General features: G+C 31.6%; 3 protein-coding genes across 6 annotated transcripts in view; 2 read left to right on the forward strand and 1 right to left on the reverse strand.

Annotated features, from left to right (window-relative positions):
* Positions 1–210: 210 nt before the first annotated feature.
* LOC139495612 (methylcrotonoyl-CoA carboxylase beta chain, mitochondrial-like) lies at positions 211–19,278 on the reverse strand. 4 transcript variants are annotated; one of them, XM_071283900.1, is made up of 17 exons: positions 19,088–19,277; positions 18,362–18,428; positions 17,635–17,719; positions 16,934–17,035; positions 14,996–15,123; positions 13,439–13,555; positions 12,890–12,999; positions 12,208–12,272; positions 11,511–11,610; positions 10,187–10,282; positions 9,338–9,410; positions 8,753–8,829; positions 8,100–8,166; positions 4,909–5,065; positions 2,474–2,588; positions 1,753–1,838; positions 211–825 (listed from the first exon to the last, which is right to left on the reverse strand). In XM_071283900.1, the coding sequence occupies exons 1-17, from the start codon at positions 19,220–19,222 to the stop codon at positions 708–710; spliced, it is 1,698 nt and encodes a 565-aa protein (XP_071140001.1). In that variant the 5' UTR covers positions 19,223–19,277; the 3' UTR covers positions 211–707. The 4 variants fall into 4 exon arrangements, with proteins under 4 accessions (XP_071140001.1, XP_071140000.1, XP_071139999.1 ...); XM_071283899.1 differs by having other exon boundaries at positions 12,890–13,003; positions 13,443–13,555; positions 19,088–19,276; XM_071283898.1 differs by lacking the exon at positions 211–825 and adding an exon at positions 865–1,069 and having other exon boundaries at positions 19,088–19,278.
* A 153-nt stretch (positions 19,279–19,431) lies between these two features.
* LOC139495614 (fumarylacetoacetase-like) lies at positions 19,432–34,915 on the forward strand. The gene is made up of 12 exons (XM_071283903.1): positions 19,432–19,593; positions 21,428–21,538; positions 23,687–23,808; positions 25,076–25,125; positions 26,449–26,539; positions 27,498–27,595; positions 27,923–28,075; positions 28,862–29,068; positions 29,610–29,656; positions 30,013–30,114; positions 31,506–31,623; positions 33,410–34,915. Exons 1-12 carry the CDS (start codon positions 19,513–19,515, stop codon positions 33,487–33,489), a joined length of 1,260 nt encoding a protein of 419 aa, XP_071140004.1. The 5' UTR covers positions 19,432–19,512; the 3' UTR covers positions 33,490–34,915.
* Positions 34,916–61,293: 26,378 nt separating this feature from the next.
* LOC139495608 (fibropellin-1-like) overlaps positions 61,294–72,089 on the forward strand; it is a 12,580-nt gene continuing 1,784 nt past the window's right edge. The window contains exons 1-7 of the mRNA XM_071283893.1: positions 61,294–61,355; positions 62,105–62,389; positions 63,338–63,598; positions 64,802–65,155; positions 65,798–66,559; positions 68,252–68,419; positions 68,863–69,172. Coding sequence (XP_071139994.1) covers positions 61,298–61,355; positions 62,105–62,389; positions 63,338–63,598; positions 64,802–65,155; positions 65,798–66,559; positions 68,252–68,419; positions 68,863–69,172 — 2,198 coding nt within the window. The 5' untranslated portion in view covers positions 61,294–61,297. The remainder of the gene's footprint in view (positions 61,356–62,104; positions 62,390–63,337; positions 63,599–64,801; positions 65,156–65,797; positions 66,560–68,251; positions 68,420–68,862; positions 69,173–72,089) is intronic.

Here is a 72,089-nt window from a genome sequence, read left to right on the forward strand (position 1 = left end):
ATCCTAGTACATTAAGATTGGAGTAGAATACATCTGTTGCCCGTAAGGTTCAGACTAACAACATAAGGGTTGACATGATATAGTGGTACTATAGACAAACAACAGAGGCCTAGAATATCAAAGAAACAACCACCAAAGACTTTTGTAATCAAATAGTAAAATTTCAATGTTATTTTTAATCACAGTATATATTTCAACAGCAGTATCATATTGATTTCTTTTAATGAGTATTAATGAATCAACTGCAAATCTGGCATCTACTTCCTTTAAAGAATTGGATTTCAAAGATTAATTGATGCTTATTCTATTCTATAATCCAAATCTTATAAGTAATTCTAAATTTATTATCATGATTGCATCACATTGCAAATGAGAATAAGTTTAACAACACCATAACATAATGCTATCACAAATAAATTTGAAGTCATATAACATGTATAAAAACATATTCATCATACATGGTTTATCATCTGAAAATGCTGAAACTAAGCTTGATTGAAGTTTGTCCAAATTTGTAATCCAAATCTCAAATTTATTATCTTGATTCTAACGCATTGAAAATAAATTTATTTTTCGCAACACATGTGTTTCTATCCTCCAAACATGTAGAAACTTTTTAGACATCTTCACAATGCAGCTGCCAAGATTCAATACAATTTCACAAGTACTCAAAACATTGTATATAAAATCCTAAATAGTTTCTTTGATCACATTCTGAATACACCAAATCTAGTCTTTTCTTGTGGAGCATTTAATGAGGCAGATATACTAAGTCCTAATACTGTTCTGGTATCGGCTGGGTCAATAACTCCATCATCCCATAACCTGTTAACAAATAAAAATACAATCTTTTACTGGATCGAATATTCACTGAATATACAATATAATTGCATTGTTGGAAAATATAAAAGTTATTGGTACGAGCTTTAGAAACTGGATGAAAAGTGAGGCTCGCACACAGGGGCTGCTCTGGCTCCCAAAAAGTTTGAGCCAGAAAAATCGCCAGCTTCTATATTTTGTTGCCAGTTTTGAAAACTTGGAGCAAGATTTAGAACCATCATCCCATAACCTATTAACGAGTAAAAATACAATTTTGTACTATAGTGAATATGTATTGAATAAATATTCCATATATATAAATAAGAAAATATGGTATGAGTGCAAAAGAGACAGCTCTCTATTCAAGTCACAATGTGAAAAAAGCAATTATAGGTCAAAGTACAGCCTTCAAAACAGACCCTTGGCTCACACCAGATAGTAAGCTAAACAGGGCCCTAAAATGACTAGTGTTAAACAACAAGAAAATCAACAGCCTAATCTATAAGAAAAACAAAAAATAAGAAAGAAATGTTCAATCTCGGGAATATATAAAATTTATTTGTACAGGCTTTAGAAACAGAAACAGGATGATAAAAGAAGATTGCCAAGCTTTTCTCTGCTTGTTATTGATTATATGACGTCTTACAGATTATATTAGGGTTTAATAAAACATTTGCAACCTTGATTGATATTGATATCATCACAGATGGCTGATACAGCAAGATTGTCATTGATTGTAATACAGGATTCACTTATATTAACTACATAGTATATAATAAATAATAAACACTGAACTCAAAATAATGATTGGTGTACCCAAATGAAAATTAAATATTTCCGTAAACATTTTTTTTTCAGTATTTAGCTAGATGGAAATCTACAATTAAATTAAGGTAGCTAAACTAGAACTTTAAAGTAAAATGGATGACCTACCTAGCACTAGAAAAATATGGATGACCTTCCAATTCATATTTCTTTATCACAGGAGCTTTTAATGCCTCTTCTTCTTCAGCTGTCCACTGCAATTGTAATTGAACTAATACTGTAAATTCAGATATTATCACATGGTTTTTATTAATGTAAAAAATGCCACTACTCGAGTATTGCAATTTAGATAAGAACTCACATTAATATGATATCAAATACATAAATCTGTATGTAGCTTTTCATCATTTCGAAATAATTTTAACCATATTTTTATTAATTCTTCAAAAATTATAAAAATAAATGCACCTAATAATTTCTGAATTTACAGTTAGAGTGCTACTAAGGAAAACATATGTGAATTATCCCCTGGTAAAAGGCAGCAAGAACTGTATAAGGGTCAGCTCTTAAACATGTTAAACCCTAAACTGTTTAGAATCAAATTTTTAATTTTGTGAGTTTGTCTTTCTATAAAATTTGAGATACTCTGAATTCCTCTTGATTTGTTTGATACCAACTTTTATGGATATCCTGGGTCAAGGTTAACCCCAAATTTTAATATTCAACAAAGCTCAAATGTTCTAATGACTTATTATGCAATTTGAAGCAAAAACGCAAAGTCAAATACATGACATATACATTAAAGTACATTTTTCCCTAAAACAATGAAATTTTGTATCCACGAAAATAAAGTAGTCCATGTATAAAAGTTGTATGAGGTAAACCATACCTCTTTTCCTTCTCTAAGTCTTTGTTCTCTGGTTATCTGTGCTAAAACATTGGCAGCTTGTTCTCCTCCCATTACAGATATTCTGGAGTTTGGCCACATATAAAGGAAACGTGGACTGAAATTTAAAGAACAGAAATAACTAATCAACAAACAGAATATTTGAATCTCATGTTTCTTGCTATATAATTATACAATTGGTAGATCTTAATTATCATGACTGATGAGGCTACAGTAGAATACAAAATGAATTTTAGAAGTTGTTGTGTGCATTTATTATTGCGATTTTTTTCATTTGAGACTAAAATGTGATTTTAATTTTTGCAATAGTGATGAAAATCCTGTATAATTCATTAAAAATTTGTAAGGGTTCCGCGGAACCCAGTGTCTCGCCTACTTTTGCTGTTAATCGCAGACTCAACAAAATGAGGAAAAACATCAATAAAAATTTCCCTCTCGATACTGTCTTTTGATTGAAAGAAGCTTCCAAGTTTGGTAAAATATCCAGGATAGTTTATGAATCTAATAAATGTTGTATAAACTTTGACTGCAGACTGTATGTAATGTTAACTGGAAGAAAAACTAAGTCCATTGATAAGTAAAATACGGAAAAAGTGAATTTTTTTTTTACAAAATTTACTTCTGAATAATATTTTATGATCAAAAACAAACTTCTGTCTAAATTTGGTAGAAATCCAGGATAGTTTAAGAACATTATAAAAATTTTAAAAACTTAAACCACAGAGTGAATGTTTTGTTTCTGGCAAAAAAACTAAGTCCATTTATAAGTAAAATACGGAAAAGTGGAAATTTATTTTTACAAAATTTTCTTCTTGATACTATCTTATGATTATAAACAAGCTTCTGTCCAAGTTTGGTACAAATCAAGGATAGTTTATGAAAGTTATTAAAATTTTAAAAACTTTAACCACAGAGTGAATGTAATTTTTCCTCACAGAAAAACTAAGTCCATTTATAAGTAAAATACGGAAAAGTGGAAATTTATTTTTACAAAATATTCTTCTTGATACTATCTTATGATCATAAACAAGCTTCTGTCCAAGTTTGGTACAAATCAAGGATAGTTTATGAAAGTTATTAAAATTTTTAAAACTTTAACCACAGAGTGAATGTAATGTTTCCTCGCATTTATAAGTAAAATACGGAAAAAATGGAATTTTATTTTTACAAAATTTACTTCTGGACACTTTCTTATGATCATAAACAAGCTTCTGTCCAAGTTTGGTAGAAATTCAGTATAGTTTAAGAAAGTTATTAAAATTTCAAAAACTTTAACCACAGAGTGAATATTTGTGGACGCCACCGACGACGCTGACGACGACGGAATGTAGGATCGCTTAGTCTCGCTTTTTCGACTAAAGTCGAAGGCTCGACAAAAACCCCATTAAAATGCTCACTGCCGCCAGTGGATAACTTTAAAAGTGTAAAAATATGCAAGTGTTCAGAAAACAGGAAGTTGTTGAGGGATGAATCTGAAAACACATCACGAGGTAAAGCTGAAACCAAATTTCAGAAATCCTTGAATTGCAGTTCCTGAGAAAAATGTGACAAAAAATTTCAACTTGGCTATCTTGTGTAAAATGATACAAGTGTTCCATAAATAGGAAGTTGTCGAGTGATGAATCTGAAAACGCATCACAGAGTATAGCTGACTTATATATATAAATTTTGAAACCAAATTTCAGAAATCCTTGTATTGTAGTTCCTCAGAAAATGTGACGAAAATTTTCAACTTGGTTATCATGTGTAAAATGATACAAGTATTCTGTTAACAGAAAGTTATTGAGTGATTAATCTGAAAACACACAACACAGTATGGCTGACTTATATAAACCCTGAAACCAAATTTCAGAAATCCTTGTATTGTAGTTCCTGAGAAAAATGCGACGAAAGTATTCATGGGACGGACAGACTAACGGATGGATGGATGGACAGACAGAGGTTAAACAGTATACTACCCCCCTTTTTTAAAGCGGGGGTATATTTAAAGCAGGGTATAATTATTGTGATTATAAACCTGCTTCATTTTTCGCAACAATAAAAAACATTGCAATATATTCTGAATTTAGTTCAATTTACAGTATTTGAATTTCAGATTTCTTGCTATATATAATCATACAATTGTTAGGTTGGAATATTATCTTCACATTAAGCACTAAAATCTAAGATGATAATAAAAAAAAATTTGACCAAAAGTCCAGGGAATATTATTAAAATTAAATTTTGTAACTAAACATTTCAGTAAACTGTGGATTAAGTATTATTCTTGAGACTATTTTTGTGGATTTTGTGGAACGAGATGAACCTATATTTAAATTGTTCAACGAATTACAAATTTCTTATAGGCGTGTGTGTAAAACCTTAGTTAGTGCTAATATAAACACAATCTGCGTTTAATCCATGAAAAATAAATATACCTATATGATCTGCCACACATTCCGTAATTACCAGCACCATAGGACCCGCCTATGATGACTGTAAATTTAGGAACTTTGGCACATGCAACAGCAGTCACCATCTTAGCCCCATGTTTTGCTATACCTCCAGCTTCTGCCTCTCTCCCTACCATAAAACCTACAAAAATAATACAATAAACCAGGTGCTCTGCAGGGCGCAGCTTTATACAACCGCAGAGGTCGAACCCTGAACAGTTGGGGCAAGTGTGGACAAAACATTCAATGCGTGATACAGCTCTGAATTTGGATTGTGATAAAATTTTTGACATTACATGGTTTTTTTTACACAAAACAAATGTCAAGATTTTACAAATCAATTAAAGATTTCTTCTTCAAACTTTTTAAATCTAAAATTAAATAGTTGACACAGCATAGGTTTCTGACACAGAATGAATGTGGTCTAATGAACTTAAAAGTTTTTTTTTTGCCTTTGAGCAATTCACTATGCTGTTGAATATTAATCCTCTCAAAAAAATGTTTGAAGAAATTTTCTTTTTATTTATGAAATCTGAAATGAGAAAAATTTAAACCCCCCCCCCCTTTTTTTCACATCCCCGCTTCCCTTTTTCCAAAACTGATATTAATTCAAATTTCTAATGGAGTTTGCAACAATAACTACTCTTTTAAATACATCATAAAATATTAAAATGTAAAATAAAGTGTTTGTTATCACTGAATGGTAAAGATTGGTTGGTAGTAAAAGTGAATATACATTGTTTATTGTATAAAACAATAAAAAAAACTTCATCAGCAACATTTTATATTGGCAAATTTCCAATGAAGTTATTTACATAAAGTTATTGGCAAATAAAAATAGAAAATGACATCATAGTCATGTCTGGCAAATGTCCAACATACATTATCTAAAAACATTTTAGATAAGATAAGGAAAAAAAGCTTCATCAGCAACATTTTATATTGGCAAATTTCCAATGAAGTTATTTACATAAAGTTATTGGCAATTAAAATAGAAAATGATATCATAGTCATGTCTGGCAAATTTCCAACATATATTATCAACTACTATTCTATACAAAGAAAGATAACTCCAATTGAAAATTAATTGCTATTGCACAATATTGTGCAATTAGATATTTCTTGCTATTGTGCAATACTGTGCAATTGAAAATTTCTTGCTATTGCACAATACTTGATATGGAATCCTGATTTGGACCAACTTGAAAACTGGGCCCATAATCAAAAATCAAAGTACATATTTAGATAAAGCATATCAAATAAGCCCAAGAATTTAATTTTTGTTAAAATCAAACTTAGTTTAATTTTGGACCCTTTGGACCTTAATGTAGACCAATTTGAAAACTGGACCAAAAATTAAGAATCTACATACACAGTTAGATTTGGCATATCAAAGAACCCCAATTATTCAATTTTTGATGAAAACAAACAAAGTTTAATTTTGGACCCCAATTTGGACTAACTTGAAAACTAGGCCAATAATTAAAAATCTAAGTACATTTTTAGATTCAACATATCAAAGAACCCCAAGGATTTAATTTTTGTTAAAATCAAACTAAGTTTAATTTTGGACCCTTTGGACCTTAATGTAGACCAGTTTGAAAACGGGACCAAAAATTAAGAATCTACATACATAGTTAGATTCAGCATATCAAAGAACCCCAATTATTCAATTTTTGATGAAATCACACAAAGTTCAATTTTGGACCCTTTGGGCCCCTTATTCCTAAACTGTTAGGACCAAAACTCCCAAAATCAAACCTAACCTTCCTTTTATGGTCATAAACCTTGTGTTTAAATTTCATAGATTTCTATTTACTTATACTAAAGTTATGGTGCAAAAACCAAGAATAATGCTTATTTGGGCCCTTTTTTGGCCCTTAATTCCTAAACTGTTGGAACCAAAACTCCCAAAATCAATCCCAACCTTCCTTTTGTGGTCATAAACCTTGTGTCAAAATTTCATAGATTTCTATTCACTTTTACTAAAGTTATAGTGCGAAAACCAAGAAAATGCTTATTTGGGCCCTTTTTGGCCCCTAATTCCTAAAATGATGGGACCAAAACTCCCAAAATCAATCCCAACCTTCCTTTTGTGGTCATAAACCTTGTGTTAAAATTTCATTGATTTCTATTCACTTTTACTAAAGTTAGAGTGCGAAAACTAAAAGTATTAGGACGACGACGACGACGCAGACGACGACGCCAACGTGATAGCAATATACGACCAAAAAATTAAAATTTTTGCGGTCGTATAAAAATTAGGGAAAGCTGTGGTATAATTGGCAGTGAAACAACTTTCCATCAGAGACACAAATAAAGAAAGTTAGCAACGTCATGAATTATCTTTATTCTATGCTTTCAATATCTTGATTGAATGAATGGTATCAGTTTAATTAGATAAAAGTTCCTTTAAAAAATTTTGTATTTGGGGTTTAAGCCTTTGTTGGCAAATGTTCTATGCATTTGGCTTCTTACACTTTTAGTCACAAGTCATTTCTGACAAGTTTTGTTCGAAAAGCAAATGTCTTGTGCAATGAAAAATCCTTATCAGACTGCTTCAAATTACTATTCAAATTTTCATTTTAGATTTTTGTCCAAAGAGATTGTAATGATAAAATACATTTTCTTTGATTCTTTATTATCAGGCTGCTTGAATTTCCTGTAAATATACCATTTTTCAGCATATGTAAGACCAAATGCAAAGATTTTATGTTTATGTCATTTCATACCTATACCCTAAAATTGTATTCGCTTACATCTAAGTCATTTGGTTCTTGTGAATAGTTGTCCCATTGGCAATCATACCACATCATCTTATTTGTATCTATGCACCTGTCCATAGTCAATACCTCGTCAGGGTATATCTGTTGTTATATCTTAATGTTTTGGGTTTTGTGGGGTAATTTAGGGAATTTGGTTTAGTCATGTTATATAGTGGCCCTTTTTGTTTAATTAATTCACAGTTGTTCTAGACTCTAGAAATTACTTTATAATATATTGTTTATGTACAAGCCTGTATTGGAGTTGTTGTTGGTGCCGGTCTGTCATGTTTTGTTTTTTTCTTGCATGAATCATGCTACTGGCTTTCATTTTTGATTGTTTCATTTTTTTTTTATATCAGCGCCTTTTAAAGTCTACCACAGGCTTAACGATTTAGCTAATTGTTGACTCACCCGTAATGTTTTGTAAAAATATTAATGGTATATTTCTTTGACAACATAATTCTATAAAATGTGTTCCCTAAAAATAGAAAACAAGACACTAAATATCTATGACATATTTATCAAACAATACTATAACAACACTAGAAAATACAGCATGATTGTGTGAAAAAATATGTGTACTGAAGTATAACAAGTTAACAAGGTAAAAATTTAATAAATATCCAAATTGACTTTCAAGATTATATTTGCATTGATTCTAAGAAAGATGCTTTGCATCAATCTGATGAATTAAACTCTTTTCGACTTATTTTTAGTCTATTCTCATGTTGTGCTGTGACACCACTGTCCAAGGTTAGGGAGGGAAAGCAGGCCTGTAAACTTGTTTAACCCTACATCATATCCAGCTTGTGTCTTTCAAAGTAAGGAGCCTGTATTTCAGTGGTTGGTGTTCGTTACTGTTTATCACATCTCTTTTTTGCAATCCATGTTAAAATAAATCAGGCAGTTAGTTTTTGTGTTTTAATTGTTTTACATTTGTTATTTTGGGACCTCTTATAACTTGGTATGAAGTGTGAGTTTTGCCCATTGATGTGGATTTCTAGCTATTTTAAACATTAAATTAATACATGTCAAAACTTTTGCGTTCACAGTATCTATGTTACCTTTAATGCTGATTCAGAAAATAGAACACCATTATTTCCTAAAATGCCCACTGGATATCCCCATAATCTAGCAAATCCTGAAAAGGAAAATGGCAGAATTAATTACTGACAAGTGTAAAACACAATTCTTCTTTCTGTGAGTTAGCACAGTTGTGGGCTATAGTGCAAATCCTGAGTCTTATATAAAGAAATAATGAAGAAAATTTTTTTTTAACTAAAAACAAATTAAAACCTTTTAACAAAAATTTTAACAAATCATTTGATGTGAAAAAGATCTGATCACTCTTATCCTTATTTTTTGTTGAAGATTTTTTATATTATGTTGTTTGTCTTTTCTTTTTTTTCTTAAGATGGTATTGCCAGTTTGTCATTGAACTGTGAGTTGGATTACTTTTTTTTTTTTTATTTTGTCTTTTTACTACTGGTATAAAATACAATAAAGATTTAAGAGAAATCAACCCTTCACAAAATGTGACAACTCGTCTAGTTTTTTATGAACAATTTACAAATTTACAAATTTTGGCATAAACAATAACTGCTGTTATACATCCACAAATGTTATACATATAGATATATTTGACAAACCTGTGACTAGAGTTTCTCCATACATTGTTTTAAATTCGTCAAATCTACTACCATCAACTATTCTGACAATTACCTACAATTACAATATACATGGTGATGAACAAACATTTAAGTCATATGAAACGAGTGACCAGTGAAATATAATGTTATTCCAATTCTTGAACCAATGCATACAAACATCATAAACTTAGTCTTTACAAATTTTTTTGCATAAATTTCGTATAATCTTCATTTTTTTTTCAATCGGTCAGTGTTGTGGTGAAAATATGGCAGGTAAATTAAAGTTCGTGTTTTAAGATCCGAAATTTAACACTTGTCACCTGTTTGTCAACAATCAACAAAAAAGCATGGATATTGAGCAAGTGTTTAACATGTACAATCAGATAATAGTTTCTTTTAAGGACATCCATGCATATTTCGATCACCAGATTTTTACAAGATGGCAGGTGAATTCTGCTCCAATCATAATTGAACAGGCATGCCAGTTTACAAGCTGTAGGTCTATCTGTGTACTCCAGCATCCCCCAGGAATACTGAACACCATGACATAGCAAAGGAAGCTGACAGTTGTATTAATCACAATCAAATTACTAATCATAATTTTTAAGGCATCTGATATTCTATTTCAAGAACATTTCATTAAAATCCAGTTTTCTAGTATTCACAATTTCAATGCAAGTTATTATAAAAAAAAAATTAGGATAGCAGCTTTTTTTTTACATGTTTTTGAAATTCTTCTAAAGTTTATAAAACACTGGCACATAAATGTTTAATAAACTGTCTTGACAAGGAACAAGATTCAATCCTGTTGAAATAAATTTTAAGCTAATCTTAACTCATTACACATACCTCCCGAACATCAAATGTCTTTTTTAAATTAGCTCCCACAATTCCATATAAATCATCTGCAGGGTAAATAGGTTCATCTGGTGTTTCTATGGTAACCTGAAATAATAGCATTGACTAAAGCATAAATGTCTACATGACACAATGGTCAAAATTACTAAAAAACACCAAGAAAGCTAGGTTGTCTAAAATCTAAGTTGGACAGACAGATCCACAGACTGGACAACATAATATCACTTTATTATCTTAGGCGAGACATGAACAATAAATAATGATCAAATACAGTTCTTGGTCCTATCAGCATTTTTGTTATTTTGCTTTTAACCATGTTTATGTTTTCAAAGTGTCAACATTGCCAATTCCCAAAGTACAATCAAATATAAATATGGCTTCTTACACAGTAACACACATTCTTTTGCATTTAGATTTCTTTTTGTTTTCAATAATGCAATAGATTATTTAAGGAATGACTGTAATATTTTTTCTGTCTATGAAGAAATAACATAAAAAAATTGGTGCACACTGAATAACGCGCGTAGCCTATAAATCTATTTCGAATAGACAGAAAAAATATTACAGTCATTTCTTATGATTTAATTCTAAATTACCGTAGAAAACCATGAAAAAATGCTGATGATGTCACGGTCACATGACAAAATTATGTATATGGGCTGATAACAAAATAACGTCAGCCAATCAGAAGAAGCGTTACATCCAAAATTAAATTATTAGGTATTAGTTAAGATAAAACTCTTCATTTGGATATTTCTACCATATAAATGAACAAAAGACCAACATCTATTAATATAAAAAAATAATTTTTCAAGCAAAAACAAATCAACTAAGTATACCAAGAAAAAGCCACCAATTAATACAACAACATTAATGTGTCCAAAGTACTGTAAATTCAGAAATAATGCAAATTTTGTGATTTTAGAGTTAAATGCGATTTAAATGTTTGCGATATTGAGAAATATCCTGTTTAGTTCATATAAAAAAGTTAAATTATTGCGATTATTACCCTGTCACATTTTTGCAATAATAAAATCATTGCAATAATTTCTGAATTTACAGTATATGGATGCCCCACTCACACTATCATTTTCTATCTTCAGTAGATTAAAAATTAGAGTCAAAACTATAATTTTGTTTAAAATTAGAAATATCATAACATAGGGAACATCTGTACTAAGTTTCAAGTTGATTGTACTTCAGCTTTAACAGAAACTAGCTTTACCAAAAACTTTAGCCTGAAGCGGAACAGACGGACAGACAAACAAACATAATGCCCCTAGATGGGGTATAAAAAAACAAAATGTTATCTTACCTTAGGATCTTTACGGTAGTTTATATTTTTTATTATTCTTCTTGCTATATGTAATGCATGTTCATCATCTTGTGCATAATAATCTGTTACTCCAGACTTACTGAAATATATCACATTGGAAATAATAAAAGCTTTATAATCATAATTTTTTATTTTTCTAATATTTTTTATTGACCTCAATCTGATTGAAAACTGACCCTATGTCAATGTTTAGCATACTAAGAAATGAAGGCCCTCCATTCTACTTTCTGTTTTAAAGACCTTTTGGAATCCTCTAATTTTGTTGTAAAGATACATACTTTCAAAAATTTGGAGGCAGACATTTCATTGGCTGATGTAATAATCACAAGAACAGTCAGTAGAACAGAGTGTAATGAGATCCTTGTAAGACAAGCAGTGGCACATGATCTGTATTTCAATCAGATTTCAATTGAATTAGTCTACCTTAATTTCAAATAAATCTTTCTTTTCAGTGACTATCTAGATAGATATAAATCTATGTGTGTATCATTCATAGAGTTAAATTATTATTAAGCCTTTAGGCCTATAAATCTAACTTTTTAATTCAAGGACTTCTTCTTGAGGAATCTAGATTTTATCCAATTTAATTTATAGAATTTCTGTAAATTTTATTTCTAGAAGAAAAATAAAATAATGAAATGCTTTATTTAAATGTTAAATCTTCATAACTCCATACCTACAATGGAGGTCAGCCCCTCCTAATTCTTCAGCTGGTACATCTTCACCTGTGGCAGCTTTTACCTATGTTAATATATAATGTAGAGGCAATTTCAATGGTTAATATATAACTATAAAAATGACTATATGCACTGTAACAAACAATATAAAGAAGATGTAGTATAATTGCCAATGAGACAACTCTCCACAAGAGACCAAATGCCATAGAAATTAACAACTATAGTCTGGTCAATTTAGACCTTCACATTCTTTAAATTGGAATTTAATGTGAGTTTTAATATTGTGAAAACTGAATAAATCTGATTCCCCCAGAATATGTCACATTTTAAATTTTGATAGCATTGTGTTTGCAGCATGTCCTGAAACCCTTATACATAATCTTGACTTAGCATTTATTTTAGGGGAATTGCTTTGTATCATGTAAAGTTTATTGGATTGTTTTATTTATTGTAATAAACAATAGAGAAATTTTTGTTTATCACATAGACTTAAATGGTGATGGCCCATGTGCAAACATGCAGGATGAGAAATTAACAAATAATAATCTCATAGACCTAATAATATTCTCATCAGCCATTGCAGACCCTAGCCCTCTCTCATCTAAGTTTCAAACAACTGCATAACTAAATAATAAGTTCTACCAACCAAGCTGGTGCTATTAAATTTACTGTATTACTAACCAATGGAGGACCAGCCAAAAATATAGTTCCTTTCTTCCGGACAATCACACTTTCGTCAGCCATTGCTGGAACATATGCTCCACCTGCAGTGCAACTTCCTAAAACAACTGCTACCTGAAATTGGAAAAAAAAGAGAATGTGTCCTTAGTACTTAGATGGATGCCCCACTCCCACTATCATTTTCTATGTTCAGTGGACCGTGAAATTGGGGTCAAAACTCTAATTTGGCATTAAAATTAGAAAGATCATATGATATAGCAAACATATGTACTAAGTTTCAAGTTGATTTAACTTTAACTTTATCAAAAAAACTACCTTGACCAAAAACTTTAACCTGAAGCGTGACAGACGAACAGATGAATAGACGGACACACAGGCTTATTTTTCAAGGTTTTATCTTGTTTTTCAAGATAATTTTGTTTCAACCTAATTACATTCATTTCATATTTAACAGATGATGCTTATTTTGTTACTCTAAAATTCTATAACAATTTCAAATTTAAAGAATTTGACAATTTTAATCATCACATAACTATAATATAATTTTACCAACCTGAGGTATACCTTTGGCTGACATATTAGCTTGGTTAAAAAATATTCGACCAAAATGGTCTCTGTTTGGGAAAACATCTGCCTGTCGTGGTAAGTTAGCACCTCCAGAATCAACTGAAATGTAGCATTAAATTAAATGACAACTAATGACTAGGTCTTTTCATTTCAATTATAAAAGGTGCCTGCTCTTTGCTGTCAGATTTATATACTGATATATCCTCATATGCCATTTTAATCACAATTGAAACCAAATTATATTGGTTTAGATCAAAAGATTTTTTACAAGCTTTAAAATTTACAATATAGAGATTGTTACTGTCAAATATCAAAATGTAAATATTCAATTAAAAGACTTGAAAAATATATTGAAGTTAAAATCCAGTTGTCTCCCTCTTCTACTTGCAGAAAATGCATGCTTTGGATGATATAACCTCAAAATGTTCTATTCAATACATCTTTTAGTATGCCCTTTTCACATATCCATCAACATGAAAAATAGTATGTACATTGTTAATCTATCTTAATGAGTAATAAATATATAAAACACATACAACTGACTAATGCAGATTGTGCTATTGTGTTCTACATTAAGGTGGTACCCAACACTTTCATTAAAATTAATTTGGTTCTTTTAATTTTCATAAAATTTTGTCAAAGTAATTACTTTGACCCTTTAACAAAAATATATAAAAATTCAAAAATTTTGAACTAACCGTTTTGTCAGATAAATTACACTGGTTATATAGCAGTTTGACAAATACCAATTTTTATCATTGAGAAGCTTAATATTCCCTATACAACACAACGTAATTAAAATGTTAAGCTGACTTTACAGAGTTATCTACCTGTAGTGTTAGGTACCACCTTAAGGATATATAACAAAAAAAGAAAAATGAAGTATCACTGGTTAAAACATTCAAAACGTGTGTCTAGACCATTTGATTGTTATTGTTTGCAGTTTATATTTTTTTGTACATCTATATTTTAAAAGAATTTGGTGGTTAGAATTGTCTGTTGCACTGTTGGATATATGTTTTGTAAATATATTTTTTCTTGTCTAGCGATTAATGAAATTGAAAACAAAAGCTATGGTGTATCAATCATGAGGGAGCATTTCACCACATACTCAACAAATGTCAATGCATTTGGAACACATTTTTATTACTGTTCTACATCTCAAAGTCACACTGATTTAGATGAACAGTATGCAATATGAAGTTGATACTGTGACTATTGTGTATTGTAAATGCAGAATATAATTCACACTATAACAAAATTACTTATTGCCATACATGCAAACTTCCACCACTATAAGTTCTACTGTCTTTGGTTAAATTCCTTATCTGTCCTTTTTGGTTTATAGTTCTTTTTTTTATTTTCATATATTTTGGCCTCAAGCATCACTAAATAAATATTGATTGTCAAAATGTGCACCTGCTGCCAAAAATTGGTTCCATTCATGTTATTGCAAACACTTTTTATTGACATGATGTATGACGTAATCTTATTAAAACTCTAAAAGTTTGCATAAGCTTCCTTTTATTTTATACAAACCTAAATAAATACAAGGGAGATGATTCTGCATTGCTATTTCTTGTGCCCTTAAATGTTTTGTTACTGTTATTGGATAATATGATCCTCCTTTTACTGTTGGGTCGTTGGCAACAATCATACATTCTACACTGTAAATATACATGATATATATCGATCAAAATTTGTTACACTGTAAATATATATTGATCAAAATTTGTTACACTGTAAAAATATATCGATCAAAATTTGTTACACTGTAAATATATATCGACAAAAATTTGTTACACTGTAAATATATGTAGGACTCAAATCTATGGCGGGTTCCAAATCTATGGTAGATTCCTAATCTATGGTAAATGTGACGTTACAAACGCCAAACAAATCAAATCTATGGCAGATTTTTGTTTTCTCCAAATCTATGGCAGATCTGGGGGAGAGAGATAACGTCACAATTGAATAACGCCATATTACATCTTCGTCACCGCTAACGATGGCGGAACCCATAGATTTAAACACGATTCAAGATAAAGTTATTTTCCTGACAAAAATTTGCTGGTGGTTTAAAGGAAGATGTGACCTAGCTACTATTTCGAAGAGGGACAAGATGTGCTGTACCGGTCAATGCCCGCATTGAATAAGGGCACCACAATTTTCAGTATCGCATATTTTTTAAAAGGAGTTTTGGTAGTAGTCTACGATTGGCAAAGTTTATAAAGTGAAAGATCAAATTACCGGATACAAATTTTATTTAAATCCACATCAAATAAAAAAGATGAATAAACGATATCGCTGAAATAAATATTATTTGAAAATTCAAACTGTTTATTTGTATTTGTTACTTTTCTATTTATTTTTTTATAAAAAGCGGTCTTCTTGTTTGTTAAAAGACTTATTAGTTGGTTTAATAACTGGGTTAAACAGATACAATGCACAGATTAATTTATTTTTTATTTTTTACAGAGCACATCATTTCATCTTGAAGTCTGTATTAAGGTTTATGAATTTATAATTTATGACTTTTTTTAGTTGACCATCATGGAATGTTTATTTCACAAATGTTTATAGACATGTTCCCGTTGTCGTATATTTCCTCTTTCTTAAGACAAGTCATTGGTTGAAAATGTACTGCATTGTTTTCCATTTGCAAAAAAAATGCCATAGATTTGGAAACAATAAAAATCCGCAATAGATTAGGAAACTACAAAACTTACCATAGATTAGGATTGTAAAAAATCTGCCATAGATTTGGGATGGCATGACATTTACCATAGATTAGGAATCTGCCATAGATTTGGAACCCACCATAGATTTGAGTCCTACATATATATCGACCAAAATTTGTTACTGTAAATATATATCGACCAAAATTTGTTACACTGTAAATATATATCGATCAAAATTTGTTACACTGTAAATATATATCGATCAAAATTTGTTACACTGTAAATATATATCGATCAAAATTTGTTACACTGAAAATATATATCGATCAAAATTTGTTACACTGTAAATATATATCGATCAAAATTTTTTTAACAGTACATGTATAATATTAAGCAAGCAAACACATTTGACATGTCATTTCTTTTATAAGTACTATAAACAATGATAAAAGAAAAACACTATACATTTAAACAAGATAGAACCAAAATTTATCATACAAAGGTAATTAGTATTACCCTGAAAACATTTTGTTCTGCCATTTATTTCTTTTAATCTTTTTTTTACTATCAATTGTTTCCTAAATGCAATTCCCCTACAATCTGAACTTCTATCTTGAGTTTATTACTTATTCCACATTGAAATATTTTCATTCATATGAAATACTTTTACTCATTTTAACTCATCAAGAGCTCTGGCACTACATTATTAGTTATATGAAGATGTGAAATGTGGTATAAGCATGATTATTGTCTTAATGGAAGATTCAATTTAATATTTGATCTGTGACATATTTACCCTGATACCCTTCCTATGCCTGTTATGATTCCTCCTGCTGGCACCTCTTCCTTTCCATACAACTGGTATCCTGCTAACTGACTTAATTCTAAAAATGGTGATCTGAAATGAAAACAGCTTCCCATTTACCAGTGTTTATTTTTTTTTCATTTTAACTTTGCAATGATGCTGAGTTTGTTAACCTTTACAATTTGTGTTTCTTTGTAAAATATGTGTTTGTTGTTGTTCTGATTGAGATTGCGACACAGTGATTACTGCTCTACCCCTATTTTGACAATTTTACCTATAATTTCGTTTTTGGTTATGCATCGATGTAAATACAATGGAATTTGATGCGACTGTCATACAAGTGAGAGGTTTAGTGCTGTAAAACCACGTTCAACCCACCATTTTTCTTCTATTGAAAATGCCTGTACAAAGTCAGAAATATGACAGTTGTTGTCCATTTGTTTGATGTGATTTATCATTTGATTTTGCCATTTGATTAGGGATTTCCTGTTTTGAATTTTCCTCAGAGTTCAGTATTTTTGTGATTTTACTTATTGTTAACATCTTAACTTCTGACTATTGGAATTACTGTATGAATAAACATAATAAATGCAGCAAATTATTATTTGATGACTGAAAAATGACACAGACCAATTCCAAACAAAAATAGGAAAACACAATTTGAAAAAAAGGTAAAATGGTAAGATACTAACTCTGGGTCCAAGAGTCCATTGATTCTGTCTCTAGGTAATAACTTTCCTCTTGATAAATGCCGATCAATTGCTTTTGGACCTCCTCCTAAAAGACACAATTAATTTGTTGAAAGCTTTTGCAACATCAATCAATAAACATGAACACGATAAACACAATGAAACATTTTTGTCATGTTATACAATAAAACATGATAGATGTATATGCACTCAATATAATATACCCAGAATACAATATTGAATTAACTATTTAACATGTTTAATAACCCTATCCTCCACCTTATATATACATGATATATATATATAATTAGGCCTCAGTAAAAATTATAAGTCTTTGCATTCCTGATATGAAAAGCCTACATTTAACTGATGATTTTTTTAAGTAAAAGGACTTGATAAATAAACAGAGGTGACTCTGTGTCCTGTTTTAGAGGTAGAAAATATAATCATAAATGGCATGCCTTTTATAAGATATATTTGTATCTCACTTAAAGATAGTTGCAAGAATTCTGCACACATGAAAATAGTTTTTAGCATTACAGATTCTGTATGTCAGTCAGTCCTCATCATGCTCATGAATCATTGTAGAAATTACATAATTCACTTTCCTGTTGCTGCTAGACATGCTAGATGTCAGGACTGTTTTGAAATCTTATAAAATACAGAAAAAATTATGTTTTAAGAGTAAAATTTTAAGCAACCTGAACCCCATCAACACTTAGAATCTTACCCTGTATCACAGTAGAAACTTTAGATTGTAAATCTTTCACCAATGACTGCATGCGGTCATAATTCTCCTGTTAGAATAAAAACAACTTAATGCTTCATGTACTATGATTACCATGACTATATTATTTTAAAACTATCTATAGTATATGAATAAAAACACAATTTCTAAGTTTTACTTTTTATCATTATTACAAAGTAACTTGTACACCACTACTGAAATTACAATCTGTTAACCATGTTAACATGACACACAATATCAATTCTAGTCAAATCAGCACCTGATCAAATTGGCACCGGTACAGTAAAATCGGCACCAAATGTAGTCATTTCAGCACCCATGTAAAATATGACCTTATCTGCTTTCTGTAAATCATATTTAAGTTATAAAATACATCGCTAATACATTATTATTTAAAAATCAATGTTTAAAGTCACCAATATGTGCTAATATCAAAATTTAAAGTGTTTATCAGTCATAACAAGTGTTATTGGGAATTTCGTGTTACCCCAAATAACAACAGTCCGAACATAAACAAGTGCGTGAAGAGGTTTTTCAGTTTTTTTCAATGGATTGTTGTGATTTCAGGTTCAAGACACCATACGCCCCTGTTTATGGATGTCACATACAATGAATATAATGTTAATATATATATGCAAATAAAGTAAAACAGCTTAATATTATAAATATAAAAAAAGAGATCCTAGAAAAATTGAAGCTGCAGTGAACCTTGAACTCTGGAGATTCTCTTTCTGCTTGTGTTCCTATTGGCGAGGAAATTTCAGCATGATAAAGACGTCGTATATAAAGCTTTAACTGCCGTGAGGAGAACGACGATACACTAGGAAAGGCTTTTCTCATCATTTTCTTCTTGGAGGTCGTGTGTTTACATTGCTCAATTTAGTTTCGTATAAATACAAATTATTTTGACAAATTTTGTCGGATTAAAACCATAAGTATAATCTATGACCTTGAAAAAATCAGAATGAATTTTCAATAGTGAATGTCATTTTATAAATAAGATTATTAGGCACTATTATTATTCTAACGTTTAATTCTTCTCATACGAAACTGTGTGTTAGTCTCTTTTTCCAAGGTCAAGGCTACTCAAGAAAACGTGAACTTCTGAAAACTGAACAAAACGACTAGAAACAATGTCATTCATATATGTCAGCCCAGAGAGCCATTTTCCTATTCAGAATTTACCTTATGGGATATTTTCTACAGATGCCAATGTAGGTAGAATGCGAATTATCTTCTAGAAAATCGAAACAAACTTGCGGTAATCCATGGAGGTGTGTCCTTGGTGGTCCAATCAATACTCTTTAAACGTGAGATCTTTTAGAGGATCTGTCATTAAGTCAAGGATACACTACCATACTATTTAACTAATATTTCAAAAATGTAAGTCACTTGATCAGTGGAATGAAAAAATTAGTGGTGGTAATTTAAAAAAGGGGGAGGGTTTTCCTGAACAGGAACTGGATCCGTTAGCCCACACTCACGTTTTTCAACTTTTTGTTTATGCTGTTTGGTGGCCGCCATCATTTCTGTTTGTTCTGCCACTTTTGGTCAAACTACAGTTTGTGCATTCGCTTATTTACAAGGAATTTATAAAAAATTTTTTTTTATTAATATTGACAAAAACAGAAAAGTGGTGCTGTACAACATGTACAAGAAAAATAATGTGCTAGTGAAAAAACAAACTATCAGAGACATCTAAATGTACATACTTTTTGGTCAAACTACAGTTTGTGCATGCGCTTATTTACAAGGAATTTAAAAAATTAATAATTTTATTAATATTCACAAAAACAGAAAAGTGGTGCTGTACAAGAAAAATAATGTGCTAGTGAAAAAACAAACTATCAGAGACATCTAAATGTACATAGACTAGTCCATTTACATCATGGTTTCCATAAAGGACTTTCCTGTGACACCCACAGACCTGCCAATTATCCCTAATTTGGTGGTATCATCCCGATTTTCATGCTTCAACCCGATTCCCGATATGGGGATCGTTAAACAAGTAAAAATTCTGATTTTCACTTAATCTACCCCAAAAAAATATTGGTTCCCAATTTGGAAATTTTTCTGATCAATTTCTACAAATCAATTATTTTACCTGGCGACAATTTATGACAAGTTTACTACCCTATAGTATGCTAATCAACGGTTACAACAGGTGTCATAATTTGTAGTTACAAGAAATCTGCTTATCTGAGGGGTCATAATAATCCTCAAAATCAATTAATTTTGTAAACAGAATCAGTCAGACAGCATTGAAATTTAAATCAATTTATCATCATAATCATACGAGTACAATTTGCAACGTTAACATCGTTTCATGACAGAATCATAATAACTAAAAGACGAAAACTGTAATAAACTCATTAAAAAACAGCGTTGAACTTGAAAACCTTTAAAATTTTTGAAATCAGACATGTTTCTGTCCGGTCGAAGATCAAGTTGATTTAAATTTGACGCCATTTTGTATTCACTTTTACAGTGTATTTATAAGCCTCAGCCATGAAAGTAGCATATCTAAAATTGAGAATGGAAAAGGGGAATATGTCAAAGAGACAACAACCTGTCTGTAGAAAATACAACAGCAGAAGGTCACCAACTGGTCTTCAATGTAGCGAGAATTTCCCGCACCTGGCGTCCTTCAGCTTGCCCTTAAACAAATATATACTAGTTCAGTGATAATGAACGCCATACTAGACTCCAAATTGTACACAAGAACCTAAATTAAAATAATACAACACTAACAAAGGCCAGAGCTCCTGACTTGGGACAGGCGGAAAAAATGCGACAGGGTTAAACATGTTTATGAGATCTCAACCCTCCCCCTATACACAAAGTAAGATAACTCAAATTAGGATATTTAGTTTTAGGTCTCTTGAGTCATTGTGAAAAGATAAGAAGGTCTTTGGAGGTTGAAATAGAGGATTTAGGGGGGAGGGGGGTCTAATCTAAATTAAAAAAATTGAGAATAGAGAAACACATATAAATTATGTATATAAGGTATTTTTTTCATTAATAAATACTGTTTTAACTTAATTTCAGCCAAGACACAGAATAGGTGTTGCTATAGGTGACCAGATATTAGATTTGAGTGTAGTGAAGAGTTTGTTTACTGGAGCTGTACTTCAGAATCAACAGGATGTGTTTGATCAGGTATTGAAATAAACAAATCATGATTATGATCGATAGTCTTGATCAGGTATTGAAATAAAAAAAAAATCATGATTATGATCGAGTCTTGATCAGGTATTGAAATAAACAAATCATGATTATGATCCATAGTCTTTAAGAAAAAAAAATTAATTGCCCTAAAGCAATGTTACAAGCCAAAGCTTGTGGTCTTGATCATGTTGACTGATACATGTAGTTTTCAAGTAAAGACACTGACTGACTGGAAAAATTGAAATTCTTATAAGTGTTTAATTTTCATTCATTAAATTCTACATTAATGTCTGTAGTGGATATAATCAGTCAGGGGTTTTACTTAAACATTGTTTTTTAACAGGGGTTAATTTTTTTTGTTACAGCTAACTAGCCCAGGACTTATAGGCAGCAGTATTTTACTAGCCCTGTTGGAAGAACTGCTTGTCCATCAAAACTGACCGGCTAGTCCGAGTATGCCTTAAAAATTAGATTTTGCTTCATAATACAACAAAGTGGGTGTCCCTGTTTTGAAGGCGATATTATACACTGTATTTACTATTCTTTGTTGATCTGCTATTTATTCTGTTGGTGCTAAACCTAACTTAATTGTTCCCACATATATAAAGCAGGCTTTTTGTTGGCGTGCTTGGGGAAATAATGGAAATATTCAGAGCATCGCCTCTAGGTTTTTTTTCATCTCTTACAGCTGACCTTGCCCAGCGGAATCAATCTGTAATTTGTTTCCCCCTGCTTTTCTCGGTAGTATTTGGCGTATTTGGGGGATGAATTTTCAGCCTCGTTACCCTCTTCATTTCCAGTTTTTGTTCGAAATGACGAAGTTCCGTGGGTGCCTGTACTAAAATATTTTGTTGCATGGTTTCGTGCTAAACAGCTGTCCGCGCCAAGATGATCAATTCTCCATCCCCCCAGTACGGTTAATTGAAAAATATCGGCATAAGCATTAAGCAATCAAATAAATGTACAATACCACAGGTCATGGTATTAGAAATCAATATTTCGAATTGCGATCAATACATGGCACCGGACCACCCAGAGTTATTTGTTCTATTTTAAAAAAATATGTAAAAACCATGAGTGTACAAACCAGTTTAAATTCTTGGAATCCCGGATGACGTAAATTGTAATTAAATCTGATTGGCTAGGATAGAATAGTGATGAAAGGATTTTCCACTTTCTTCCTTTTTATTTTGGAAACGTTAAAAATTTTTAGTTACTAGTGCGTCGGGCATATTGGGTTACACATTTTGATTGCCCGATGTGTAAATGCTCTAGTCCCGGGCGTCGGGCTAGTGGATTTTTTAACCCCTGTTTAATTAAGTATATATCATGTAAATGGGTAATTATTTTAAAGATAGATAACCTAAAAGAGTTATTCTAAATTTCAATAGAATATAAAAACAAGGAGATGTAGTATGATTGCCAATAAGACATCTATCCATGGTGGGACCACCAAAGTTTAAACAATGTAGATGCTAGCAATTAATAAAAAGCAAGCATACAGCCTTCATGATCAACAATGAACAAAAAACCTACCGTATAATCGGCTATAAATAAAAAAAATATGAAACAATTCAATTGAGAAAACTTAACAAGACTTCAAGTATAAAATGAAATAAAACACATTTATGCACAGGTTTATACAAATTTTAAATAACTTGGTCTTAATTAGATCACACTCGTTTCCATCTGTTTATGTCTGTCTACTTTCAAGATTTCTAAGAGAAATGATATTTTAAAAGACTCAAAATAATGGGTTTGATTTCCCTGAGCATGGTAAGTACATTCCTTTGTCATCAATTAAATCTGTAATTGTAACAGCTGTAAAGGATATAAAAAAGAAGATGTGGTATGATTGCCAATGAGACAACTGTCCACAAGAGACCAAAATGACACAGACATTAACAACTATAGGTCACTGTATGGCCTTCAACAATGAGCAAAGCTCATACCACATAGTCGGCTATAAAAGGCCCCGATATGACAATGTAAAACAATTCAAATGAGAAAACTAACAACCTTACTTGGGATAGGCACATACATAAATAATATGGCGGGGTTAAACATGTTAGAGGGATCGCAACCCTCCCCTAACCTGGGACAGTGGTATCCATTAATGAAACATTATCTGTTTTGTAGCCTACCTTGAATAGTTTTATGGGACTAGGCCGAGCAGCTTGGAAGGAAGCAAGGGCAACATTACAGAAAATATTATCCTCTAACGAACCTCTCCTGAAAGACAATGCTGACCTTAGATCAAGGTGAGGCATTACTACTTAAGTTCTTATTAGTTTATTTTTTTGCAAGATGTATACTGATTGTTTCTCTAATTTTTGTGCTATTTTCACATGTCTTGATAGGTGTGAGAAAAATATTTCTACTCATGAAATATCTGGTCTCAGCAAATGATTGGTTGAAATTAATTATGACATCACATTTTGTGTGTTTCTTCTGAATTTCCTTTTGTAATGTCTTGAAAAAGGTGACCATGCCTGATGAAGTCACATATAAGCAATTCAACTTTCTGCCAATCTTTGAAAAGAAAAGATAACATTCATTAAAGGAACAGATTCCATCAATATAGCTTGATATATATTTCTCCACTTTCAACAATTGAATTTTAATTATTTTAAAAACCTCTGCAAGCCTTGTGCTTTAAGGGGGTTCGCGGGTCTAAATCATTTATATAGGATTTCTCTATATTTTTCTATAAATGAACTTTATCTTATAGTTAATAGAAAAATAAAATTAAAAAGTGGGGTCACCGTTCATTTGCTCTCACAATCTGACTTCGAAAGAAGCATACATTTTTGTAAAGGTGGTTGAAGTAATAAGAGAAATATAGGTAATATCGAAATAAAAAAAGAAATTTATTACAGAAATCGCTCAAATTTTACAATAATTTAGTTTAAGTACAGCTTATATGGAAATTATATTAAAAAATATATGTCACCGATGAGTTAAAAAAGATATTTCAATTTTAAAGCCAAAAAAAGGCATTTTTCCACCAAAGGGAGATAATTTGGAACTTTTTCAATGATGTATACATTTTAAATGTCATCTGGGTCCAACACGAATTGATTGTTTTGAATGATTTTTGTACCATATGATAAAGTAACAACTACAAAAGGTAATAAATAAAATTTGTAGTGAAAAACTAATGTTTAATTTTTTCTGAAATTTTTATACCCTCGAGCCTCCGTATTACATTTTTACTGTCTCAAGTAGAGAAATTCATTTGTAATGTAACACACTTGTTGCAGTGGTTGAATATATATTTCTTCTTTCCCTTCACTCATATTTTAAAGATAGACTGTCTTATTAGTGACACAAAATGTGGTGGATTTAAATGAGCAATGTGCTCCCACAAACCTCTACTTTTGGCTATCTAGACTGTATGACCTAAAAGTAAAACACACTCTACAGCTACCATCATGACCACTAAATTGAACCAAAAATATGAAAACTTTTACATTAATTTTGAAAACAGAATCATAATGTCTAAATTATGATTTCTTCTTTTTTCAGAGCCTTTGTTGATCAAGGTCAGGCAACAATGCATCTTCCTGCTAACATAGGTAAACAAATCTGTTCATTTTGTATTATAATTAATATGATTAGTTTGTTTTGTATACTTTTTGGAAGGTTTATTATATGAACTGCAACAGATAGAAATGGACCTTATGCATGTGCATATATAAAAGACTTTGATTGATTTTGAAACATTCAAATACTAAATAAAAGATGAATTTTCTTTTGATTTGTAGGGTCCTTATTTCCACTCAATAGTCCATTTGCCAATTACCGATTTGATTCTATTATTACACACTTTTTAAACAAATAACTTCTCTTTGTCAATCGTAGACTGGTTCCATACCGGACAAAATTGGCTTTTGCCAATGCAAAGCATGATGAATTGAAAGTGATTTATCGGCGGTTAAACTAATTTTTCATGAAAAATAATATCTGATGTCAAAAGTATTTTTTTTTTTATTTATTTATTTAAGTATTTATCTAAACAACAAATTAATGTAATTAAAAGATTTAAAAACCTTATAGATTACTCACATTATGCACAGGTAAATTTGCTCTTTCTGGTTTTTGCATAGAAATTTTTTCAACCCGAAATCAGTTATCAGATGTATTGATATACATTTGCAGAAGGTCAATTTATATCTGACGCAGCTCATATGTAATATTGGAACCCTTAAATACACAAACATAACAAAATTCAAATATGTCCAACATGGCAATGAATGAAATAATTTCTGGTCAATTTTTAGTGTCCCACTAAGAAAGTCAATGTGGTCTAAGTTGCTTTGGTATCATATTTTTAAAATGAATGCCCTGAGCACTTAACAAATGCTTAGTAACATTTATTACATTGGTTGCAATGAATTACATTGATTTCCCAGTTAGATAAAAACCGATAATTTCACATGTGAAATAAACGTGGTTATTTCACTCTCTGACGTCATACAACAATAGGCGTAATCAAGACGTCGATAACGTCGGATCAAAACAAATTGTCAATGCGTAGGAAAAAGATATAGTACCTTACATTTTCTACATTAATTTCATAAAAAAAAGCCATTTGCCAATGTAATAAAAAGAATAACTAATCGCCGTATTTGAATATCAAAAATAAGACAACTTGTGACCGAACGCCGCTATGGATTAAACTCGTGCTGCGTTTAATCCATACGTCGTTCGGTCACGCGTTGTCTTATTTTTGATATTCAAATACGGCGATTAGTTATACTATAATTATTGCAAATTTACCATTTTTTATATAGAAACTGAAGGACTTATAAATTAGCAAGATAAATTCCTGAATAGACATGATAGAAAAGTTCTTACATAAATTAAGATAATAATTTAATCATTTTTATTTGTATTAGGTGATTATACAGATTTTTACTCCTCAAAGAATCATGCATATAATGTTGGTGTTATGTTCCGAGGACCAGAAAATGCACTGATGCCAAACTGGTAAAATACTTATACTTTTATTAGACCGTAAGTCAAAGTAATACTTTGTTAACCATGACCATGTTGACTTTTAGAAGAAGAAATGTGATATTTAAATCCAGCAATTATCCTAATTTAATTGAAATTGAGCAATGATTTCAACAGTTGTACAATTTTCAAATGGAAAAAAATGTCATATATATACACCAGTATACTTTGACTATTTCAGTTTTCATTTTAATATTATGATATTTTAACAGGGTTCTCACTAAGGATTTTTGAAGGCGAGTCCAGGGACTCGTCATTTTTGTCCATGGTGAGTCCCAACAGTAAGAAGATAATTTTTTTTTGCAATCTAGGATTTATCATTTTAAGGCTCCATTTCATAAAATAGCAATGAAATGACATTAAACTCAGATTTCTTTCATTCTATTGCTATAAAATGATGATATGTGTGTTCAGTTTATACAAAATATTTCAATTTTGATGCATCTTTGGACTCGCCAGTTTTGAAAATGGTGAGTCCACAAAGATTTTCATGAGTCCTGGACTCATGGACTCGCCTTAGTGAGAACCCTGTTTTAATATAAAAATGCATTTTTATGCCCTACGATAGTAGAGGGGCATTATGTTTTCTGGTCTGTGCCTCCGTTTGTCTGTGCGTCCGTTCATCCGTATGTGCGTCCGTTCGCTTCAGGTTAAAGTTTTTGGTCAAGGTAGTTTTTGAAGAAGTTGAAGTCTAATCAACTTGAAACTTAGTACACATGTTCCCTATGATATGATCTTTCTAATTTTAATTCCAAATTAAAGTTTTGACACTAATTTCACGGTCAACTGAACATAGAAAATGATAGTGGGAGTGGGGCATCCGTGTACTTGGGACACATTCTTGTTTACTTTCTTTTTTTAATTTTTGAGATTTATCTCCCTTGAATCATCCCATAATCATGATAATCCTATATATGTTTTCTTTATATAGGACACATCTACCAGTAGGCTACCATGGTAGAGCTTCATCAGTTGTTGTATCAGGAACACCAATCAGACGACCTAATGGACAAACCAGAACTGATGAAAGTAAGTTTACTATATATAAATAGCTACTACTGAGACGGAATTGGGTCTATTATCACAAGTAGGCCCACAGGTGACTCAATTTTAACTTGAAAACTGAAATAGTGGACTCTATTACTGGCTGGACAGATTTTATTGGATATAATACAGTCTTCATCTCTACATCACCTAACGTAGCAGTGATATCTATGCATAGACATTTTCATATATTCAGATTTTTAAGCTGCAAAATGGTGTGTAAATGTACTATTGTTCTTGATTTAAACTTATACTGAAACTCCTATTTTTTCTCAAATCTTTTCTGTATATTTTTGTGTCTCCTTATTGCAGGTCAGCCTCCATCGTTTGGTAAATGTAAGCTATTAGACATAGAATTAGAGATGGCATTTTTCACAGGACCAGCCACAAAGTTAGGAGAACCAATACCCATAGATAAAGCAGAGGACCATATATTCGGCATGGTGTTGATGAATGATTGGAGTGGTAAGTACATACATGTGAACCTTCCAACAGCAGTACAATAATCCTGTTTTCAGGGGTATCCTCCTATCCTCCCTTTAAGGAGAAAAAAATCCTGTGTATAAAATATTTCATGAATGAAAATTTTCAGCTGCCATTTTTGATAATTTTTTACTACTGTACAGGTGTAATTGACACCTGTGTTAAATTTTACCTGTAAATCAAAGAAGATGTACTTTGTCAGGGCTATTCCAGAAAAAAATGTATGGGAGGGTTGGAAGGCACATTGTATTAATAATACATGGGTGATGGGTATCAGAGCAACTTTTCACACTATAATGCACTATAATTCTCAATTACAATTGTCTGGGTGGCGGGTGCTGACAAAAACTGCCTTCCAACTCCCTCCCTCCCCCCCCCCCCCTACATTTTTTTCTGGAATAGCCCTCAGTTAAAAGTAAACTGTTACAGAATTGAAAAAATCATCATTCATGTCATTAGTCTAAGTGAAAGATATTGTACATATATTCACAATTTAAAGATGCACATAATTATATATTTGATAGTGACTATTATATTCAAATAATATTTTTCTTTAACCCCTGAATTATAATCTTTTGTTGATATTGTGATTTTTGTCAACTTTGAATAGACAGGTAGGAGACCAATTAAGGTTGTTTTTATTGCAATTACCAGTTGTGTATACCTGCATGGCAATATATAAGATAAAAGATAAGATTGAATCAATGTTTGTATCAGGGTTGGAAGTTCAACATGAAGATTTTATGTAGATTCATTACTTTATTTTAGCCAGAGATATACAGAAATGGGAGTATGTACCATTAGGACCATTCCTTGGGAAAAATTTCGGTACCACAATATCCCCATGGGTCGTTACCATGGATGCCTTGACACCATTTGCTGTACCTAATCAGAAACAAGATCCTAAACCACTGCCTTATCTCTGTCATGAAGATCCATATTGTTTTGACATTCAACTTGAAGTAGCATTAAACTGTGAGTATTCAAAGATATTGGTAAAGTAAAGATTTCATTAGCTGGCTTAACCACTTATCTCTCCTACTAAATTTTTAACCTTTCAAGATGTTGAATTAAATATTTATGCATAAAGGGATATCCATTCTCAAAACTATTAGATGTGGAAAATGGTTATTAAAAGAAATGAAATGTCTTGTCCTCTTCATAAGTTACAATTGGGAAGGTGGAGAAGAGTTTCTGTTCTGTTCTTACTCCCGCCATTAAAGATTGGAAACATCAAAATCTTCTTTACCTGCATTGTCCTAGACTGTAGCTGAAGTATCAGTTTTTACATTCATTCTGCTTCAGGTTAAAGTTTTTGGTCAAGGTAGTTTTTGATGAAGTTAAGGTCCAATCAACTTGAAACTTAGTACAGGTGTTCCCTATGATATTATCCTTCTAATTTTAATGCCAAATAAGAGTTTTTACCCCAATTTCAGGGTCTACTGAACATAGAAAACTTTCCCATGTCTATATAAAACAGAAATTTTAAATATGATTGTTTTATTCTCTTTTTCAGGTGATGGATTAAGTAAACCGTCAACAATTTGTAAAAGTAACTTTAAGGTATATAGTATTTAGAAAAAAAGTGTATGCCAGATTTTCTTTAAAAAATAGTGTTATATCAAATTAAATACCAGAATTTACTGAAAACTGAATAATATAAAACTCTAAGAACATAATATGTCATTTAACATGTGAACAGAATATCTGTTAAATCAAATCAAAAAGGTAACTGTTTTTATTAAACTTAAACCACTCACTTATCATTTGTTATAGAGCATTTTAACAAACACAAATTTTGATCATTGAGAAGCGTAATATTTCCTGAACAATAGAAAGGGATAAAAACGTTCAGCACTTTTTACAGAGTTATCTCCCTGTAGTGTTATATACCGCCTTAAGCTATGTATATTTTTCAGTACATGTATTGGACCATGAAGCAACAGTTAGCACATCACACAGTGACTGGATGTAATATAAATCCTGGAGATCTCCTAGCCTCGGGCACCATCAGTGGAGAGGTATACATTACAGATTATCAATATTTGAGCTGCATCAGATAGAAATCGACCTTATGCGAGTGCATATTTACATGTACATGGATACAACTTTGATTGGTTTTAGGAGCATTCAACATGTTTAAAAACGCAAGAAATATATGCATTTTGTTTGTTTTATAGGTTTATAATATAACGACTCAATTACCAAACAGTTACAAACTTTTGACAATGACTTGATTTTTAGCCGAAATGTGAAACCAGATATGTTGATATTACTTGCATAAGGTCGATTTCTATCCGACGGAGCCCATTTTATAAAATTTTAATTTGATTTTTGCAACTCTAGTGCTATGGATTTTTTCAGTTTTGTAGAAAGAGAATGTGTTAAGTCATAAGTTTTAGGAGAAAAAAAGAGTATAAACTTTTATCATTGGTCTTTAAACCTCTAAGATGTTGATTGGCTTCATCTAATCTCAGGTCTTTTGCACTTCAGTGAGATTTTAACTGAAAAAAATCAATAATCTATAACTGTATTACATACAAATTATCAACAAAATATTTAATTGATTATTGATTCAAATATGTAATTATTGTTTTGCCAAATTTTCACTTTGTTTATATTGTTTGGAACTCTTTTAGAACAATTGATTTAAGATAATTTGGCCTCTCCTGTTAATGCCTTTTTTTGTGTTGCTCTTTAATGGTTAGCATTATGTATTATTTATGCAGGTTATTCTAGAAACATGGTTTGTGAGCACCAAAATTGGTCCCGGTTCCCAGAGCGTATACTCAGCTCAGTAGTCATTATTTTTATACTGAAATGAATTATAACAATCCTTTTTAAAACTGTCCGTTTATAAATTTTGAAATTATGAAGAAACTTAGGTTTCAACTCCCTAAGATATAGTTAGTCTTAGTATGGATTTGGCTATTTATTAGGTTCTTTTTGGTCTTACATCTTTTCAATTGTTTCAGTTCTTATGACTCCTTGGCTTTGAGTGTTCCTTAGGCCAAATAAAATAGTATGTGTGGTTCCAGTTACATCTTAAAAAAAATTAGGGTAGGTAGGTAGGGATTTTTTTTTATTTTATGTTTTATTTTTACCTTGACTATGGGAGCAACTTTTTGACTTTAACAGTGCTTAATGCCAAATGGCAAAAAAAACTTTAAGGTAGGCTATTTTAGAAACTAAAAAGTAGGGTAGGTAGGGTAACTGGAACCACACATATATTTTTATTTGGCCTTATGAAGGTAAATCCCAAAAAGCACATTGGATGCATGAAATTTATATAACATGGTTGTTTTAATTTTTCATTTGAGTTGAACCATAAGATGGTCAATTTGAAAAACATAAATATTAAAACTTTTGATTGAATAAATGTGTAATGACCACTTTTTTCTCTGATACACAGACAGAAGACTCTTACGGCAGTTTGTTAGAATTATGCTGGAAAGGAACCAAACCTATAAAGCTGGATAACGATATCACCAGGAAATTCTTACAGGATGGGGATGAAGTTATTATGACAGGTAACATTGTATTGTAATATTTGTTGACATCAGATTTGATGGTGGTAAATTGTTTTAACAATGGGCTTAAGCATGTACAGCGCCTGATGGTACCTATAGCTAAAATGCTTTATTGTTATTGTAAAATTTCCAGACTTGAAATAGTTTGTTTGCTAATTGACAACTTTTTTGAAACACCACTGTAGGATAAATTGTATTCATTTCTATCTGAGCAAGTGGAATACGCATGGGGCATTGTGTGGGTTCTAACAATTATTTTTAAGTTGTTGATGACATATCATTGTACAAATGGGATTGAAAAATAAATGATTATGTAATTTAAATATCATATGCAGTGCTCTAGCTAGAAATCAAAAGGGGCAGGGTGCCAGTGGAGGGCAGGGCACTTTTTCTGATAAGAAAAGGCACTGCTAATTTTTTTGTCTACGTTTCTGTGTGTATCACGAGTTAACGAATCTCTTTTTTTTTTACTGTATATGTTGTTTTTTTAAAATAAAGATGCATTTTAACTATAGTCTTTATTTCATTGTTTGTGTAGTTATGAATAATATAGTACATCTTCATCAACATATTATGTTTTTATAGTTTAACTTCACTCTACCCATTGTCAAAGAATTTTTTTTTATCTATATAAGAATTTCAGCTTTTTACACATAATATCTCTATGCTTTTGTGTATTACTAATTTATCAATGTTTAGAACATGGATTGCTAAAAGTATAATTATCAAACAGAAATTGCAATATATTTTTTTTAATATGTTCAAAGACAGTTAATATCCTTAAGGTAACATTATTATGTTATTATATATTCAATTGGTTCTTTATTCCTTTTTTTGATACTAGATAATATTTTTAGAGCACAAATTTGTAATAAGCTAAAACAGGGGAAGTAACTCCAAAATTAATTTCCAACACGTTTGCGTCAATTAAAAACTGTGCTTGTCGCTAAAAAGTTGGGATGGAAGGCATTTCTGTGAAGGCATAGTTTTATTTTGATGACTTAAATTCAATTCTAAAGTCATGAAAGTCTTCATTTATACACTCTTCCATTGTGACTTGGAAATCGAAAATGCCGACCCAAGCTGATTTTAAACTCACCAGGGCCATCACTCTGCGTCTCTTAGTCGTCTGTCATTGTTTGTTGTCATAAACTATTTCAAAAATCTTCTCTGATACTATAGGGCCAAATACCTTCAAACTTTAACTAAATGTTCCTTAGGGTATCTAGTTTATAAATTGTATCTGAAACTTTGATCCATCGACCAAACATGACCGCTATGGCTAGATATAGGAAATTTTGCAGTTTTTTGTTATTATCTTGAATATTATTAAAGACAGATATAAAATGTAAGCAGCAATAATGTTCAGCAAAGTAAGATCTACAAAAAAGTTTATATGACCTAAATTGTCAATTGACCCCTTAAGGAGTTATTGCCCTTTAAAGACAATTTTTCACAATTTGTTCATTAAGTTTGCTAACATTTAAACATTTTCTCCTTTGAAAAACAGGTGGAGGATTCTGGCCCTTGAGAGCCTCTTGTTTTGTTTCCATTCTCTTACTTTAGTTTGCCTCAACCAAATATTATGAGACAAAATACTTACTACAACAAACCTCAGATCGAGTACAAATTAGGGTAGCATCACTTTCACCATTCTTCAGTTAATCCCCTTTATATCTTTATATGATATGCAGGCAGGTGCATCATATGGTGTCAAATGGACACATTCCCTATTTATTTTTTTATGAATTTTATTTTTGTGCTTATTTATGCTTATGTTTTTCAGGTTATTGTGAGAAGAATGGATGCAGAGTAGGGTTTGGTACATGTACAGGGAAGATATTGCCAGCATTAGATCTCTCATAAACTCTTTAGTCATAATCTAAGCAGCATTTTTATGTTATAATGAAGTGTTTGAAGGTTATTGTATTTAGTGTTTTAGATGCTGTGGATTAATTTATTTTCGTTGGTACCAGTTTTAGTGGATTAGGAAAACTTACATATTCATATATTTAGATAGAAAATTTGTCATTTGTTGAACATTTAATTTAGTGTTTCACCTGTACCAACAAAATGCACAAAAATTGGTATTCAAAGAATAATAATGAATCCACAGTATATAAGAATGCAAAGAAAGGAACAAGAATTTTAGAAATTGCTTTATAACAGTGTAGACTAGCATATATTCAAGCTATTTCACTGCATAAATTGGTAAATGTCCTGGTGGAGATTCAGACTGACAGTTTAATTTGTCTAAAGGCCAGTACACAGTGTTGGCATGATATAACTGATGAGTCAGCAAATTTTTCCTATGTTTTTTGTTGTTGTTTTGAATCATTTTGACACCTCTTTTCTTGTCTGAATTTATAAATCTGAACAGTTGGAATAATTTTAATCTGTACCTTGCTGAAGGTAAAGTTGAATTTTGTTCCTATTCATATATGTATATATATTTTACTTTCACAATGGACTATCTTTATCTTTAATTATTTCACTAGTCTATGAGATTGACATTCCTTTTATATTTGCAAAAAAACAAAAATGCAGAGAAAATGATGTTGTATGGATTATTAAGATGGGATTTCATTTCAAAAGTTTTATTAACAAAATTGATCAATTCAATTAATCATCACACATTATTGTTTTTCTAGATATATTCTTTTTTGCATACTTAAAGTGATATTAATACAGTATTATTTTCAATCATGGAAAATCCTAATTTTGTTCTACAGTAGATAAATCTGACAATCATGAAACATCTTTCCAGTGTGGTCATAATTGCGAAGTTTAAACATTTTTTTTTGTTGTATCAGATTTGTTCGTATTTGAATGCATTTTTGAATTAAGGTAATGTGTACAGTCCCCTTAAAACCAAATTGAAAGTATATACTATAGTACAGACATTTTTGCCTTCATTTATTATTCCAAGTTTTTGAGTAAAGACAAAAAATGCTAAATAAGTTATTTTGATTTCAAGAAATGTTGCTATCAGATTTGAAAAGTTAGTATTTTTGCCAGACATATCTCATCTCATTTTCCGCATATATGACACATCACAAAACATTCTCAATTCAAAGTTCTATATAATTTTTGAAGAAAAAAATTCCTTTGTGAAATGATCCCATATTTTAAAATGTTATTGTGTGGGAAATATGTAATTTAGTTTGATTTACCTATAAATACTAACTGCATAATTATTTTAAGAATCTCAGAAAAATTTGTATGAACACTTGTTAATGATGTCTGTTACTTGTGAGAATGGAAATGAAATAAAAGATAAAAACTTCAACAATACCAGGATTATGAATTAGTACATCATATGAATTAGTACACCATTTCAACTCGATAAGACTTATCAGTGGCTCTAGAATAAAAATAGTAGGTATTGTTTGCCTATGGATTGATTTTGAATCAAGAATTCAATATATTTGTGGTATAGTTTTTTTCTTCATCGGATAGATGTATAAGGGAGTCTTTTGTAGACGAAACGCGTGTCTGGTATATATATAAAATTTAGTCATAGTATCTATGATGAGTTTATTTCCATGAGTGATCCAATTTCTAAAAGTATTTATATTCATATCTAAAAATATCTAATAAAGTTCACATATTTTCTACCCAAATTATCTTTCAATTGTATCAAAATCTATTGAAAAAAGCGGTGGCCTTAACATAACTATAATGTCTGCACCGGTTTCTGGTATGGATTAGAAAATGCCAATTTAAATACCAACTGATGAACAGAAAAATTGCACTTAAAGAACATACATACAACAATGTTCATCTTGTATTATTCTTCAACAGTCTTGAATGAATTTTGTCCCTCAATAAATTTTATACGACCGCAAAAATCGAAAAAATTTTGGTCGTATATTGGTATCACATTGGCATCGTCGTCCGCGGTGGCGTCGTCGTCGTCGTTGTCCGAATACTTTTAGTTTTCGCACTCTAACTTTAGTAAAAGTGAATAGAAATCTATGAAATTTTAACAGAAGGTTTATGACCACAAAAGGAAGGTTGGGATTGATTTTGGGAGTTTTGGTCCCAACATTTTAGGAATTAGGGGCTAAAAAGAGCCAAAATAAGCATTTTCTTGGTTTTCGCACTATAACTTTAGTTCAAGTAAATAGAAATCTATGTAATTTAAAAACAAGGTTTATGACCATAAAAGGAAGGTTGGGATTGATTTTGGGTGTTTTGGCCCTAACAGTTTAGGAATAAGGGGCCCAAAGGGTCCAAAATTAAACTTTGTTTGATTTCATCAAAAATTGAATAATTGGGGTTCTTTAATATGCCGAATCTAACTGTGTATGTAGATTCTTAATTTTTGGTCCCGTTTTCAAATTAGTCTATATTAAGGTCCAAAGGGTCCAAAATTAAACTTAGTTTGATTTTAACAAAATTTGAATCCTTGGGATTCTTTGATATGCCAAATCTAACTGTGTATGTAGATTCTTAATTTTTGGTCCCATTTTCAAATTGGTCTACATACAATATACAATGTATATTCACTTTTACTACCAACTGATAAATTAAAACAATCTTTACCATTCAGTGATAACAAGCACTTTTTTTACATTTTAATATTTTATGATGTATTTAAATGAGTAGTTATTGTTGCATTAGAAATTTGAATTGAGATCGGTTTTGGAATAAAGGAAAGGGGGATGTGAAAAAAATATGGGGGGGGGGGGGGGGGGGTTCAATTTTTCTCATTTCAGATTTCATAAATAAAAAGAAAATTTCTTCAAACATTTTTTTGAGGGGATTGATATTCAACAGCATAGTGAATTGCTCAAAGGCAAAACAAAATTTTTTACACATTCATTCTGTGTCAGAAACTTATGCTGTGTCAACTATTTAATCACAATCCACATTTAGAGCTGAATCCAGCTTGAATGTTGTGTCCATACTTGCCCCCAACCGTTCAGGGTTCAACCTCTCCGGTCGTATAAAGCTGCGCCCTGCGGAGCATCTGGTTATATCTTAATCGACTGTTGGAAAAAGAAGTAATCACCTGCCTTACTGTTTATTGCTAACAAATCCGTCTTGGACATTAAACCAATAACACAAATAAACAATTCTTACACTAATAAAATGAACATCATTCACAATATAAAGGTTAATGAAAACAGAAGAGACAAAGAAAAACATTCAAAACTTTGATAAATCAAAGGGAATCTGACAACGCCGTGGCAAAGTTTTCAAAACAATACATGTTAATTTTGTATGTAAATAAACTCATTAAAGATACCAGGATTGAAATTTTGTATTTGCTCTAGAAGAGCTTTTTGTCTACAATAGACTCATCAGTGATTCTCAAAAAAAAAGTTAAAAAGGCCAACTAAAGTACGAAGTTCAAGAGCATTAAGGAACAAAAATTCGTAAAAATTTTGCCAAATACAGCTAAGAGTAGGTATCAAAACGTCTGATTTGCTGAATTTTTTTTTGTCTATCGGCTCATAGATATAAGTTTGTCCTGTGAACGTGACGTCATCGCCGGTTTTTTTTGTGATTTCTTCATTAAAAATAGAATTGAAAATTGAATTACAAGGAGTGAATAATATTCGACCGTAAGAATACCGAATATGTCACTTTTACAATACCCAGGTAATTACCGGTATTAAGCCGTACTGATTACAAGAATATTGAATGTTGGTCAAGATAGGTAAAAGCCCAAAATAAGCTAAAAATATACGTTAGAAAAAAACATTTAAAAAAACTGTTTCAAAAGAGATAAATCTCAGTTTATAATTTCTCCACAATAAGTATCAGCATTCTATGAACTTTTTTTACTTTATTGAGACCTATAACATTACTATCACATTTTCTTATATCAATGTAATTGCCAATTTTTATATTTTCTTTTTTATATTTTGACAGTTATAGTGTATTTATGAGCTCTTTACTTTTGACGTGGTGCATGATTGCTTTTCGGTCTATCTTCCATTTTCGGTCTCTATTGTTTTCTGTATATTTATATTAACAGTCATAGTGTAGTTCTGGGCTCACTTTGCTTGATTAAGCTACTGCTTTCTATTGGCTTCTATCCACTCCTCTAAAGTACTTTTTAGTTGTAACAGTTTCAACCGCAATCATACTTAGTGTTTCTAGTTTAAACATATGTCTGGTTCATCAAGACTAAAACTAAACAACAGGGGGTAAATTGCAAGTCTCGTCTGGCAAAACAAAAATGATTAGAATATTGAGATCTTACATCAGAGAAAAATTAGAAAACAACTTTCATAAAATGAAAACGGGAATATTTCAAAGAGACAAGAAGTCATCAGCTAGTTTCTAAATATAATTGTGTACTAGTTCAGTGGAAATGGACGTCACACGAAACCCCAAAACATAAAAATCAAATAGAGTTAAAAAAAAACAAAAACAAAAAACATACAAGCCTTGACGACTTGAAGACTGTTTAACAAAGACCAGATGAAGGGGGTATTTCATTAAATATCTAAGAATCTATGCGGATAAAAATATAAATCTTGTTTCAGGAAAATATTATTCATACTTTATATTTAAAAAACATTCTAAGTCAAATATAAAAGCAAAGATAAGTTACATACACCAAACATATACAACTGTTACAGTGTTTGTTGTTTTGTCAATAGATTAAGTCTGCGATACGATTTGCTGATGTCTTAAACAGAATCAATTACAAATCTGCTTATGCGTAATGCTCGATCATTCTATATTTACTTAATAAAATAAACATATTTCAAAAGTAACACAACGGGTGTCGCATTTAGAGCAGGACACCTCGGAGCACATAATATCTGTTTGAGTTATTTTCGCTCAATCTTTTTTTTTCTACATGTAAATTGTATTGCTTCTCACAAGAAATCCATTACACCAAGAGTTCCAAAGTCATACGCATTCCTTCGCGAATTTTACGGACGCCATCAAAGAGAACAGCTGGTACATTGTATGTTCCAATTGTCGTACTTATAATCACGCCCCCTTTTCTCCCGATTGCGTCTATCCGAATTTGACTTCTAACCGGGTTTTCACTTGCATGAGCAACTCGACATGTGGAGCAGGATAAGATTATCATTCCGGAGCCCCAGTTTTTAGTTTTCTGTGTTGTGTTGTGCTATGTTTTGTGTACTGTTATTTGTCTGATTGTCCCTTTTAGCCATGGCGTTGAATTATGAATTAGAATGCCTCTCTGATACTTTTCACCTCTCTTTGATAAATTACACATGATAACCATACAAAATGTATTCTCAAAATGTTTGATTTCAACTCCCTCAGGTAATGCTGACCTCAAATAGATTTGTCTAATATCTCATGTTTGAATAGATGTACACGTGCTTTGGCATCAATACATGCATGTACACCATACGGGCTGAGTGTTCCTTGCGAAGTTGATAAAAAAAAAGCGTTTGGACGCATCAAATCTATAAAGCGTTATTTCCTTTACTCTGTCAATTAAAAGGTATTATCTTATTTATCCTTTAAAAGTTGTGACTTGTGTGGAGAATTGACTCATTGGCACTCATATCACATCTTCTTATATCTGATTTGAGCGTTACATTGGAAACTTGATAACAAAAATAGAGTTTAGGACGCTTCTAAAGTCATATTCTTTCTTTACCCTGACAATCAGCAGGGATTATCTTATTTAGACCGTTAGTATTCTGGTTTGAATTGTTTTACATTTGTCATTTGGGGGCCTTTTATAACTGGCCATGCCGTATGACCTTTGCTCATTGCTGAATGCCGTGCGGTGACCTATAGTTGTTAATTTCTGTGTCATTGGGTCTCTTGTGGAGAGATGTCTCATTGACAATCATACCACATATTGTTTTATATCTGATTTTCAGCGATCATGCATTTTTAATTAACCATCTGGTTTGTAATTCTGAGCGGCGGCTGTTGCAGTTATACTACAGCCACAAACAGCTAATGCCGTACATACGATTTATTTTGTTCAATTATCACATCACACAGTTATCGTTGATATGAAAATTACATATAAACATGATAAACAAACACATCGTTGGTATAATGTTACACAAAAACACAACACTCGTCAATCTATAAGCGTACTTCTAATACATGCCAAACACATATAATAATATTTTATTTGAAAATCACGGTGACTAAAGTGAGCAGAATATTACAATATAATTTCAATCATAATCTATAAGTAAATTAATAATCAAATTGTTTAAAACAATACATAACATGAATAATTCCTATTTAATTGTTTAATATATATTATCAATTTGAAAGGAACTGAAATAATTGTTTTTTTCATAAAATACAAATACAAGCTATTATAAAAAATATAGTATCATATAGTAAAAATACAATCAATAACACTAAATATATTACTTTGATATTAGCTAACATTTGCAATACCCTAACACATTGCGTGAATGTAAAGACATCAGAAACTTAGTAAAAAGAGGTTACTTAGTTGCCAATGTATGAGTCTAAGAAAACAAGGATCACAAAACAGCTTCTGCAAATGTAAATGGGTGTAATATCACCATACCCATCATTGATCCGACACGCTTTCTCTCTCTCTCTCTCAACTTACATGAGGCGATGGCGATATATTATTAGTTACATGGTGTGTTAGTGACCTAAAACCATACATATTGGTTCAAACAAATTCATACGGGCTGTGAGCGATGTTCGAATCCCCATATGGAATTAATTGACCCTATATATATCGTATTTGGTAACTAGCACACAGTGTAACGAATGTATGTGGTATTAAAACTATCGGCCTATCAAAGTTATTAAGTCTTCAATACTTAGTTTTAACATGTTTTAAGTATCTACTTCCATTTGTCAATACAACAAACAAATGTCAACAATAAGAACATGTTAGCATTGAATTTATTTTATTATTTTTTTTCAATCGTTCATTATCAGTTTTTCGCCTGTTTAAACCTTTCAAATTTCATTTTTGTTTTGAAGAGAAATAACTCCTTACTACACTGTAACCCCGTATGGTTGCTAACCATATATGGTAACTGACCATGTATTTGTAAGGGCACCCTATTCCAGATATATATAGTCACCACCTGTAGTCCATTAACCAATCATATCCCCATAAATATATAGGAGGTAGGATAAATTTGTTTATGTCACCAACATTTAAAATGTCTTGCAATCTTCATCACACCAATCCACAATTTATCACGTATCTTTTTACTCATTATGATATAAACTAGAAAGTTCAGAGAGAAACCAATGATTAAACTGAGGTCTTTATATTTGAAAAATGTAATGAAATTATTATATTGTAAATTAGTTAAAGAGATTTGATTGTACAAATGTAGCATGGTGATAAACGATGTGAAAATAAAGGGAGACTCTGATAACAAAAATATTATGCAAATGAGCACAACCGTTATAACTGAAATTCGGTTTCTTTTCTTAACAATAGGACTATCGGTCCAGGGTAGGTTTCTTCTCAAGATTGTTAACTTGCATATCATGTACACCGTACATAAAGCCACCATCAAACATGCCAGAAGGATACACACGTTAACTGTTGTATAATGGTTCGTGTAATATTGAACATTAGTATTGTCAAATGTAATACAACATCTGCCGTTAAAATTGTGAAAACGGTGAAATCTTGTGAAGAAAATTTGGGAAAATAAAGAAATACTTATGATTAACATTAAAATCGAACAAATACTATTTTTTCTGTTATCTATATGTTGTTTAGTCCACATTGGACACAAAAGAGCAGCCGTTTTCTCGAGACACAACAGTGTTGTTATAAGAACTGATGTAATATGAAAAACTTCGCTTAAGATAATACACAGAAAATAATATATACATTCAGGAAATTCTAAAATATATAAAAACGATTGTTCATATATGCGGTAATCATATATTTGATGTGCGGTAATTACTGGAACGGTCATAAGTAGTGTAGCAGTAGAATCAGATACAGCCAAAGCTGACAGAAGAATCGTGACAGGAGTTCTATTTTCTCGTTGCAAAAATACAAGAACAACAACACTATTTACCAATGTCACTTCCACTGTTATTGCTAATTGTAAATACATTGTTGTTGACTCAGGCATCCTTATACTCACATCATTGAACACCGGCAATGGGCATGAAAATTGAATGTCCAAACAATTGTTTTCTTCAGTAAAGTTATTTATCTTATCGATATTTAGAATGTACGTGTCGTTTGAGCTCGTATGTAGACTATTCTGATAAACGTACTGGATAAATTCTTCTCTGCATGATTGGTGCTTTAAAGTGAGGTGGATCGGGTCGTATGGAGACGTTCGTACATTCAATGCAAGTCTTTTATTATGGGTGTTCAATTTGAAATCGACGCATAACTGGTTAGTGAAAAAAGTATATTCCCAGCATGTTGAACTACGAGTTAGAAAATGATAGATGTCGAGATTTGTTAATTTATTATTTTTCGATTTCTTGAATTTATTGAAACGATTCGTACAATTGTTAATTCCGTCGGCAAAATATATTCGTACACCGGAAAAATACGGAACTACCTCATTTACAAAACTTATATTGTACGTCATGGGAGGGCTGCATAATAACTTCCGGATAACTGTTCCATTTCGGCAGTCTTTCAGGCCTTGTACATATGTTGCATTTAACAATCCACTTGGGTCTGGTTTGAGGCTAGAGCAATTATTGCTTTCATCAACTGAAATATAGTTTTAATAGTTAAAACTTACCGCAAACATTTGACTTGATTATGTTATGGGTGAAAATTTCCTAAACCAAAGAACGCAACAAGTTTATTATTTCGCATGGTATATGTTCTTTTTTGTTAAAATTTCAAAATGATATCGAGTAGCTTTTTGAAAGAGGACTGGATGTTGGTTACGTTTTCTTTTTTAAAAGGTGTACCAGGTAATTCATTCGATTATATATCATCACAAAATTGATTAATTATAACAATGTATAATGGAAATGCAATTAAAAAATAATAATAAACGATTTTGTCTGAATTAATTTTAAATGTTCACCATGTAATGTACACATACTTATCACACTCTAAAGTGTTAAAATGGATTAAAAGAAATGTTAAATTATTTCAACATGTTAAAGTGTTTGAATATTGCAGATTTTATTATGCCCCAGCTACGATAGTAGAGGGGCATTATGTTGTTCGTCCGTCTGTGCGTCCGTCTGTGCGTCCGTTCGCTTCAGGTTAAAGTTTTTGGTCAAGTTAGTTTTTGAAGAAGTTGAAGTCCAATCAACTTGAAACTTAGTAAACATGTTCCCCATGATATGATCTTTCTAATTTCAATGCCAAATTATAGTTTTGACCCCAATTTCATGGTCCACTGAACATAGAAAATGATAGTGCAAAGTTCAGGTTAAAGTTTTTGGTCAAGGTAGTTTTTGATAAAGTTAAAGTTACATCAATTTGAAACTTAGTACACATGTTCCCTATGATATGATCTTTGTAATTATAATTTCAAATTATAAGTTTGACCCCAATTTCACGGTCCCCTGAACATAGAAAATGATAGTACGATTGGGGCATCCGTGTACTATGGACACATTCTTGTTATCAATATTTTGACAGACAATTTGATCCGAAAACAATACTAAAAGAGGGACGAAAGATACCAAAAGGGACAGTCAAACTCATAAATCTAAAACAAACTGACAACGCCATGGCTAAAAATAAAAAAAGACAAACAGACAAACAACAATACATAAACTAGACCTCAATATGCATTTAATTAAACTCTCTGTAATAAAAGGTACCAAAATACCAAACTCACAGGAACATTCAAATCGTAAAGTCCATTTTCAAAAAGCAAAATCAGAAACTTAAACACTTCATACAAATGAAAACATTTGTTTCGTTACTGTTGCTGCCATGGTACAGGTATTCCCCAGAAAATAGCAGATTAAACCAGAAAAAAGTGATAATTTTATTTAAAAAACTTACAGGCTCCCCCCTCAGGATATACACTGGCAGTTTGTTCATCGTCATACATATATGCTGTGGTCACCTCAAAATAACTATCTAGATCATTCTTTGATGTTTTGGTTGAATCTGGATGTACATCATTGCCATTGATCAAAGTTGTGATTTTCCCCTCATGATATATACCATATCCATTCTTAGAAGTTTTGGTCCTCTCCTCTGGATACATGTTATGGTCATATCTGGTAGTTGGGGTCAACTCTGAATATACACGATGGTTATACGTGTACGGTTTTGTTCGCCCTGAAATACAATGATTTCATACATGTATCATTGATACCCAAAGCAAGAAACTCAATCAATTACACAAATATCTTCGCAAAAGACTAACCTCATTTTCTAATCGCCTAAACGCGACAATTATGTCTCCATGATCACTGTTGTATTTAACCTCGATTGTACTGCAGAAATAACATACATAACAACATTGCGTTACACTTTATTTGTGTTATATCAATTAATAGATTATATTCAAATGTCAAAACTAATCTGTCTAAATTATAGCAAAAATCAGGATATCATTTTCAGCAGTCATTCATTGTGCAAGCAAATTCAAAATGAAAGATTGAGATATTGGTTATAAATCAAATATAACGTAATGCACACATTTTGGGTCCTTTTCATCCTGATGTGTGTATTGAAGGACTTAAAACCGTTTAGTAAAGCACATAGGTTTTGCTTAATGTTTTATAAATCTACGATGATTTGGGTAGGGGTATGATGTGTTTGTATGTGTTTGTATGTGTTTGCAATGGAAATAATATACTTTCCACATTTTGTATGTTCGTATTTTGTGTACATGTTGTGTCGTTTTCATCCTAATGCTTATAATGGAAGGATACCAGTATGACTATAACGTATTTATATATAACAGTCCTCTACTTATTTTTTTTGGTCCGTTATTCTCTATTCTGTAAACCCAAACCTTCGTCGGTCTGTTACATTACTAAAATTAACAAACTTTAGCTTGATTTTACTTGATTGCTTCGTACTTATGTGTTTGTTTCTATTTTTAGGTCGACGTGTAAATTTTGAAAATTTTGCTTTGAAAAAAACTCCAATAATGCTGTGACATTTCTGTAGATCATTTATCACTGTCGAATTCTGGAGATTTTTTCCTAAGCTTGGAACCCTCTTTTTATTTCAAAAACATGCCAAAGGGTTTGAACTGTCTTTTTATATTGCAAGTGTTTAAAACATGACTGGAACCGTGCTTATGAATAGTAAACAAATCATATAGGACAAAGTATGTTCTGGACACAAAGACAAAATAAACTTCTATTTCAAACAACAATACGATTGACGCTTGAAATATAAAGCTGTAAATCTTTAATGGAATTTATTTAGTACTCACTAGTTATTGCTGGTTCTGATATCATACCATAGTCATAGGACTTTGGTGTGGATTCCTCTGGATATACAACATGGTCATACATATATGTTGTCATCTCCTGTGGATGAAAAACATTACCGTTATTGTATGTTGTGGTCCGCTCTGGATATATACCGTGATCATGCATGGTTGATTGATGTCCAGCACTAGAAACACTACACGTTGCAAAAATCAAAAAGACAAAAACAGAACACATCTTCTTCATGACTAGAATGCAAATCGCTCTGCCGGAATACTTATACCTCAGTTGCATAACTTAGTGTCAAATCTAACATTTAAAACATTAAACTATTACAATTTTATCCTACTGCTGTTTTTGAGAGTGTCAACATATTTGTTCATTGTCTGACAAATCCCAAGTTTACAATGATATAAATGACATCCGATTAGCAACAGAAACAAATGTCATTGAAAGTTTAAATTTTCAAAACTTATCTTCCCGATGTTACTATACAAACGATGTGACCAATATAGACAACTTTTTAATTTTTATTTTCATTTTTAGGAGAATAGCGGAGGGGTAGTTTTTGTTAATTTCTGTATTCTTTATTCTTATGAGGTATATGTTATCAATTCTTTATTTCACTTGTTTTTATTCTCTGCTTGTTATATGTAGCAACCTATTATACTTTATTCCTTAGTTTTGAAATAGTTAGGATGTATCATATAAATATAGGAACATGTGGTGTGAGTTCCAATGAGACAATTCTCCATCCAAAGAACTATTTATAAAAGTAAACCATTATAGATCAATGTACGGCCTTCAACGCGGAGCCTTGTCTCACACCGAACAAAAATCTATAAAGAGCCCCTAAATTACAAGTGTAAAACCATTCAAACGGGAAAACCAACAGTCTTATCTATATAACAAACTAGAAACGAGAAACACGTATAAATAACATGAACAAACGACAACTACTGTACATCAGATTCCTGATTTAGGACAGGTTTACTTTGCTAAATGTTGTTCATTAACAAAATATCCATAGTGAAGATTTGTAGGACATTTTGCTTAAAACATTGTTTACATTTATAAAAATCACCACAGTCGCATTAAAAGATGCACTCTTTTTGAACATGTTTTCGAACAATGTAAAACACTTGGAAAAAATACAATGTCTTATAGTGAGTCTTTAAATCCAAGTGCTGGTGAAAAAATACAATCACAGACGAAAACTGCTAACTCTGAACTTGATAATCATCAGAGTTTACATTACGAAAACAATAGTATAAATAGCGCAAACAGGGATCATGTATATAATCAGGAAAACACATTGACAAAAAACACTTACGTACATGCGTAGGCACGACCAAATACTGTGGACAGACCGGTTCCTACAGAACAAATTCAACAAATACAAACACGAGTCACAAACGGAGATACAAGTGTATTTCGTGGTGTTGTAAGGAAACGTTCCAGAAGAATCGTACTTTACAATGTAACTGCTAATAAACCTTTCGAACTAGTTGATACTGCAATTAGAAACTTTGCGTCAAGTAAAGGGGTTAATATAACTTTTGTAAAACTTCTATTAAAGCGACAATACAAAGACATTGCAACATATACTCTTCGTGCTAACATCAATGAGAGGGACTTTGCTGCAGTAGAAAACGATGACTTCTTTTGGCCAGAAGGCGTGTACTGGCGAGACTATATCCCACAAAACAAACACCTATAACATTCATGTTCAATCTTTTATATATTGTATATTTTATTTTACTTATGTTGTTACGAATAACAACATGGAATATGAGAGGCGCTATGTATGGCACCTCATATTTTGAAAACTTTCTCAAAGACTCTGATATATGTATTGTAACTGAGCACTGGTTAAATAGAACTAATATTACATTTTTATATGAGTTAGCAAATGATTTTCGAGTATTTTCATGCTTTAGCTCTAGTTCAGTAAATTCAAACAGAGGCTCTGGTGGAGTAGCTATTCTTGTAAGGAAAAAAAATGGTTTTAAGACTTATAATTTATTTGTTGATAATGACAGAATTTGTGCTGTCAAATTATCCAAGCATGGTTATGAAAGTTTATGTATCATAGGTACTTTACTACCATCAACAAATCATTCAGCTGAAAAGTATTTACAATATTTTCAAACTGTGTGTAGTATTTATGATAGAATGTCAGTTGATGTGTAACAGTAATTGGTGGTTATTTTAATACTGATATTGCAGTAACAAGTTTAAGTAGTAAATCAAAAAATGTCATAGACTTTATTACAAAAAATAATTTATCTCCTGTCCCGTTGATGTCAGGTCGTAAAGGCCCTGATTTTACATTTAGGTCTAAAGACATGACACGTAAAACTATGATTTATTATATTTTCATTCCAGAATTCTTTTGTAATGGCTTTACAAATTTAGAAGTCAGAAATGACTGTCCATTTAATGTTTCAGATCATTATCCTGTTTTGATTTTCTTAGATATGAATTTGCTATGTAATACATCAAATAAATTTCATCTTTATCGTAAAGTTCTAATGTGGTCGAGATGTGATGAATGGGAGAAGAAGTATTATCAAACAGAACTAGACAAATTACTAAATGTTGAAGTTTTACCTTTGAACTCGTGTGAAATAAACGAAAATTACATAGAACATATAAACTCAAATATTGTAAATGTTGTGCATATCGCTGCAAATTCTTGTATTCCCACTGGAAAATTTAGACACTATCTAAAACCGTACTGGAAAAGTAACAGCTTAGATTATTACCATAATGAGCAACGACAAGCTCGTAAAACGTGGCTGTCAATGGGACAAACACGAAACAACGACAATATTTTTTATAAACAGTATAAAGATAAGAAAAGAGAATTTCGAAAGCAGATCTGTTACGACGGACTTTTTTTGAAATTGAAAGAAATCGGTGTAACTGGAAAATTATGGAATATACTTTTTATGTGCAATATAATGGACTTACTAGTGACAATTTCTCCATTTCTCAGGGTGTAGGGCAAGGGAGAGTACTCTCATCTTGGCTATTCTTTTTGTACATAAATGACTTAATATTACAGCTGATTTCGACAAATTGTGGAATACGAATATGTTATTTGAACTTTCCTGCCATTCTTTTTGCGGACGACACAACCCTTCTTAGTGCTTTGCCAAAAGGTCTACAAGGTCTTCTCGACTGTGTACAAACTTATGCTTGTAAATGGAGACTTAAATATAACGGAACAAAAAGTTGTGTCTTGGCATTTAATAATAATACAGATGTTGACATTTCAACATATGCATCAGTCCATTTATTCTGGATGAAAATGCCGAACACCCTATAACATATAATATTATAACAACTCTTGTTAAATACGATCTATTTTCTTTCCTTTAAACCTATGTAAATGAGGATTACATACCAGAAAAAGTGCTGTGGTCGAAAATTGTCCGTCAGTCTATTGAAATTTATGAAGAGAACAGATGGAAAAGTAATTTAGAAAATAGAAATGAACTCAAAAGGTATTCCAAAATTCATCCTACCCTCTGTGGACATAGATTAATTCGGTTTTTTATATCCCGATGCAAAACTCGAACTGCTAGTACTTGTTGCTTTAGGATCGACAGCCATTAAGAAAGCTACAGGTACTCTATGTAACAAAGAGTCTTTTGATATTATTAAACATTTAATTATGGAGTGTCATGTTTCATTAACAGAGAGAAATGTTATGTTTTATAAAATTGTAGATGAACCTTCCATCCCAAAATATGTGGACATTTTCAATTTAGACGACGATGACCTTCTTCAAGTACTATGAGGAGCTGTTAATGATACAGTATACGATCTCGATCCTATAGATTGGTCTAGAATGATGTATTACATAGTAAAACATGTTTACCCCATGTTTAAAAAATTCAGACATGTATTATTTGAAAACAGGTTTAATTTTGAATTTTGAATAGACTTTGATTAAAAAACGTTGTGTTTTTGTTGTGTATACTAGAATATATGTATTGTATGTTTATTTAAATGTGTTGTTCTTTTTTTTTTCATTGGATATTTATCTTTTAAAAGGAAAGGTAACATTATCCACAATAAGGTATTGTACAACACACCACATAAACCACCAGTACCAGACACCTTAAAACTAAGACACAATTAAACAAAAAGCCAAACTTTGTCCAAATGGAAAATGTCACACTCTTTGTCATCGAACCTTGAAGTTGTATCCACATTGTAATTTGTGATATGATTTAGAAACACATTTTACGTACGGGAAAAGTTTTTTTTTGTATAGTTACAGCATATAAGCGAAATTTAACTTTTTGAATCATAGGCCAAATTATTCCTTATTTTTTGTCCATTTACCTTAATTCTTTATTTTTTACTCTTTGTTCTTTATTGTTTGGTCATTATTATCCGTTCTGTAAATATTATCAAGACCCTAATATAATATTAAATGTAGATTTGAAATTCATTAACACACTTACACACGTGGCACTCGTCATGTTGCTCAAGGTAAGTACAAATTAGGTGATGTCACAACCGAGTTAAATATGACTGGTTTGAAGTTTAGACAATTGGAACTTATTTATGGTCATTAAACAGGATAAATACGCTATCATTAGGATTTTCTCTGCTGGTAAAAAAGGATTATTATCGAAAAACTAACAAAAAGTTCAATTGACAAATATATTCTATAAGAAGCAAACCATTACATTGACCATTGTTTTCCAATTAGTCAGCTATGTATGTTTAATCTCCTAAAAAGTTTGTTTTCTCATATTTAAAATTTCATTACATTTAGATATTTTCTTTGCTCATTTGTCAAAAATGTAAAAAAATATATAGATATATTTTTTAGTATAGTAGTTAGAAAATATGGTTTAAGTAACATGATGAGACAACTATCAATCACAGACAAAATGAAATAAAACTCTACGATTCAAGGTAGAGCATGCAACAAGGATTAAATCATAAAACATATAGTTATTTATTAAAGGCCTATAGATGAAAATGGGAAATTTGTAAAAAAAAAAAAGAAATCAGCAGACTGAATTTATGTTTATAACTAGTAAAAAAGACAAAAAGAAATCAAACTTTAATCACTGGATGTGCACGGGCTCATATCTTAGGGATACACCCATACAGAAAATAATGGAGTTAAACATGTTTGTCAGAACTTAATCTTCCTCCTGAGATATGTGAAACAAAACAACATAATAACAAACTAACGTTAGACTACCAAAATGACAGTAAGCAGAGTTTTACTTGTAGCAACTGATGGTGCATTTAAGGACAATAACTCCCAAACGTCATCTGTCGAAATTGTTAACATGAAACATGCCCTCCATTTTGTCACAAAACTAACAAGCTGAAATACATAATTCTATGTAAGAGTCATGTTGATCTGGCCATTAGGTCCGAGTGCTTGACTTCTTTCTATCGTTTATAGGTAGATTTAACATACATAAAGAAACGTGTTGTACATCCTTTCATTACTGTTTATGATATTCTCGTATTCTTGTCTTTAATTTTAATGGGCTTAGTCTATATACCTGAGGGCCCTCATGGGGTTTTTGATTATGTGATTACTTGGCCGTTTTTTTAATGATTATTTGATTATTAAGCCAAATATTTCATGATTGTTTGATTACCTAGGACTGTATTTTTAGTTTATGATTATTTGATTACTAAAGATAAGCAAGTATTTAATGATTATGTGATTATATTGGCAAAAAAATGGTGATTATGTGATTACTAGGACCCCCCCCCCCCCCATGAGGGGCCTCATACCTAATGATATTACTTCGAAAACTTGTTTGTTGTTTGTCTTTCATTTTTGCAGTGTGCTTTGTCTTTATGTTTTTTATGTTTCTTTGTTACACATATCATCTATATGATATGGCTCTTTACTAATACATCTCGTCCTTGTGTTACTGTACAATAGTAAATGTGTGTAGTCTTCTCTTTAATGTTTACTAATATGCTTGGTCAATATGACATTTGCGCTTCTTTGTTAAATATCTGTATGTTTGTAGAGTGATAAGGATCATAACACAATGTTGATTGCTGTATTTTTAACATTTTTACCTATTGTTTATGTTTGTTTTGTTCACGCATCGTTATCAATATAATGGAATTTGATGCGACTGTCATACAACCAGCTTTACAACTAGATTAGAATGACCCTTTTCTACATAAGAAAATACCTGTACCAAGTGAGTAATACGACAGTTGTTTTTATTCGTCTGATGTGTTTAAGGTCTGGATTTTTGAGATTTTACTTTTGTCTACAGAAACACCGGTATATAAAATATTCAATAAAGCTGATTGAATATTTCACAAGCTAGTATATATGGAGCTGTCTGACTACTGTATATTTCATTTCATTCGATATTTCTTATCCTCAATGTTCTTCTACTTTTGCTTTTATTGGCCTGATAACCTTTTGATTCGAGCGTCGCTGGTGAGTCTTTGGTAGACACAATGCTTATCTGGCGTACCTAGTTTATGGTAGGTTTTGTATCTTTGATGGGATATACAGGTTTTCATTCATCACAATTGTACAAAGCACAATAGCAATAAGTACAACGTATCAATCACCAGGTCACATATTATCCAAATGTTTAGTTGTTTTGTCATCATGTCAACCACATATTAATGGGTGTGTGCTGAATTAAATATGAACGTAAATAACAAACTCAACAAGCAGACAGTTGGTAGTGTTATCATACAGCATTCGGCAATCTATTTGGATTCAGTCAAAAGAAAGTGTCTTGCAACAAACTAAATTTTAATACATATTAAACATTGTAAAAGCAATTCTGATAATATCAACAGATTAGTATGAAACAATTAAAATAAAAACATGTATTTAAATAATTAACTTAAAATTATTGCAATATGATAGAAATACGATCACTGAAACATAAGTTGGCAATGTATGATTGTATCGACACAAATAACCCAAACAGCTTATGTCTAGGTAAGCGGGTTTTTTAAAGTATGCAGTTGAATTGCATTTAGATACAAAGCTCATTTTTCTGACAGGTTTATTGAAAAATATCATTGTATATAAAAAAAAAACGCTACTTCTATAGTCAAGCAATATTGTGCGAGGGAGTTGAAGCTTTTTAGTTGTAGCTCTACAACACATTTCGAGTGAAAGGGATACATTTGTAGACGCCTCTCTCTTTCACCAACATTTACAACGTCTTGCAATCTCTTTCTCTTTTTCTCTCTCTCTCTCTCTCTCTCTTGGTCTTTGGGTTAAATTTTGTTTTATGTCACCAACATTTACAACGCCTTGCAATCTTCATAGCGCAAATCCATAATTTATTGCGTATCTGTTTACCCATTATAATATAAACTAGAAAGTTCAAAGAGAATCCAATAATTAAACCAATGTGTTTGTATTCAAAGAATGTAACATAATTATCAAATACAGATCTAGTTAAATAGCTAGGATTAAAGTAATATAGCATGAAGATAAATGAAGTGTAAATAAACGGTAACTCTGATAACAAAAATATGATGCAAATGAACACAACCGTTATAGCTGAAAGTCGGTTTCTTTTCTGCACAAGAGGACTATCGGTCCACGGTAGGTTTCTTCTCAAGATTGTTAACTTGCATATCATGTACACTGTACATAAAGCCACTATCAAACATGCCAGCAGGATAAACGCATTAAGTATAGTATAATGGCTAAAGTATTCTTGATTATTCATTCCGCCATTTCGATTAACACAACATCGGCCGTTAAAATTGTAAAATAGAAGAGATTCTACATAAAAACGTTGTGAAAATATGGAAATACTAATGATAAACATTAAAACCGAACATATACTATTTTTTCTGTTATTTATATGTTGTTTGGTCCACATTGGAAAGAGAAGAGCGGCAGTTTTTTCAAGACATAATAGTGTTGTTATAAGGACGGATGTTATATGAAAAACATCGCTTAAAATAAAATGCAGAAAAATATAAATACATTGTGGAAATTCTAAATTATATAAATACGAATGTTCATATATGCGGTAACCATATGTTTGATAAGCGGTAAATATTGGAACGGTCATAATGATTGCGGCGGAAGAATCAGATATAGCCAACGCTGACAAAAGAATGGTGACAGGAGTTCTGTTTTCTTGTTGCAAAAATACAAGAACAACAACACTATTTACCAATGTCACTTCGACTGCTATTGCTAATTGTATATACACTGTTGTTGACTCAGGCACCCTTAAAACCACATCATTGAACACCGGCCATGGGCATGGAAAGTGAATGTCCAAACAATTGTTTTCCTTACTAAAGTTATTTATATTATCAATGTTGAGAATGTACGTGTCGTTTGAGTTCGTATGTCGACCATTCTGATAAACGTACTGGATAAATTCTTCTCTGCATGATTGGTGCTTTAAAGTGAAGTGGATCAGGCTGTATGGAAACGTTCGTACATTCAATGCAAGTCTTGTATTATGGGTGTTCAATTTGAAATCGATGCATAACTGGTTAGTGAAAAAAGAATATTCCCAGCATGTTGAACTACGAGTTAGAAAATGATAGATGTCTAGATTTGTTAACATATTATTTTTCGATTCTATGAATCTTTTGAAACGATTCGTACAATTGTTAATTCCGTCGGCAAAATAAATTCTTAAATCTGAAAAATACGGAACTACGTCATTTACAAAACTTATATTGTACGTCATGGAAGGGCTGCATAATAACTTCCGGATAACTGTTCCATTTAGGCAGTCTTTAAGGCCTTGTTGATATGTTGCATTAAACAATCCAATTGGGTCTGGTTTGAAGCTAGAACAATTATTGCTTTCATCAACTGAAATATAGTTTTAATTATTAAAACTTACCGCAAACATAAGACTTTAATATGTTATGGGTGAAAATTTCCTAAACCGAAGAACGCAACAAGTTTATTATTTCGAACGGTCTAACTTTTATGTGCTTTTTTCAAATTTCAAAATAATATCGAGTAGCCTTTTTGAACGAGGACTGGGTGTTGGTTACGTTTCTTTTTTTAAAGGTGTACCAGGTAATTCACTTGATTAGATATCATCACAAAATCGATCAAATATAATGGAAATGCAATTAAAAAGTAATAATAAACGATTTTGTCTGAATTAATTTCAAATGTTCACCACGTAATATACATATACTTAGCACACTCAAAAGTGTTAAAATTAATTAAAAGAATTGTCACATAATGATTTATTTCAACATGTTAAAGTATTGGGATATTGCAGATTTCATTGCCAATATTTTGATAGACAATTTGATCCGAAAACAATACTTAACTAGACTTCAATATGCATTTAATTAAACTTTCTGTAATGAAAGGTACCAAAATACCAAACTCACAGGAACATTCAAACAAATCGTTAAGTTCATTTTTAAATGGCAAAATCAGAAACTCAAACACTTCATACAAATGAAAACATTTGGTGATAATTTTATTTTAAAAACTTACAGGCTTTCCCCTCAGGATATACAACGGCAGTTTTTACATCGTGATACATATATGCGGTGGTCATCTCAAGATACATATCCGAATCATACTTGGATGGTTTGGTCCAATCTGGAGGTACATCATTACCGTTGATCAAAGTTGTGAATTTCCCCTCATGATATATGCCATATCCATTCTTGGACGTTTTTGTCATCTCCTTTGGATACATACTGTAGTCATATCTGGAAGTTGTGGCCATCCCTGGATGAAAACCATAACTATAACTGGATGGTGTGGTCCGCTCTGGATATTCACCAAGGTCATATTTGTAAGTTTGTGTTCGTCCTGAAGATACAATATTGTCATAACTGTAGGATTGATTCCTAAAGCAAGAATAATCAGGAAAACGACTGGCCACATTATCTCAAGGCCTAAACGCGACAACTATTTCCCCATGATCAATATTGTATCAAATATCGGTTTGCGATACAGACATATTGTCTATAACAACCTTGCGTTACATTTTATTGATAATTTTTATTCAATTGTTCAAATTTACCCTAGTTATAACAAATCTTAAACAAAAAATATCAGTCATCGCATGTCTTCAGCAAAATCAAAATGAACGATTTAGATATAAAAATGAATGTGGACTCAAAGGTAAGGCACACATTTTGAGTGCATTGTTCATGAAAAAGGTTTATGAATCTGTTAAAATATACTCTGAACTTGATATTTCGTTCAACTACCATGATTTGCGGGGCTACGACATAGAGTCTTTCGGAGTTGTTGCAATATAAGTAATCATCTGTTGGCTGGTGTGTTTGCAATGAACAAACATATACATATACATTATTCTTTCGTCAATTCATTTTTTTAGTACATTTAGGTCCTTTTCGACCTGATTCGTGAATTAAAGGATTACAGTATAACTACAACATAAAAGTATAGTTCTTGCTTAATAGTTTTGGGAAGATCTATATACTAGGTGATTGGGGTGGTAACAGAATCACATATATACATAAATGAGGAATTTTCAAATGTACACAAGAGACAGATTGTTTGGTATTGGAAACTTTCAGTTTTAATCTTGAGACATCGAAAATTTTTCACAAAATTCGCATAAAAAATTTCAAAGCGTGTTGATCTTTCTCAAAAAACGCTTTGGAATTGATATGGATTGCACAACATGCCTTCTGATAAACATAGAACATATTTTGTCAGGGATTTATTTTAAAGGGTCATTTTTCCTTAATAATCATTAGTTGTTAAAAGCGTACTTTATTTTTCACAATAACAATTCAGGAATGCTCGCAGTAGTACTTTTAAAAACATAAGCTCATTTATTTTTTACAGTATACAAAGAATTAAAAGTTTAAATTGGAAATTATTCGATTTATAAATAGCTTTTTGGACGATATAATGTTGAGGGTTATAATGCCAATGTGGTTTCCCAAGCTTGTGTATTATCTATTCTATAAAGTAAAGACCGCCCCGTCCATCCCCCTCATTATTTTTCAAACTGAATTTGTTTTTCCTGTTTTTCTCTAATTATTTTTGTGGTCCGTTATTCTCTATTCTATAAACCCATCCAAACTTCGTAAGTCTGTTACCTTGCTTTATTTTAACAATCTTTACGGTGTTATATGTTTAGGTCGATGATTCAATTTTTGAGTTTTGCATTTGAAAAAAGAAGAACAAATAATGTTAAAGACATTTCTGTAGATCATTATTCACTGGCGAATCTAGGATATTTTCCTAGGCTTGGACCCCTTTTTTTATTTCAAAAACATGCCCTTTTTGGGGGGACATGGTTTGCTCTATCTTTTTATATACATTGCAAGTGTTGGAATTCCCTTTAAGAATAACTAGATCCGTGCTTGAAAATAGTTAACAAATCATATTGGAACAAGTATGTTCTGGATAAAAAGACAAAATAAAATTGACGTTTAAAAATATCCAGCTGTAAACCTTCGATAACATTTACTGAGTACTCACTAGTTTTAGCTGGTTCTGACATCGTACCATAGTAATATGACTTTGTTGTGGATTTCTCTGGATATACATTTATTTAGTACTCACTAGTTTTAGCTGGTTCTGACATCGTACCATAGTAATATGACTTTGTTGTGGATTTCTCTGGATATACATTTATTTAGTACTCACTAGTTTTAGCTGGTTCTGACATCGTACCATAGTCATGGGACTTTGTTGTGGATTTCTCTGGATATACATTTATTTAGTACTCACTAGTTTTAGCTGGTTCTGACATCGTACCATAGTAATATGACTTTGTTGTGGATTTCTCTGGATATACATTTATTTAGTACTCACTAGTTTTAGCTGGTTCTGACATCGTACCATTATCATGGGACTTTGTTGTGGATTTCTCTGGATATACATTTATTCAGTACTCACTAGTTTTAGCTGGTTTTGACATCGTAACATAGTCATAGGACTTTGTTGTGGATTTCTCTGGATATACATTTATTTAGTACTCACTAGTTTTAGCTGGTTCTGACATCGTACCATAGTCATAGGACTTTGTTGTTGATTTCTCTGGATATACAAAATGGTTGCACATGTATGTTGTCATCTCCTGTGGATAATAAACATTACCATAATTGTATGTTGTTGTCCGCTCTGGATATATACCGTGATCATACATGGTTGATTGGTGTCTAGAACTAGAAACACTACACGTTGCAAAAATCAAAAATACAAAAACAGAACACATCTTTTGCATGACTAGAATGCAAATCGCTCTGCCGGAATACTTATAACTCAGTTGCATAACTTAGTGTCAAATCTAACATTTAAAACATTAAAATATTACAATTTCATCCTGCTACTGTTTTTGAGAGTGTCAACATATTTGTTCATTGTCTGACAAATCCCAAGTTTACAATGATATAAATGGCATCTGATTAGCAACATAAAACAAATGTCATTGAAAGTTTAAATTTTCAAAACTTATCTTCCCGATGTTACTATACAACCAATTTGATCAATATAGACAATTTTTCATTTTTTATTTTAAGAACAGCGGAGGGGCAGTTTTTGTTAATTTCTGTATTCTTTATTCTTAAGAGGTATATGTTCTCAATTCTTTATTTCATTTGTTTTTATTCTCTGCTCGTTTTTGGTATCAACATATTATACTTTATTCTATAGTTTTTCAATGCCGATAAATAAGTCAAATGGTTGTATCATGTGTAAATCTGCTAGATATTGAACATGAACAAAATTTCAATGGTGAAGATTTGTAGGAAGGCTTGCTTAAAACATTTTTAAGAAACACCACACTCACATGAAGGATACATGCTTAAAACAAGTTTATATAATCTTAAATCAATCCTAATTCTATCTTATTCATTCTTATGTGACGTCATTTTTCATTTTTTGATGATCTGTTTTACAAATTCAAATGACGTCATTTTTTCGTCATTTTTCAGTTTCAAATAGGACGTCACTTGGCGTAGAGGTTTAAACTTATTCGGATGTGTCTACTTTTGTGTTTCAAATGTCTGGTTATGTAAATGTATTTCAGTTGTTTCCTGTAATTAGTTAATACTTCAGTTTTATCATGTACATCTTTTGAATATTCATTTTATAAAATTTACTGTTTGCAAAAGTATAAATTATTCTAAATTATAGGGATTTTCTGGTAACGAACAGAAAACCCTTGCCGTTTTTGGCACAACCTTTTGATCTTTTTGGTCCTCGATGCTGTTCAACTTTGTACTCGTTTCGGCTTTCAAACTTTTTTTATCTGGGCGTCACACGTAGCTCTTGTGTGGACAAAATACACTTCTGGCGTATTAAAATTTTGAACTTGTTGCCTTTTGTTGGCTGTTGTTCGTGTGATTCTTTGTCAATTGTGTTCTCCAATTTATTTATATTGTAGTCCTGTGGTTTTGATGTTATATATATATGTTATATTTGTTATTCTCGTGGGATTTTGTCTATGTGTGTTACATTTTAGTGTTATGTCGTTGTTCTCCTCTTATATTTAATGCGTTTCCCTCGGTTTTAGTTTGTTACCCCGATTTTGTTTTTGTCCATGGATTTATGAGTTTTGAACAGCGGTATACTACTGTTGCCTTTATTTAACAAGAGAGTTAACTGGTGTACGCACCAAGTTTTGTGGCCACAAATAAGGAGGTTTTTAGTTTAAAACAATTGCAAAATGCTTATTTAAACAATCTGTATATTGAATTGATTTTAATCCTTAATTGTTAGAACTGTTCTATTCCATGAATGATATAAAATATAAATAAATTGCGCACTTGATGAAATCAAATACCATTTAAGGTAGATCATGAGTATGGACTTTTTGTGACAGAATTTTCTTATAATTTGCCAAAAGGAAGATTTTACTATGCACTTTTCAAAAATATAATAAAAAGTATGGGTCACCGTGCTATTTTTCAAGCTATGAATCGTTGAAAACGGTCTAAATTTGGTTAGATTGTTCATGAAAAAACACATTTGTGTGCATAAAAAAAATTCTATGAGATAGAATTTGAGAAGATAGGTTTTATTCTATGTTTTAAGAAAATAAAAAGAAAAAATAGTGTCACCGAAAATATTTTCTTGCGACGAGTAAAAATAAAAAATTTCCCTATTAGACCAGTATAAGTTGTTTTTTTTACTAAAAGAGTTATCTCTCCTTAAATTGTTCATTTGAACAAATTATTCTTAAAACAACAAAAAATAATATTTGTTTAAATAATTTGGATAATACAATAAATAACAAAGTTTTCTTTATATAAATAAACAGTCTAACCATTAAATTGCACATCTGTCTCCAAATTTGCAGATTTGGGCAAATAACTAGACCGATTTTGTACTGTAATTGTACAATCCGAGATGGCGGTATACCAAGTATCTACCTTAAGTGCAGTTGACAAAATAGAATATAATTTAATTCATTTTCAAGACTTGAGAAAGTTGCATCTACTGACAAAATATTAGTATTCCTCATCTCAGATATAGACTTTAACACAGCCTTTCACCTCATTGACTCATGGATGAATGTATTTATATTTTTTATTTTTTTTAATAATTCTTGTTTTTTTTAAATTTAAAGGCTCAAGGTTGATAGCTTCAAATGTTGTATATTTGTTTGTATTAAATAATGTTTGATAGATGTGATTGCGTAATAAATTCGTTCATTTAAATGAAAATTGGCATTTATTTAGTTTATTTTAGAAATACCACAACGTGCATGCTTTCTTTTCAGATAAAAAGTTACATGTACCGTTTTACACACTCTTTATTTTCTCTCGCATTCTATCCACACTCTCGTGCACTTCTTTCTCTGTAAGTGAACAGTGAATGAGTGAGTTAGCAAACATGAAGGGTGGTAGTGTGATCGAAAAAGTGTATGAACGAGTGTGAGAGTGTGAACGAGATCGTAAATGAGAAAGTGCGAATACGATCTAGCGATTCAGTAAAAGTAGTTAAATGAGCTTTAGTTTAAATTATAATAAATGTGGTATGTAGTGTTTAAATGATTCCAATTAAATACATTTCTTCTATCGAAAATACATGAAAGCAAATAATATTGTATATACGGGGAAAGAACTTATACATAAAACAGAAAACACAGCTTATTAATTAGCCTTTGAAGCAGTAAATCGTTCATTAGAAAACACTTCATATTGGCTGTTTCTTGCTTTGATTTTACGAATATTGTGTGTAATTTGGTGTGTAAAACATTTCTTTCATACTTTGGAATTTTTTCTGTGTTTTTCTTTTCTTCATAATTTTGTCTATCATATGTTTTATGTTCTTACTTTTTATTTTTTATGTTTTGGAAAATTATTCACTATTCAATAAACCTGAGCCCGACCCTCATATATGATTTAATTCAGATGTATGGCATACCGTTGCGTCAGTGAAATCAACATTCCAACAACACAATAAAACCAACCACTAAAAAACTACTCGAGAAGTATATATCCCGAAATAAATGTATGATCATTTGCCTCTCAGCTCTTTACGTGTGCCTTTTGTTTTTGCAACTCTTGACTTCAATAGGAAGTTGTATACGTTACTGTGATTTTTTTCTCGGATAAACTAAATACTAGTACTTGTCATCTTGTACTAGTAAAGTCTATAGGAAATGGCAATACAATAACGTTATGGTAATGCTATGTATTGGGTTAGAGAAATTAAACAATCATCTGTGCTCGTCCAGTTTTCGATGATATTTGTGATACCAGGATTACACTGAAAGCAAAACTAATTTCGTGTATGACTTCACTGAGATTACCAACATAACATTGCGCCATTAAACGTGTACTGTACAAACTCTTTTAAGTTCTGAGTGGTCTTTTCACAATTACATAAAAACAAATAAGTTTCGGGGTGATAAAATTTAGTGTAACCATGGTACAGTGCATTGTGATTATTTTCAAAGGTAAATTTCCTTTTAGTGACGCTTGCAGACTGGATTTTTAACTTTATCGGTGTCCGTTATTGGGAACAATTTTCCGTTTCAGAATAGCATGCATTATGGATAATATTTTCAAAGGCATAGTCCAAAAGACTGTACTTGACTAACAACGTCGCAAACAATTAAAATTCAATCACGATGTTTTCATTTTTCGGTACGAGCAATGGAATTACCCAGAATACATGAGATTATAAAACAAACAATTGTCCTCCTCTTACTACCTTCCCTAGCTACCCTTGTTTTTTTTTTATCATGGGAGATAACAGTTCAACTTCAGCTGATAAGAGATACATGCTTTCTGATATTCACATTATAATAGATTTAACGTTTCGTGGGAGTAATCATGCACCTGCCGTAAAGATAGTATTTGTATATAAAGTAGACAATTACATACGACTAGGACCCTTTCTCTTTATATCAACATGGCTTTTAAGTTATTGATTTTAATCATTACTTGTCTTGGTCCCTTGTTTGCTGAAGGTAAGAAAGTTTTATAATTTGTGCGTTTTACCAAATATCACCTTGTTTTCCGTTTGACCAAGTATTTGTATGTTATTGTTATTATCCAAGGCACGCTGCATATTAAGCATCATCGAAATGCACGATGGGTAATCACACAAAATATCGTGCCACACAACACATTATAATAGAGTCTATGCAAAAGTCCACAGGATTCCATCCTTCTTACCACATGTATATGTATCCTTGGTTAATTTGTAACAAAATAAAACTTTAAGATTAACAAACCCTTTGATTTTTATTTGCTAGTTTCTGTCATATTTCTGTTATATAGTATTTAATTTGTCAACCAGGAATAAATGCGTTTTTTTTCCACTATAATTTTCGACAGAAACAAACCGTTTTGACAGGTACCAACATTTTAAAGAATTTATGTTCAAGTAATAAAAAAACGTATAATATGCAATGAAGAACAGATAAAAAACGTTTGAAAAATATAGGTATGTTTTAAAATGTGAGAACTTTGCGGATATAGAGTGACTGTCAAGAAATCAATGTCATCAGCATGGACAATTAATAAAAAAAACTAACAGAATTACTTTATCTTTCCAAAAACATATGTCTGATGTCGGCGTTTATCGATATTCAAACTCAGTATTGGGATTTCAAGTTGGGCAACAGTTTTACTGCATAGCTTCGATAAGAGTCTTGAAAACGCGAGTAGCGAATTTCCTCTGTACTATCTTTGAAAATATTCAATATTTTTTCAGAAGATCCACTTAGCGAATACGTCCATGTGCCGGCAAGATATATAGCGCCTATTCCAGCTAACTCCATTCTAAAGGACAACACAAGTCCGGATCGAATGAGTGTCAATCTATGTGCTGCCAAGTGTACATTGTTGTTCCGGAGTGGAAATTTTCCATGCTATGCGTTTGAATACACCCCCGGTAGTAATATGTGTATTTATACCAATATTACAACGTTAATGCTAAATGCTGGTTATCTCAGCTTGAAACAGAACGAAGCGGTTCATTACTACGAGAGACCAAAAGGTAAGATTTAAAGGCGAATTTTCGAGGCGGAAAAAAGGGTGAGATTATAACTATAGAGCAAACTTAGATAAATGAGCGTAGATTTCGTAGATTTTGAAAACTCACGCAAATCAAAATCACATCAGCTAAAAAGGAAAAATTCAGAAGAGGATGAGAACAATTGGGAGGGGGTGATTACGTGTGTTTAAAACTATGAAGCAAATTTAGATAACGGGTGCTTTTTAATGTTTCCCTGCTTTCGGACGGTAGGTTTCGAACACTCAAACACAACTAAATCACGGGATCAGCTAAGAAATATAATACAAAATGAACGCTGCTTTTAGAATAGTTATTGTTCAATTTGTTTTAAAAAATCGACAACAGAAAATAAATCAATATATGATTGACTAAGTTTAGAAAATTGAATAGATAAAATAAATATTTGACATTAGTTTATATCAAATGTAATTAAGGACTCAAACATGTTTGTGGAATTTCCAAAGACCTCCTAAAACTAACTTATCGGACTTCTCTTGAACTGAATTTCAATGTGCGTATTGTTATGCGTTTATTTTTCTACATTGGCAAGAGGTATAGGGGGAGGGTTGAGATCTCATAAACATGTTTAAACCCGACGCATTTTTGCGCCTGTCCCAAGTCAGGAGCCTTTGTAAGTCTTGTATTATGTTTAATTTCAGTTCCTTGTGTATAATTTTGAGTTTTGTATGGCGTTCATTATCACTGAACTAGTATATATATTTGTTTGGGGGCCAGCTGAAGGACTGTGGGAATTTCTCGCTGCATTGAAGACCTATTGGTGACCTTCTGCTGTTGTCTGTTCTATGGTCGTGTTGTTGTCTCTTTGACTCATTTCCCATTCCCATACACAATTTTATCTAACATGTTACTAAGTTGGGGGCCAATGAAATTAATTTACATGTAGTTGTACACTTACAAATATATTTACAGGCAGTTTCAAGAACCTTTTTCATGGACAACCTAATACCGCATTGAAGGACCAAGGAAGCTATTTTGATATAAAAAGAAATGTAACTATAGAACAATGTGCTCATCTGTGTCTTCTTAGTGCGCAGACCGGATGTCTATCGTTTTCCTATAGCAACCAACTGACAGCGTGCGGCCTTAGCAACAAGTATCACAGCAATAATGCAAAAACGTCTCCTCCTATAATGGCAACACCTTTGTACGATCACTACCAGTTTTTTACCTGTACGTATATTTATCATTGTTGTATGAATATTAGAAAAGATGCTGCATATGTCATCTATATAATATTTGAATTTAAGATTTTAACTATAAGTTAATTTTCGCTACTCTGTTTCAAAATAAAAAGCTTTTGGAAAGACTGTACAACAGTTAGGAATTGATGTTGTACATGTATAAATAAAGGAATTAAAAAAAATAGAAAATTATGAAGGGTCCTTGCACTTGTTCTAATAGTAAGTCATTGAAAATTTGGTGGGAAATGATGCTCTATAGATTGTTTGTGAATTTAACGTTGGCGCCTTTCTCCTTTCAAAAACTATATACCTTTTTTTTTAAATTATCAAAGTATTTTAAACTAATTACAATATGACCAAATTATTGAAAAAAAGTAGGGATTAGCGAGTAAAATTGTTGATGGCACTACAGACACAAACAGAAAATCAAATTGACTATAAACTAATTGCACCGTACATTCGAATTAGGAATATGTTTGATTTCATGAACGTTGCAAATTGTACACTAAGTCTAGAACTCGAAATTCCGTACCGAAACATAATGTCATTAAAAAAAAAGATCAATTCTTCAGTGGCTATAAATCATATGAGTATACACACTAAAAGAACGATAACTCAACTTTGGTTGGGTATATTTTTATTCTGAATTGCTTTTTTGTACCATTGAATTAAATGACAAACACTCAAAACAGAAATTCATTTATCCTTTTCCCTGAGTAAAATATTTGATCATCAACGATGAGAATGAGAAAACCTTTTTAGAAAAAAAGAACGATCCCTGTATAGTTAAATGGTCATTATATAACTGAAGGAACAAATGATGAGTTAGGTATAAATTGTATTGTCTTTTTAATATCTGTAAATTATTCAGGAAAACTTTAAATGGTCATCTCATTATATATAGCCCACTTTGCGGTTTGTGCTTAGTTCATTGTTGAAGCTCATACGGTGACCTATAGTTGTTATTTTCTGCGGCATTTGGTCTCTTGTGAAAAGTTGTCTTATTGAAAATTACATCTTTTTTATATATTTTAGTAACCGTTAACTGGAGAATACGCAGCGTTTAGAACAATGGAAAACAAATACAATGTTTAAATTTCTTTACTAGTTTAACAACCTCTACAATTTCAGTCTTTTCATTATTTTTGTCGTGTTTGACGTATGTACATGTACATTTTTTTCTTTTCAACAGCCTGGCCGTGTAACGCAATTATACCAATGAACTACACTCCTACAGCCATAGCTTCAGTTCGATTTCCATACCAAGCTGTCCGAAATATACAGTGTTATTTAAAATTGGAGGCACCACCAGGACATAGAATTGAGATGACTTTTTCCACGGTATATTTTGGAAAAGACGTGTGTACTAATAGTGGGGATGGTATTAAACTGCATGATGGTGAAACAGTATCAGCTCCCGTCATTGGTCGTTTCTGTGAGAGAACCGGAAGTGCGTTGAAGGTCAGAAAATCTACAGCTAATTCACTCTTCGTTACATACAAAACTGGATCCGTCCCAATGGCTTTCAAAGCCGTGTACCAGTTTGGTAAGAAACATTTACGAAATTTTTCAACCAGATTATCATGTTTATATGCATAGAGATTGCAAAAAAATATAACTGGCAAGTCATATTATAAACTAAACAAGAATGTATTTGCTGAAAGTTGATTTATTCAATAAATTGAGACCCAAACTTCACAGTGCCAGCTTGTTTTATTCCATATAAGTATTTTAAATATATTTTGTCATTAACATGGATCAAATTATTGCCACTGAACAAATATAGACAATTCATGAGGGGGATAGGACCTTTATCGGGACTCCGGGATCGGGTGTTTTTAAGCTCGGGATTTCGGGATTTACCCCTTCGGGATCCAGGAATTCTTTTTTTCAAATTTCGGGATCCGGGATTTAACTTTATTTAAATTCGGGACCTTGGGATTTCGTGTTTTTTATCCCGGGATTTCGGGATCAGGCCCCCTCCTCCCCCCCCCCCCCCCTCATTCATAGTGCACGTTGGTTTATCTAAATTTAAACCATCGTTAATTTCATGGACAGTGTATATTGTAGTTAGTAAAGACTGTCCCTGTTAAATTTTTTGTATTTTTTATTTTTTTTTGCCTTTATAAATGAGCATATCATCGTAATATTATTTTTCAATTGTAATATGTTGTTTGTCATTTTTTAGTAAACCCATGTGAAGATCACAAATGTCAAAATGGTGCAATATGTAGTGTGACAAACAGGTCATATGTCTGTAATTGTCCACATGGTTGGTCTGGAAGGTTTTGCGAAGCAAACATTGACGACTGCGTAAACGATCCTTGTCTTTTTGGAGGAACTTGCGTTGACGAATTAAATGGCTACCATTGTCAGTGTTCAAAAGAATTTTCTGGAAATCGATGTGAAAAGTTCCTTGGGAAGTGTGCAGAACATCCATGTGTGCATGGCGCTTGCCACGTGACGTCTCGTTATAATTACACATGCAAATGCGAGAAAGATTACATTGGGAAAAATTGTGATCATAAACAGCAATTTTGTTATACGAATCCATGTGTACATGGGTCTTGTGTGGAAACATTTGGGTATTATTTGTGCCAATGTAAAAATGGTTTCACAGGTCAAAATTGTAACATTCCCGAAAACTTTTGCAAATATCGCCCATGTGCTAATGGAGTTTGCTCATCAGTTAACGCAACCTATCACTGCGCATGCTCGAACGGATTTTCCGGCAGGAATTGCGATATTATTGATAAATGTGCCAATATGAATTGTCTACATGGTAAATGCGTAAATATGAATGACACGCTGAAGTGTGAATGTGATAACGGATTCACCGGAAGTAACTGTGATGTCATGATAAATCAATGTGCAAAGGTCAACTGTTTCCATGGAAAATGCATTAACACGAACAATACGTTCTCATGTGAATGCAAGGAAGGATGGACAGGTATTATTATACAAAGTTTAAAATGTCATTGAAAATAAACTTAATGAAATATTTATAAATGACGAACAATAGACCCTCGTTATATCTTAAAAATGAACAATGGTCTATATTTGCTGCAGGAGATTTGTTCGATTCGCTTGATTTTATTTTGTATATTATCTGTAATTTAAGTACTTAGAATTAAAAATTCGATCATTTTTCACGAAAATGAGTACAAACGAACACTACTAAATTATTAGCATGTTGATCATGAACTATCAATGGTATTTTTCAACACTGTGTACTTAATTGAATTATCGAAGTACGAACACTTAGAACCTTGTTTTGTGGTAAATTATTTTACTTAAAAGCCTCTAACGATATTTAGTAAATATGAAAGCTTATTTTTCTGCTACAACATAAGTTTAATTAAAGTTACCGATATGTTTTACATTTTATGGGTCCAATTTATTTTGTAATTTTCGAAAGTATAATGATATAAATTTAGGAAGCTGGCTTGTCGTGTTTTGGATTTTTTTTTGTCTGGTTTTCAGAATCCTCTGGTTTTATCCATTTGAATGCCTTAAAACAAATTGCCCGGTGACCCCCATTTTTCTTTTTGTGAATCTTTTGCATGTATAATGATAAGCCATCTGTATAAGTCTTATAAAATTTTAATTACTTTTTAACAGTTTTTGAGAACTTCAACCTGTCAATGATAAAGCTATGAAAAGTCACGAGAGAATATTTTCCCGCCAAAATTTCAATGACTAATATCTCGAAAACAAGCACGGCGACCTATATATTTTGTTTGCTCTTTGGATTCCTATATTAATCCCCTATCAATATAAACTAGTGTTTTGAAAAGTTAATTACTTTGAAACTGAGAAGCCAACTCCCTTAAATGCTTTGTCCCAATAAAAGTTTCGAAATTATTTTCTTTAACTTATCGTTTAATCCTGTCCCTATAATGGGATTTGAAGAAGTTTTAATTAATTTTTACAATGTGTTCTTGCGATTTTATACCATTTAAGACAGTTAAAGGCTATGAGATGAACACATTTGTTCATATGATTTTTATGATTTGTAGGGTGACCGTAAATAAGATAGCAAGCAGGAATCGGTTTCTCAAAAAACTTATGACTACAATTGATCCTAAGTTATGAACAATTTAGTATACTTACGACAGATCGTAATCCTAAGTTTTTTGTGAAACTGACCCCAGGAACCTACATTTGCAAGATAATTGTCATATCTAAAGAAGTCATAACTCATTTTTGAAAAAGAAAAGATCGGTCATTGCGACAAATATATATTTTGAATGTCCTATGGTCCCTGGATCTAGATTTTTAGGGGGAAAAAACATCAAGAAACGTTTTTAATAATAAAAAAAAAAAAAAATCACTAAAAAATATTTCTTATGCAAATGAGGATAAATCTTGTTTTTTTTCTGTATTCTACCCTCTAGCTCGAACACTGGAAGATCACAAGTTGCAGCTAAAAACAAAACAAAATCACCAAACACGTATATAAAATGAAACATACAAGAACACGTTTCTAGATAACGTAAGCACGCGCAAAATACTTAAATAAAAGATGGATAAAAATCTTAAAAAAAAACAACATTAATATAAAACACACATTCCCCTGATAAATCGGAAACTTTCCAATTTTAAAAGCAATTAAACACTATTCCTTATTTTAATCATGCAGGTTCCACTTGTGAAACTGATACAGCTATTGATCCATGCGATAAAGCGCAGTGTGGAATTGGCCTCTGTGAGGCTCTTCATGGTAGCCGAATGGAGTACCGTTGTCTGTGTCCAAATGGTTACCATGGGAAAAAATGTCAGTCACGTGGTGTTACCAATGAAGACAAGTGTAAGAGTTTTAATGAACTTCCTTTTCATTATTAACGAAATGTTGATGTTCCTATGATGTGGTACATGTTATTACTTACTTACTTGGTCTTTGTTGTGTCTTAATTATGGCACACAGGGCAAGGAAGGTTTTCTCGTTGGAATATGTCTTTTGGTAAACATTAATTCCTGGTGAACTTTTACTTTCTTGTTATAAAATACAGATAAATGTAGAATATAGGCAGATGAACGTTCTTTGTCCACTATACTAAAATAATAAGTTAATGATTAAAATGTCTAGTGGTTTCATTTTTTAATATCCTTGATCCACGACTTATTTTTGTTTAGTGTAGAAATATAGCATGTGCTATTAAGGAACGTATTTCAATTACGTTGCTTTTTGAAATTTCATGACATACCTTACATATATCTTAGATACAATAGGATATATATCATTTTTTTCAGTCCACACTAACTCTAGACCTTGTGAAGAAGTGCAATGTCTTAACGGTGGCAAATGTAAAGATTTGAATGGAAAGGCCACATGCAGTTGTAAGGCTCCCTTTAGTGGAAACTTCTGTGAACGGAAATTAAAAGATTGTAGCTTTCTTCCGTGTTTCGCCAATGCAACATGTGTGGATACCAGGTTGGGACATGTGTGTATTTGCCCAACGGGAATTGTCGGTCAAGCTTGTGACAGAGTAATGTCCCCTTGCATTAGTAACCCATGTAAAACTGGTATCTGTCAAGAATCCAACAACACATACGGATATAGGTAAATAGAAAGGAGTAGGTTCAGTAAGACCCCTTTTTGGCCCCAAAATATAGCAGTCTCACAAAATTATGAAAATTTAATCTTTTAGCTATTTACTGGAAAGTAGAATGCTTCTGCTACATAAATATGGGCTGCTTTTGACAAAACAATGCACATATATCCGGTATACTAGCATCATTAAGTCATGCTAAATTACTGAAATCTTCACAATTTGAGCATTTTAGTTGAATTTTAAACGGTTTTCGTCTAAAATAAAAGTGGCCGCATTTGTGTTCATTCATAATATTGAACTGTAAGTTGTATTTGATGATAATACATAACATATATAAAGGTTGAGGATGAACACGGATGCGGCCACTTTCATTTTTGACAAAAACCATCTGAAAAGTGACGTTTTTTGGCATATTTGATAAATTTTTCATATTTAAGCTTGAATCGGAGCGTTTTTAATTACTAAATCAGTTAAAATTCTTTACAGAAACTAATTGAATCAATTTAAATAGACACTTAAGTGTTAAAAAAGTGTCCAAAATCTTTCGTTCGATGAACGTGAAATTTGGGGCCAAAATCGGCCCTTACCGGACCTACTCCTTTGTGTAAGTTTACACTATTTTGTGTTTTTTGTTTAATTAATTGATTGATTGATTGTTGGTTAATTAACGTTCATAAACAAATATTTCATGCATATTCAGGACGAGACTCTGTTTAAGCTCTGGTGTTAGATAATATATTCATAATGTAAGATAGTTATGATATTCATAAGCAATACTAGGACAACGAAACGTGTCTTGTTTTGTTGTGTGCTTTCTAATTTAAAAAAAAAAAACGAATTTTCTGCTGTTTTTTAATTTCAATTGCGCTTGTAAAATTTCAGCTAACAAATAAGGTCAATTTACCTCAACTAATGTTTCAACTGTACATCCGAAGTTGATATAGTACGATATAGCCTGTTAAATTTCAAAGTTTCGTGTGAAAATAGCAACGTGGTTCCTCGGTCCGAGAATGAAGGCGATCGTTTCGAATTCAAAATTTTATTTTAACCGCACGCATTCATTACTTCTTCATTACAATTACTATAAACATACAAAGAAAGACAATTTCGTAAGAGAGGGAGAATATACAAATGAGGCCCCTCATGGGGGGGGTCCTAGTAATCACATAATCACCATTTTTTTGCCAATATAATCACATATTCATTAAATATTTGCTTATCTTTAGTAATCAAATAATCATAAACTAAAAATACAGTCCTAGGTAATCAAATAATCATGAAATATTTGGCTTAATAATCAAATAATCATTAAAAAAACGGCCAAGTAATCACATAATCAAAAACCCCATGAGGGCCCTCACAAATTTAAATTGTAATAAATTGGACAACCCGGTAGAAAAGGGGCGAAGACACCAAGGAAAAGTTCAAAACTTTTAAGTCCAAGATAAATTGACAGTTAGGGCATACCTGACACCACCAAAGAGTGATATCATGTATTCCGGAAGTGAAGTAGATTCTGCCTCACTTGTTGCACCCGTTATGTTGTTCATGCATTAATACACAGTTATTGTCGAAGATCATACGATGATCTGCAGGTTTTATTCCTTCTTTGTAAATTATGATATATATGTTTCGCTTGCATGAAAAGTCGTGGAACAAGACACAGCTAGCTTACATTCTGTCGGCATTTTGTTTTGAGTCTGTGGTAAGGGTAGTTTTCAACATTGATAAAACTCATTTTGAAAAACATTTGTTTAATTTTACAAAATATGAACAGAAGCTAAGTTTTTCATCCTTTAAAAAGTGTATCCAGAAAGAAATTTCTGTATTTTTTTTTCCTGTATTAACGTTAACACATTTACCTGTTTCCATTCTTCTTTTTTTCTTTCTTCAGAAATATATTATAATAGTAAAATTAAGATGCGGTTTAATCTTTTACGTCAAACCTTAATGGAAGTTTACGAAACTTGGACAACAGCTTCTTCATTATCAATATATTGCAAAACTTTGAATAATTTAATTTGTTCATTTTTTTGTTTGGACTAAAAATACTCTTGGAACCCTTTACACTGTATTCTGTATAATAATGGTCTTACATGTATGTTATATTTTATACTCTAAGGGACGATAATTTGATATTCAGTGAAAAGAGGGGACAAGGCTGAAGCCTTACATGTATATTTTGGAAATGATTATCCCGGACCTAGTGAGATTAGAGAACAACACACGCATAACGGTTGCCCTTTATGATGTTAATATTTTCGTTTATGACACAACCGAATGCAACTTTGGCTGTATTTGAACAAACCATGAGCACCATAGCGGATGTTCCTAAATTAAAAAATAAGTGTCACTCTGCTTAATGCGGTCTTGCCGAGGAATTTATAGAATGTAGGACAGAAAGTCACCGGACAAAAAGTCAAAGACAAAAAGTCACAATTCATTTTTTCGAATTATTTTCTTTGAAAAAAAAACCGCTTATTTCTACAAAAATATTTTTGTATTTTTCTTTAACTATTGTATATAAACCAACTTTGTAAATAAAATTTATCAAAAAATTATCTAAGATGATAAAATAATTGTTAAAAAAACAAAATGTCAAAGTGGCTTGGCACTTAAATGGCTTCATGGTGCCTAGAAATCTTTCTTTTGCGTGATTAAAATTAAATAATTCTTCATTTCTTCAAATATAATGACACATTTCCTAAACTTTAATATGAATATATGTATTGAAAAGTAAATATTTCAAGATATTTTTCTTATATATTCAAACAATTGTCAACAGATTATTTGTGACTTTTTGTCCTGTGACTTTTTGTCCTGCCAAATTTGTGACTTTATGTCCTGTGACTTTTTGTCCTGTGACTTTCTGTCCGTTTACCTTGCCGAGCACAGGTTTGGGTACAGACCCATTCGGCAATCCTC

The sequence above is a fragment of the Mytilus edulis genome, chromosome 11 (assembly GCF_963676685.1).
Source record: "Mytilus edulis chromosome 11, xbMytEdul2.2, whole genome shotgun sequence".
In the NCBI taxonomy this organism is placed as follows: Eukaryota; Metazoa; Mollusca; class Bivalvia; order Mytilida; family Mytilidae; genus Mytilus; species Mytilus edulis.

What these genes read in the sequence shown, in the direction of transcription:
- LOC139495612 (XM_071283898.1), bottom strand. Translation starts at nt 19,222, where the DNA reads ATGATGAGAAAAGCCTTTCCTAGTGTATCGTCGTTCTCCTCACGGCAG. An exon ending in AGTTTCTACTGTGATACAGG is followed by an intron (nt 17,720 to 18,361) that starts GTAAGATTCTAA and finishes TGTGTCTTTTAG; the next exon opens with GAGGAGGTCCAAAAGCAATT. An exon ending in AATGGACTCTTGGACCCAGA is followed by an intron (nt 17,036 to 17,634) that starts GTTAGTATCTTA and finishes TTTTCATTTCAG; the next exon opens with ATCACCATTTTTAGAATTAA.
- LOC139495614 (XM_071283903.1), top strand. Translation starts at nt 19,513, where the DNA reads ATGTCATTCATATATGTCAGCCCAGAGAGCCATTTTCCTATTCAGAAT. An exon ending in TATTTTCTACAGATGCCAAT is followed by an intron (nt 19,594 to 21,427) that starts GTAGGTAGAATG and finishes ACTTAATTTCAG; the next exon opens with CCAAGACACAGAATAGGTGT. An exon ending in AATGCTGACCTTAGATCAAG is followed by an intron (nt 23,809 to 25,075) that starts GTGAGGCATTAC and finishes TTCTTTTTTCAG; the next exon opens with AGCCTTTGTTGATCAAGGTC.